The sequence below is a fragment of the Pseudophryne corroboree genome, chromosome 11, assembly GCF_028390025.1.
Source record: "Pseudophryne corroboree isolate aPseCor3 chromosome 11, aPseCor3.hap2, whole genome shotgun sequence".
NCBI lineage: Eukaryota > Metazoa > Chordata > Amphibia > Anura > Myobatrachidae > Pseudophryne > Pseudophryne corroboree.
Window position 1 is genome coordinate 295368219 of NC_086454.1, and position 72089 is coordinate 295440307.

A 72089-nucleotide genomic window follows, 5' to 3' on the forward strand; every position below is an offset into this window, starting at 1 on the left:
CCAGAAACACCCACTTCCTGTCAATCTCTCTGCGGCCAGCAGTGCGATTGAAAAGCGTCGCTAGACCTGCATCGGCTTTTGTGAAAGTACGTCGCGCGTGCGCATTGAGCCGCATACGCAGAAGTGCCAATTTTTAGCCTGATCGCTGCGCTGCGAACAACGGCAGCTAGCGATCAACTCGGAATGACCCCCAAAGCCAGGAAGGATCTCCATGCAACACAAACCACGTCCCTGAGAAGTATGATCATTTGCCGCTGCCCAAGCTCCCATCTGTACCAGCCACTGGGAGTTTGACAGTGGCTGTATTTTCCTGATATAATGGAGGCATTACTATATATTGTTATTAAATTGGGGGCATTACTGTATATTTCTATTATACTGGAGGTATCACTATATATTTCTATTATACTGGAGGCATTACTATATATTTTTAGCCTTGCCTCCAGATTCCCCCCAAAAAAGGTCTGTGTCATGTGGCCACGCCGCTAGTGTCATGTAGCCACTCCCACTAGCAGCATGTGCCGCGCCTCCTCACGCCCATTTTTTGTTGTTGCTATCAGTACCACTAAGAAAGACTGTGTAGGGCATCTTGTGTGACTGAACAGCATAAACTCACCGGACTGGGCATTTTAGCATGTCAGTCAATGTATCACTGCGGCCTGTCAGGGGTTAAGGCTTTTGGGGGTGGAACGTTGTGTATGTGCTGTTTGGATATGATTGGTCGTGATAGAGTCAGGGGGGATATGGGAATTCAGCCTAGTAGTTTCTGCCTCTTTCCAGTTTTATCGTTGCCCACCCTCCCGCCCTGTGGGAGGCATGTTTTAAAGTTTTAATACGATTTGTTTGTGTTTGTGTCAGCTATTCGGTGGCCGGTTCAGAACGGTTATTTCATTTTCATTTATTAATCCTTACGAGTTGTGTTGTGGTCAGGGGTAGTGGCAGAAGGTCGACCCCTGGCCATTGAGGGGCAGATGGCCCATGGTTGGGTTGGATTCTGGGTGGTCAGGGATGGTGGCAGAAGGCCGATCCCTGAACATCTGGGCAGAAGGCCCTCCAGCATTTAGGATATTATTTCAATTGCATTTTTAGATATTTTATTTTCATGTGCTGTCTGCTTTATGCAGGGGCGTATCTACCCATTGGCCAGGAGGGCACTCGCCAGGGGTGCCGGCAGAAGAGGGGCGCCGCCTGGAGGTGCCACTCGCGGCCAATGGGTATACTTACAAAGACTAGGCACTAGTAGGCAGTTACCTGTTCGGACCGGAGACATGCACAGCAGTCACTCGGTATAATTAGCGCCGATGACCGGCACCAGACTTTAGTGAAGCAGCACTAAAACTACAACTCCCAGCAGCCCTTACTGCCGGGAGATCCGGGCAGCAAGGGCTGCTGGGAGCTGTAGTTTTACTTAGAGCTGCTTCACTACTGTAGCGCACGCAGGGGGGTTTCTGAGTACCCAGAAACCCCCCACCCCCCTGACAGAGACACTCTTGTCCAGGGTCCCCAGCCACAAAAGGAGCTGCCCGGCGATAGTCGGCTACAACTAGCAGCGCTTCCGCGTCAGGTGGCTTTCATGTCCATACCACCTGACGCGGAGCACCCATAACGGAACCTGCAGCGGCCGAGCAGCTTCAGCGTGCCATTATTACAGCGCCTCCCAGCTTGTGGAGAGAGAGAGGGAGAATCGCCCCACCAGGCAGTGTAACGGAGGATGGAAGCTCTGTGTGTATCCATGCTGTGTGTGTAAGTATGCTATGTGTGTATGTGTATGTAAGTGTGTTTGTAAGTGTGCTGTGAATGCATGTGTGTATGTGTTTGCCCTGTGTTTGTAAGTAAGTGGCCTGTGAGTATGTATGCTACAGTGTCGGTGTGTGTTTAAGTATGCTGAGAGAACATAATAGACGCATTCCTTATAGTGGCAGGATGATTTTTCTTATATGGTGGGCACTTTAGTTCAGAAATCCAGGGTCCTTTTAGCTAATGCTTCATTTAAACTGTGCCAGACGCCTTATCAATAGTGCCTCATTCCAATACATGCAATAAAACCCAACAACCGCATGGCATAATATGTTTTAATGCATCAATACAATGAAATACACACAAAATATAAACACTCAAAAAAACTGGGATCAAAGTAGTGGTAGCTGTAATGAGTAAATTACCCGAAATAACGGATCTCGTGTTAAGCAGTCGGGATTCCGGCATCGGTATCTTGACCGCCGGGATCCCAACCTTCAATAAAGTAACTACATCCCCTCCTCTATTTGTCTTTCACCGAAACCAATACCTGCTACTGGGCTGAGTGACCACTCGCACTCAGGACATTAATAGCAGTGATGCAGTGAGTGGGCCATGCAAGCAATCCCAGGTCAGTGCTACCATCCCCTGTCCCAGCCCAGTGCCTCCCTATCTAACCAACCCTCACCTATCCCAGTGTCTCCCCCTCCACCATCCCAATGTCTTTCACCCTGTTAGTCCAGTGTATCCCCCCTTCCCTCACCAATCGGCCAATGTTCCCCAAGCACCTGCCCCCCCATCTAACCCCCACAGCCAGTACGGTGTGTGTGTGTATATATATATATATATATATATATATATACACACACACACACATACACACACACATGTGGCGTAACATGTATAAGGGGTACTACTGTGTGGCATAACGTGTATAAGGGGTACTACTGTGTGGCGTAACATGTATAAGGGGTACTACTGTGTGGAGTAATGTGTATAAGGGGTACTACTGTGTGGCGTAACCTGTATAAGGGGTACTACTGTGTGGAGTAATGTGTATAAGGGGTACTACTGTGTGGCGTAACGTGAATGACGGACACTAATGTGCGGTGTAATGTGAGTAAGGGGCACTACCATGTGGTATAATTTGAATTGTGGGTACTATTGTGTGACCACTGACCACACTCTTTTTCGGCCTTCCTCATTTTAAATATGGGGGGGGGGGGGGCGCCAGTCCCTTACTTTGCCAGGGGCGCTCCGACCCCTAGATACACCCCTGGCTTTATGCTATGTGTTATAAATATTTTTACCGTTCTTCTCCCTGCCACCTTAGTTAGAGAGGGAGTTTTCATCCAAGTTTAGCATTATTAGGCTTTCCTCTCAGTCAATAAGAGCCGACCCATTTCACGCCACATTTGGTTGACAGTGTCATTATTTATTTAGATAAGTGGGCTTGAATAATGTGCGGACGCATCTGGACCTGTGAAGTTTAAATATTTCTACTTGCACCACTGCGTACCATGGAGTTATACAGACGTTTGTTGCTACATAGCCATGGTCGGTCTTAGGAAGGGGATCAGAACCTCCTGTAAGTGACTGCTAATTAGGTAATAAAGTTTTTGCTGCATGTCTCCTAGCTAGGCTGCTCTTGTTAGTATTTTTAGTATTTTATTTCTCTCTACTCTGTCGCTCTCTTTTTTGCTTTTTATCGCTTGTTGTCTCTCTCGCTGTTTACTTGTACAGTACGTGCAGCTGAGATATTGCATTTACTCCAAACATCCGCAACAGAAAAATGTCATGCCATGATACAAAAATGGCCGCCATCTTCACATGAAGGTAAATAAAAATAAAGTAATGTGGTTTCTGACTACTAACTTACAGGGGTCATCATACACAAAAAATAACATTGTTAACAAATGGTCAAGCAACCAATTAATTTAATTCTGGACCATTTGATACGGATTGACCCACAAGATTTATTTTATTTACTAACAAATATCTGGCATGCATTTACTAAGTGGACACTCAGTAGGTCAGCATCAATAATGTTGACACCAGAATATCGAATATTATAATGTCAACATGGACAAATTGTCGACATGTGACACATTAACAACATTAAAATGTCAGGGTTAGATGTTGACATTGTGTTGACATGATGAACATGTTGACATGTACTCTGTTGACGTTTAGTACATGAAGTTGAAGGTAGACACTAGCAATGCATTGCATGGAGCTAGCCACACCCCACAGCACAGGCCACACCCCTGTGCAGACCACGCCCCTGCAGTGCTGGTCACACCCCCTATGGCAATACACAATAGGCCTTTCATGAATTTTATCTCCAGGCCCACGCTGACCTTAATCCGGTACTGAGGTCACTCACACACACAGCACTGTAGTTATTTGCTACACATATAATTAGGCGTTATGGCAGATGAAATGTAATGAGATAAGCGTAGACAGTAGGGAATAGTATACACTGAGAGGGAATGGACATAGGAATTCCAGCTGACAGAAAGGCGATGTATAAATTCTTGGGATGCACATGGAGTATAAATACGCTCACATACCTCATTACTACAGTTATAGTGATAAATTATAAAGAATGGTCAGAACAAAAAAAAGTTTTATTTTAAGTCAACAATTCACAAAATATATTCAAAGATCAATAAAAATTGGAGAGCAGCCATGAGCCTGACTGCCGACACCATTGTTACATCATAGATGCTTCCATGGTAACTCCCAGCTCACTGCATCAACTGCCGTGTTCAAGGGTTTGAAGCTCACTAGTTATTTGGACTAGATAACTGCCGACATGCCGTCCAGGTTTTGCCAGTTTTTTAGCTGCTTTTGCTGCTGTTTTCGCCCTATGAAAAAATCTAAACCTGTAAAGGTAATATTATTATTTCTATTTATATTCTTAATATTATTACCATCTATTTTCCCTATATTTGTATAGTGCCAGTATTATTTATTTATACACTTCACACAGCGCTGTACAGAGAATATATGAATAGGCGAGTGGATGAAGGCGTTATGTAACATTTTTCAGGGTTTTTTTTATTTTTTTTATGAATGAAGGTGAATTAGGGATTATAGTAACAATGTTACTATGGCCTTTATTTATTGTTCCTCTCTGCCTCTCCCCTCTGACTGCCATTACATTTTATTGTGATGACATCATTTTCATCAGCAATTTAATTTATTATATAGATTTACATCTGTTCCTATACCATTGGGGGAGCTGCATCAAAGCTTGGAGAAAGATAAGGTGTAACTAATCAGTCAGCTCCTAACTGCCATGTTACAGGACATGTTTGAAAAATGACAGTTAGGAGCTGATTGGTTGGTAGTTTATCTCTCTCCCCTTTATTAGTCTCTAAGGATTAGTACATCTGCCTCTAAGTGTTGCAATTTTGGCCCCATTAACAATTAATTATATTTCCAACATAATTTAATAAATATGAAATGCTCTGTTAATATAATTAAATTGGATCCATCGTATACTCAACAATAATCAGTAAGCATTTACTATAAAAACAAAAACCTGTTAATAAATGAATATATTATGTACTCCATAATGCTTTTACAGATGTAATTGTTTAAAGCTGTATAGCAGTGGTGGGGAACCTTTTTTCTAGCCAGGGCCATTTGGATATTTATAAAATCCTTTGGGGGCCATACAAAAATTATCAACTTAAAAATGAGCCTGCCCCCAGTAGATATGCCCCCAGTCAGTAGTTATGCCCCCAGTAGATATACCCCCAGTCGTTATGGCCCAGTAGATATGCCCCCAGTAAGTATTCCTCCCGTCACTTGTTATGCCCCATTAGATATGCCACCAGTCAGTTGTTATGCCCAATTAGATATGCCCCCTAGTAGCGACGCTTACACACACATTAAAAGAAAAAAAAAACACAATACTTACCAGCCCCGCTCCTGCTTCCAGACCATTGCCTTCCGCCTGGACGCTCGCTCCTCAGAACTATGGGAGAGAAGTCATGACATCTCTCCCATAACACCGCACAGCAGCACACGCACACTGCCAGAGCCGGAAGCCGGAGCTCAGGAGTGAGCTCCTGCTTCCGGCTGCTACTGTGGGTAAGAAGCCAGGCGCCCACTAGTAACAAAATCTCAGCAGGCGCCCGGCTAGGTGAGTCTGGCCGGGCCGGATCAAGTGGCTCTGCGGGCCTTATACGGCTCTCGGGCCTGAGGTTCCCCACCCCTGCTGTATAGTATCAAACACCTGAATAGGTAAATGCAGAACACAGCTTTTTCATGTGAGCAGCATCTTCCATTGCTTTTATGGAAGCTATAGTAGACCAGAGGTTCTCAAACGCAGCCCTCAAGGCACTGACAGTCCAGGTTTTAGGTATATTCATGGTTTCAGCACAGATGGTTACATGAAAATGACTGAGGTGCTAGTTAAGTCACCTGTGGCCAAGCATGCATATACTTAAAAAGTGGACCGTTGGTGTGCCTTGAGGGCCGCATCTGAGAACCTCTGCTATAGACTATCCCTAAATAAGAAATGGAAAATTATAGCAAGTCAGTGTCCAACTAACTCCATCAGTCTCACGGGGTGTGGTATGGCTGACCGATGGTCTCCTGAACGCCGGTCAGCATACCGATGCCAGGATCCCGGCAGCAGACCAACGCCGGGATCCCAGCGGGGAGGGGCGAGTGCAGCAAGCCCCTTGCAGGCTCGGTGGTGACCTGCGGTTGCCACGGGTTCTATTCCCACTCTATGGTTGTCGTGGGTACCCACAAGAAGAAATAGTCCCTGTTGGTCAGCATGCCAATCGTCGGGATAGTGAGGGGGCGGGATTTTGGGGGAGGTCATGTGACCATTGGTCTGCTGACCGCCGGTCACAAGAATACCACCCATCTCAAGGGCACCAGTCTGATTTCTAATGCAGCATGCTAAGATCTACAATTAAAATAATTATATTTATAGAAGAAAAAAAACAACCTCTTGCTTTAAACAGAATGTACACTATATTTAGGCTTCCCATACTATCCCTTTACACTGGGACACGCATGAATTACACAGGTTCTGTGGCTGGCTGACTTTAATCCTGCATTTCATCTGGCTTTTATCAGCCGCAGAACCTGTGTAATCCATGAGTGGCCCGATGTAAAGGGATAGTATGGTGAGCCTAACCCTAGTAGTCATCTTTTGCAGAGTTTTGTTTTGGGATTTTTTAACGCCATATATTTATATATTTCAGCACAAGACTTTTTCCTTGGTGCCCGTTTATGAAACCTCTTCTGAGTTTGGAGTCTGTTGCTGGTTATTCTATGCTACGTTTTCACAATTTGTAATGTTTTTAGCAGGTTAGAGCGCAGGAGGTTAAGGCGCAGGAGGTTCCAGCGCTAGAAGTGAAAGAGCCGGAGCCCAAACCAATACCAGGTCTGTGCTTCTATACCATCTTTTATATATATGTTGCTTTACTCAGTGATAATAATGATAAAAGACGCGTACTTGGTGTTTTATCTGTTTAATCATTTTCTCCTCTGTTAGTTATGAAACTGATGGATCCATTTATTAAAGTGGAAGATGTCAGCCGGTGAGTGTTATTGTCACACACACCCAATGTATGATCAGTCACGTGTCACATACGTGTGCCTATACATGTGTAATATGTTTTATACGTTTCATTTTCTTACCAGTGTAGAAAACTCATATTTCTAACTAGCAATCCCAAATAGCTTCTTCTTCTTCCTCTTCTTCTTCATTCAGCTGAGCGGTGAGAGTGTTACTGTATGTCCCATCACTGTCTGCCCTCCCACACTCTCCTGTGCAGTCAGCGACCACTACTGTAATAATATAACCTCATATCTTCCTGTACAGCCACTACAGACCATTGTTTGGGCTTCGCCTTATATTTGAGTGTCCCTATGGCCCTAGTCACCCGATGGACACCAAGGAAAGGTCTGTTTTATTTTGCTATACTTTAAGGTCCACTTATCAAATTTGAGTGATAGAAAATCTAATGAGCTGCTTTCTGGGGGCCAGTCAGGGTCCTTCTGTGCACACATGACCCAGGTCACATGTATGTACAGCTGTGGAATCTTAGGGTGGGGTGTACTAAAGGAAAAAAGCAGTAAAACTCCTGTTTACGTGTGTTTTACCGCATTTTCAAATGTACTAAGACCTGGCTGCCACTTTTCTTTGCGGAAGGTATAGCCATCTTTCTATGGAGATACCCTATAGAAGCCTATGGACTTCTTACCGCATCCCATCGCACCCGCCGCCCAGCGCCACTCACGTCGACCCCCCCATACCTATATGCAGGCAGCTCCCGTCGTAGTCCCGAATCCCAGCCTACTCCTCCCCCAGGAACACAGCCTTCTGTATTTCCAGCTGCAGGGAAGAGGAGGAGGAGCCCGGGACTGACAGAAGATGTCGCCTCCCGGTGTTGGGAGGTGACAGAGACCCCTGGAGGCCCCCACACACCCAATCTATGCAGGGGGCCACTGCCATTGCATTGCATTACTAATGGCATATGTTAGTACATATGCGATCAGTGCAGACGATGGCCCTCAAAGATTATTAGTACATCCCGCCCCCAGTCTAAAGAGAATAGATGCTCTATGTTTATAATAATTATTTTGTGAGCACCTCATCTGCTATTACCACCTTGAGATGGGCAGTCTGTGCTACAGGTAACACCGCTGTCCTGCTATATATGTGCATCAAGTAGTGTCACCAGCTTTGCCAGGGGAAGTTATTGCAGGAGATCCCCCGGTGATGGTCAGCGTGGTGATACCAGGAGTTGGCCATCACAGGCTGCAGGGAATGGTACATAGGGAGATTCCCTAATCCGGCAACTGCTGTTTCTTTGATAAATCAGCTTGTTTCCCCATATAGATGTGTATAATGTAGGTGTAACATGTTGCTGCTGACAGTGACTGCTCCTTGAGCGGACTCTTTCTTTAGATTTAGTTATGTATTTGGTTATGGCGCTATTAGAAGGCATGTAATGCGCTGCTGTAGTTGTATTTATTGCCTCTAATCTGACTGTTATTCCCTCAGTGAGCATAAGACCGCAGCTCACCAGGGCCCCACCAAGATGCCAGGGTACTGCGAATGCTGCAGGTGCATCTACCCTGATCTGGAAGAAGTAAGTACTGAATGATGTATGTGCACTGCCTTAGTGTAGTAGGTATTAGTTACAATCCTGTGTAAGGAGCAGCGGATGACCTGGGGATCCTCACTTTGGGAGGGGGCAGCAAGGTAGGAGGTGCTCGGGAAGTGGGCGGCTGCGGGTGGCTGCTCACAGGACGAGGGGAAGAGTTGCCTACTTTACCAGGCATCCAGAACAGTAGGGAAGTATGGATGTCCTGCCTATTACTGTGTCTATTGGGCATGATAATTGTCTGCAGCGTTCAGAGTGCAGGGGCAAATGCAGGATTTCTAGATGGGGGTTTCCAAATGAAATAACAATCTCCCGTCTACGGAAAACTGGAGCAAGCGCAGTATGCGGGGGGAGCTGGAGAAGAACATAGTGGGGAAGAGTCTTTAGCCCTGAGCTTACTTATCTCAAAATTAAGGGTAGCTCTGAGAGATGTACCTTTGTTAAACTTAATTCAGACGGGCTGAAAAGTGGGTATTGGTGGGTGGGAGGGTCGGTGGTGGTGGGTATGAGAAGGTGTGGGGGGGGGAGCTGTAGGCTAAAATTTTGCAAATAATGCCGAGAAACCTTGTAATGGCCCTCAGTGCAGGGATCAGGGATGTGCATTACCTGGTATCACTGTGGTGGTTATTGGGTAACTCACATGTAAAGCTGTGTCCCTTACTTATGTATTTCCAGTTATTTATATAGTGCACACATATTCCACAGCACTTTACAGAGAATATTTGACTATTCAGATAAATCCCTGCCCCAGTAGTGCTTACAATCTATAATCCCTAACAGCATTATAGGCCTGGGTAAAGCAATGCACTGGGACCCCTACACACCCATTCACAGGAACCATTAAAAAGTTAGAACATGCACCTCCTACGGTCATGCAATGTCTGTCCACAAGCTTCCATACAGTAAATGGGCTGTCGGATCTCTGATTGGTGGATAGCACCAGCCATCCACCAATCAGCATGCTGCCTCAGGCTGGGAGGCAGGTAGAGAATGAGTCCTCTCTGGTCTGACTGTGTGACCACCACCTACCCCTGCTTGATGGCCCCTAGAATTGTGGGACCCAGGGCAGCTGCCCAGTGTGCCTATACATTAAGATGACCTGATCACATATACACACACATACACACTAGGGTTAATTTGTTTTGGTGGGAACCAATTAACCAACCAGTAAATATTTATTCGGAGGAAACCGGAATACCCGGTGGAAACCCACGCAAGCACGGGGAGAATATACAAACTCCACACAGTTAGGGCCATTATAAGTCTTTATCACATTCCTTTTACACCTTTTCACATTACTTTCTAAACACAAGGGACTTTTCTATCCTGTATAGTAAAAGGCTCAATTCAAGTGTTGTGCATGGCAGCGGCCACTAGATGGCGTCCGATGGAGGCGATCCAAGTGTCCCTCCACTCAGCACGCACAGCCGTCATTGCTGACATTACTGTGTTGTTGTTCTGTCATTTTGACGGGCTGGTAACTAGTTTAAAAATAAATAAATCGGTAGTGGGGACAGCTATGTGTATCTTTATGTTAACTTTATTCTAGAATGAACGGATGTAGTGACCAGAATAAAATTGTGCCCTAATCATTATACAGGTCCTGCACTTTCTAACTGACATTAATGTGTCTTCTGTTGGGGAAAATACAAATGAAGATCTTTATTCTCAGATGCACATTTCTTTCCTTTGTCTCCATATTGCAGCATCTTGAAAGCCCTCAGCACAAAAACGTTGTGGAGGGCCAAGATTACAAGGCCCTGGATGACCTTATTGCCACCCTGTGCGCGGACTGGGAGGAGCACTGAAGGTATCATGATTTCTGTATTTACTTTCACATTCTGTTATACTATTTACACAAAACAATATAAACTTCTATCTTATTAAGCTACTCATAGAGCAGGGTGTGTAATGCTGGGCACCAGTGTCGGACTGGGGCGTGAAGGGCCCACCGGGGAAATGCAGTGGTAGGGGCCCATTCTTAGATGCTTGGCTAATCATTAGTGCATGGTCTGGGCCCAATGATAAATAATATATATACAGGTTGAGTATCCCATATCCAAATATTCCGAAATACGGAATATTCCGAAATACGGAATTTTTTGAGTGAGACTGAGATAGTGAAACTTTTGTTTTCTGATGGCTCAATGTACTCAAACCTTGTTTAATACACAAAATAATAAAAAATATTGTATTAAATGACCTTCAGGCTGTGTGTATAAGGTGTATATGAAACATAAATGAATTGTGTGAATGTACACACATTTTGTTTAATGCACAAAGTTGTTAAAAATATTGGCTAAAATGACCTTCAGGCTGTGTGTATAAGGTGTATATGAACCATAAATGCATTCTGTGCTTAGACTTGGGTCCCATCACCATGATATCCCATTATGGTATGCAATTATTCCAAAATACGGAATAATCTGATATCCAAAATACCTATGGTCTCAAGCATTTTGGATAAGGGATACTCAACCTGTAGTAAATACGGCTAGTGCACACATGATAATGTACCAGATTCATAACAGCAATGCACTGTAGAAAATATACCATAGTCCTGTGTATAATGCAACATATGCAATTAATTTATAATTCAAGTGTACAATCTGGAAGATTCTAGAGGAGGGGGTGGGCCCCCCAGGCAGTGAGGCCCACCGAGGGTTTCCCCTGTACCACTGTGGGCCAGTCCGACCCTGCTGGGCACACACCTATACAATCCAGGATCTCGGATGGTGATCCTATCTTTGGCACTTCCCCATAATGACAGCGACACGCTTCTGTTATGAGAAACGGAGGCAGCCGCTGCCTCCTCCCCGCCTCCAAATGGCAGCAAACTGTCAATCACTTACAGTCTGACGCCTTACTGCATCCTACGTCACAGACCTGTTCTACACATGAGCAGTACGGGTCCGGTGCATGCTCAAATATTTTCCTCCCCTTTTTATTGTAGTATAAACACTGTATGAAATATATTTTATGAGACTGCGTTTTTATTAACAATTATTAGTATTCATATCTTAAGCCTTTAATCTATATTCATTTATATTGTTGTTCTAATTATAGATCAAAACACTTTCACCCAGCTCCTGTGTGTGCTGGACTGCTTGGGAGCCATTATCCGATATGCTCTGCTGTCACCTGCTGCGACTCCCGTATCTCCAGCCGGATATGAAAAACCTTATCCTTATGTACCACCAAAAAGCTCTGTGAGCATATCACTATCGCCATCTATCTTTAAAAAAAAAAAAAAAATAAATAAAAAAAAAAAATATATATATATATATATATATATATATATATATATATAGATTGTATGCAGCAGAGCTAGTGATCTATATACGGCTCCTTCTTGTTTATATTATGCAGGCACCATAATTGAGAAGGTCACCATATGAATTTTAATCTTACGCTTATGCAATAAACTGTCATTTATTTGCTTTCGGTTAGCATGGAAGTTCTGATTTTTTATGATATAAACATAGCACCAGGGGTCAGTACTCCTATATGTTTTTACTGAAGGATGCAGGGCCGGTTTCGGGGCTTCTTGCGCCCCGGGCGGAATTAGGGTCGTGGCTTCATACAGGAGGCGTGGCCAGTTACGCCCCCCTGTACTGTAGTAGGATGTGCGTTGCGCGATGACGTCATCACGCACCGCACAGCAAAGGTCCTCTCCACGAAGGAAAACTAGACGCTAAGCGTCTAGTTCACTTCGTGGAGAGGACCTTTGCTGTGCGGTGCGCGATGACGTCAACGCGCACCGCACATCATTACAGTTAAGGTCCTCTCCAGGAAGGGAAACTAGACGCGTAGCGTCTAGTTTCCCTTCACAGCGGTCAGCCCACGAAGGGAAACTAGACGCGTAGCGTCTAGTTTTCCTTCACAGGACAGCGGGCAGCGGCAGCGGGGGGCACCACAGCAGCAGCGGATCTTGCCATGGTGCGGCGCCCTCCGGATGGCGCCGGCGCCCTCCGGAAGGTGGCGCCCCGGGCAAAAGTCCTGCTTGCCTGTGGCAAGATCCGCTACTGGAAGGATGGTAACTCTAGGGCGGGCATTAGGGTAGTAGGGCCAATGTGCCGTGCTCTTTCACTATATCGCTACAGGAGGCATGAAGATCCAAAAGTGAGGTATTCAGAAAGCACGTTAGGGCCTCTCCCTTAACCAGTTCAACCAGTCCCACAATGTGGAGGTTGTTTCGTGTTAACGATTCTCCAAATCATCCAGTTTGTCATGACAGGCAAATGCTGCCTATGGCAATCCTCACGCTGTTGCTCGGGAGTGAACACATCCTGACATGTCTTAAGCTGGGTACACACTGGCCGATATATCAGCCGTTATATTGCCCTCCCAGTTAGTAACATCAGTCATGATGGATTGGGCAGTGTATATGCACAACACACTGCCCGATCCGGCTATAGATATATCTGCAGATCCATTGATCAGCAGATATATCTACCAGTGTGTTTCCAACTTAAGTGTGAGCTACTGGCACTGGGGGCAATGTCTAGTTACGACACTGGGTGAAGCCATGGCTGTTAAAGGGAAAGATGCTGCAGAGGTCAGCGTGGGCAAAGCAACAGCCTTTACCTCCAGCAGTGCGGGTGCCATTGCCATCTTGGAATCGCACCATACTCTCTCCAGGTGCTGGCACTGCTGCTTTCTGGGCATATGAGAGGGGAGAAACCTCTCCATGCACTCGGGTAAAGCTGGTGATGGTGGAGTTCCATGTCTAGGGACACACAGGAGGGCTGGTGGGGATGGATTAGCTGATGCGTCAGGAGTGCAGCATTAGGCAGAGGCCATCTCCGTCATTGCCAGACCTAATCTTATTATAGAGTAACACTAGTTACCAGACCGCCAAAATGACAGAACAACATTACAGTAATGTCAGTGCCGGCGGCTGTGTGCGTCCGAATGGAGCAACACTTGAATTGCTCCTTTAGATGCCATCTAGTGTCCGCTGGTCAGCAAAACACTTTAATTCCCCTCATAGAGGTGAGGAGCAGCGTTAGGCTTTTTTTTTTTTTTTTTACATTTGTTTATTAGGCAGATGAGATACAAACAGGAACATGCAATAGTAATGTGTCAGAATATTCTCACAAAATCATAAAGATACATTGAACATCCCCCTAGGGGTGATCAAAAACTTAAATAGTCAAAGCATTGTGAGCTTAATTACTATCTGGACAAACTTATACTCATCAATGTTTTAAGATATTATAAGACAGTATAGGAATAGAAAGCGCGGCAGAGGGCGAACGAGAAGAGAAGAGAGACAGGAAAACTAGATTAAAAACCAGAGGAGGGGAAGAAATGAAGTAATGGTGAAGGATGGGGTGACCCGGCCGGCCCCGCTCAAATGGAAAAAGACGTAAAAAAGGTATGTGAGAACGCACAATTGTTGAGAGCTTACGATAGGGCCAACCCCCCTTAACGGAAAGGTGGGGAGGTCTTGAAAAAGGACGTCCATGGTTCCCAGGTCCTAAGAAAGGCCTCCGAAGAGCCCTTTAAGATGCTAGTAATATGTTCCATAGTATAGATGTGCCATATCTTCTCTACAATTTCTCCCAGAGTGGGAGCCTCTGTGGATTTCCAGGCCGAAGCAACAGCACATCTGGCTGCCAGGACCATATGGGTGAACAATTTAGTCTGACATCGCGAGGCCCCAGGGAGGGATACGGAAAGAAGGAAGTGCTTGGGACACATGGGGATGGAAATCTCCAGGATCGAACTGAAGAGGGATCCCAGTTCCCTCCAGAGAGGGATTGGTCTAGGGCATTCCCACCAAATATGCAAAAACGTCCCATCCATTGTATTACATCTCCAGCAGAGTTGAGATGTGTCTGGGAACATCTTGGCAAGTCTGGTGGGAACATAATACCATCTATAGAAGAGCTTGTATGCATTTTCCTTTGCTCGGACTCAAATGGAGCTAGATGCTAGGCTAGTGTAGATATCTGTCCACTCCTCGGAATCAAATGTTTCCCCCAGATCCGATTCCCACGCCCTCTCATGAGGTTCCTTAACCGATTGTCCTGGGGGTACCAGTGATCTATAAATAGTGGAAATAAGTCCTTTAGTCGAGTTCGTGTTCAGTGCAAGAACTTCTAGAGAAGTTAACGGCCTATGGTTAATCTGTGTAAGAAGCGTGAAATGGAAATGTCGGATTTGCAGGTATTGGAAGAAGAGTGTATGAGGCAAAGCATATTTAGATTGTAATTCTGCAAAGGTTGGAAACAGAGAGTCTGAGGTCAGATCATTTAATAGTATAATCCCCTCCCTCCGCCACTGTGGCAAGGCATTAGGGTGACGGCCAGGCTGAAACAAGGGATTATCAAATATCAGGACCAGAGGACCAGGGGGCGGTGCCAAATGGAATTTACGATTAGCTGAATCCCAGACGTCTAGAGAATGGGAGACTACTGGGTGTGATTTAACGGAGCGTGAACGTGTTACAGAGGAAAGCCACAATAAAGAAGAGAGATAGTTCAAATTAAGAGAGTCGGCCTCAATTGAGACCCAAACCCTCTCAACTCTCGGAGTATTCCATTGAGTACATTGTGCTAGGGTGGCCGCTATATAATAGGCTTTGAAGTCTGGGACCCCCAATCCGCCCTCTGAAGTGTGTTTTTGCAGTGCAACACGTTTCACTCTGGGCTTCTTTTTGGACCAGATAAATTGGGACGTGGCGTGCTGAAGGTTTTTAAAGGCATAAGGTGGGACCCGAACAGGGAGAGTTTGTAACAATTAAAGGAGTCTGGGCAAAAGGTTCATTTTGACGCCGTTGATACGGCCGATCCAGGAGATATAATGGCTTCCCCAGTTTTCAAGGTCTCTTTGAAGTTGGGCGAGCAGTCTGGGGAAGTTGGCCTGAAAAAGATGAGAGTAATTTTTGGTTATAGCTACTCCCAGGTATGTAAGTTTCCTTACATTCCATCGAAAATTAAACCTATGTGTTAAACTATCTTTCATGTTTTGCGGAATATAAAAGTCTAAGACCTCAGTCTTATCAGTATTAATTCTATAGCCAGAGTGTGCACCAAACTCCTCTATTTCTCGAAAAAGATGGGGCAAAGAGTGTACCGGGTCGGAAATTGTAAGCAGCACGTCGAATGCCTTTTCGGCGTCTAAACCCAGGATCATAGCCGGCTTCTTTTGTTTGTGTATTTCATGTATCAGATCCACCGTTCTACGCGTGTTATCTAAGGCTTGGCGCCCAGGTATAAAACCAACTTGATCAGGATGGATCAATTGAGGGAGCAAGGGCCCCAGCCTTTTAGCCAGTAATTTTGCGTAGATCTTTATGTCAACATTTAAAAGTGATATGGGCCTATAATTGGTAACAAGCTCAGGATCTCGACCGCGCTTAGGAATCACAACTATATTTGCCAAAGAAGTCAAGGCATCAAAAGAAGCACCGCGCAATATATCGTTAAAAAATCTAGAGAGAAAGGGAGTGAGTACCGCCGCACACTTTTTATAGTATATGGGGGGAAAACCATCCGGGCCTGGGGCAGCTGACACCTTAAGATTCTTAATGACACTTAGAATTTCTATATCCATAAAGTCAGCGTTTAGGTCCAAGAGGTGCTGGTCAGAAACATGGGGGAGTATAACATTAGTGAAAAAAGAGGAAAGAGAAGGGGTATCCCGTATGTCGCGCTGGTGTGTGGTAGTAGGGAGATTATAAAGTGTTTCATAGTAGGTTTGAAATTCTCGAACAATTGTCTCTGGGTCATATGTAACGGTCCCCGTGTGATGAGACCTTAATTTGTTAATTAAGTTCGAGGCCTTTTTTTTCCGGAAGCTTATTGGCTAAAACAGAATCAGCTTTGTCCGCTTTATCGTAATATTTCTGTTGTAGTCGTCGTAAAATGAAGGCTGATCTGCGAGACAATATAGTATTGAGACTGCCTCTTAGCGTGTTTATTTGAGAAAGTAAGGTAGGGGAGGGGTGCAATTGATGTTCTAGCAATAGAGACGATATTTCGGTTTCTAGAGAAGAAATTTCACTTTGAGTCTGCTTTCGACGGTGAGATGCTGCACTAATGAGCTTACCTCTAATCGTGGCTTTATGAGCCTCCCAAACAATACTATTAGCAATCTCATCAGATACGTTAATCTCAAAGTATTCCGATATGGCGGATCTAACGTCTCGGAGAGTTGTCGGATCCAATAATAGGCTATCATCCAACCTCCAGGACCCAGACCTACCACTGGAGCTACAGAGATCAAACATGAGAATAGTTCCAGAGTGGTCTGTCCATGAGATAGGCTTTATACCTGCATGAGCAACCATCGGAGCTAGGGAACGAGAGACTAGTATCATATCAATTCTGGCATATACTTGGTAAGGGGTAGAGTAATGGGTATAGTCTCTAGCCATAGAATTTTTGAGGCGCCAGGAATCTAGCAACATCATCCTATTCATACCATCTCCTAAAACCTGTGCCGTTCGCAGTACCTCGGGGGAATGTTTAATTTGTGTAGGGGCCTTTTTATCAAGGGACGTGTCGAGCACTGCATTAAAATCCCCACCAATAAGAACATGGCCTTGTGAGAATCGCTCAATTTGCCGAAACGTACTTCGGAAGAAGCGTCCTTGGCCAGTATTTGGAGCATACAAGTTGACTAGGGTAATCATCTCAGCTCCAATGGTGCCCAATAACATAAGAAATCTGCCTTCCGGGTCCACCAGGGATTTAGAGAGAGTAAAGGGAACCTTATTAGAGATCAAGATTGCAACCCCTCTTTTTTTGCATGGGGCAGAAGCAAAATAGGATTGGGGAAAGCGCCTACCTCGTAATTGGGAATGAGTGCCAGTCATGTGAGTCTCCTGGAGCATCACGATGTCAGCCTTCTCCCGTCTACAGGTGTCCAGGACCATTGTACGTGGCCTAGGGGAGTTGAGACCATTAACGTTCAGAGAGAAGACCTTCAGACCCATAGGGGAGGCCGGATTTGACAAGCTCTCAAGTTCCGCTGAAAAAACCTTGAAAAATTTTGAACAGGGCCGGTCGAGTCAGGGGAAGAAAAGAGGAAAGAGGAGAGAAGGAGAGAAAAGAAAGGAGAAAGGAAAAGGACAGAAGAACAAGAAGGAAAGGAAAAACAAGAAAAGAAGGCCTGAACAGACCAGAACCCCTTGTAGAGTAAGCCCAAGTGACAGGGCTATGTATAGTGATAGTAAGAAACATACTAGAATATAGAAGGGGGGGGAAAAAGAACATTAGGTAAACAAGGATTATAACAATAATCTCCACTGGTGGAGGAGAGAAAATCTAGGGCCGGCAAAATACCATGGGCCCCCAAACCGGTCAAAAGACCTCCCAGAAGGGGAGGAGCAATGGTAGTGGATCCGTGATGTATATACCCGAACATAAAATGGCTAATAACACCTAAAACAAACATACAGAATTATCCAAAAATCGGGACAATATACAAAAATATGCAACTAACAGAAGAAAAAACTGCCGGCTAAGACCAGGGCCATAGTAATGACCATCTAAGGCGCCAGCTAACAATAAAAAGGTAATGCTAAACAACCGTTAATAATATATGGCGTCAAGGAAGCCATGCCTAATGAATTATCTTAGCAAAACAGAGCAGAAACCTATAGGTAATTCGTCCCTCGTCCGTCTCCAGACGGAATATTAGACCAAGCGAACAGGAGTCCCAGATCAAGGCGGGGCCGAATCATTTTTATGGGCCATAACGAACTTGTTGCCAAGACACTTAAGGAGGTCGGGTACGTTGTGGTTCAGGAGAACTCGGTGGGCCAGAGCCAGTATTAGGTTCGGGAAGAATATCTAAGTCCTCAAGTAACTTTTGCCCCTGTTCCAGTGTCTTGGCCGTACGCACCGTGTTGTCCGCTAAAACTTGGAGTTGGAAGGGAAAGTTCCATCTACATTTTATATTATGTTGGCGCAGGATTCTAGTGATAGGCTGAAGGTCCCTTCGTTTCTGTATAGTAGAAGGTGCTAGATCCTGGAATAATTGGACCTGTGTGTCCCGAAATGTGATGGTCGGCGTATCTCTAGTCGCAACCACGAGCTTCTCTTTCGTCTGGTAATAGTGCAGGCGAGTGATGATATCCCGGGGCTGTTGGCCCGGGGGAGGTCTGGCACTGAGCGCCCGATGCGCCCTATCGAGAAGAAGGTTGTTATCTTGGATACCGGGGAGAATGTGCCTGAAGAGGTCCTTGAGAAATGCAGATATAGACGGAGCAGGAATAGTCTCAGGGACACCTCGGATCCGTAGGTTATTCCTACGCGACCTGTTCTCCAAATCCTCTTGTTTTTCCTTAAGGTCGGCAATTTCAGATCTAAGGAGGGAGAGCTCTCGCTCCACTGAGTCTTGGTATTGGCATATTTCATCCGTTTTGAACAACGGACGTCAGGTTAGGTTTAGGGCTGGGGGGGGGGTAGATTTAGCTGCCACGCAGGGTGTTAGAGTCAGGCTGCAGGGGGAGGTTAGGGTTAGGCTGCAGGGGGAGGGAGGCTTGGGTTTTGGCAGCGGGGATGCAGGTTTAGGTTTAGGCACCTGCGGGGGGATTAGGGTCAGGCACTAAGGGGTGAGGTTAGGGGGCTAGGGAGAAGGGAGAATACCCTCTACTCACCCCTGTCAGCCTTTCGGCCCAGTGTCAGTGTTATGACCGCCGGAATCCCGACAGGTGGCGTTACATACTGATTCCGTCACCATTATACACACAGTATAACTGAGCACAATTTGGGTACATCATCACTTGTCATATCGGATGTTACTGGCTTGTAGGTGGGTTGCCTAATTTTAGTCCATTTCAGTCTGTATTTAAATTAAAACAAAAACAGACTAAAAAACATGAAAAAGTCAAGGTTGCTAATTCAGAAGAATAATACTTCTCAGATTTATAATCTGGAGTAGGGTGGTTTACGTGTGGATTAAGGCTGAATCACAATTGGAGGTAAAATGTGGCCCCTGATGCTTGACCCGTGAGTACACATTTCTTTATCTAACAAACATTTAATTTGAAATATTGCTTGCTAGGAATAATGGTCAGTGTTATCTGAGCAGATATTGTGCATGTGCTGGGTACACACCTGTGCGTTCAGCACCCTGTGTGGAGTCTAGTCGGTTCAGAACGTGGCCAATACTTCTGGACTGCAGCTGTGGATGGCACTCTCATCACTAGTGCAGACCCTGGGATACAGCCATGGGAGAGCCGCTTGGTCTCCCCAGAGAGAGCACATACACAGGCACATACTACTGTTCTCTCCAGGTGTAACTTAGGCAAGATCCCCCCAATTTGGTGGCAGAACCAAAGATAATATATTAAAAGGATAGCGAAGTAAATTTTCTAATTTTGTACTACATATAGTGTTCATATAGATTTTCTATAAACCCCTTAACGGCCGAGGGCCGTCCAGTTAAACTCATTCAGTGACAAACAATTATACTCAACATCTAAAATAAAGACTCGGAGACTTAAATTTGGCAGAAAAACTTGACGGCTATTCATTTATAAGTAGTAAACTAATAAATCTAAAAAGTAGTAAAGAAATTAAGAGTATGGTGGTCAGAAAGAACGTCAGTAACAGTCCACACCAAAAGCTCTATACAAACCCAGCCAAGTCACAACACTAAAACACTAAACAAAGGTATCCACTCAACCTCCACTTGACTACCCACCCGTCTGGGTGGTGAGGCTGCCCCCGTTAAGGTGATCCAGCAGATATTAGTTAGTAAGATCTACTTGATGAAGAAAAGACACTGATATTTTGCAGGATTTTTTTTGTGTATTGTGTTTTACAACAGCTTCCATATACTGTAAGTGGCCACGAGAAACCTTATATAAAATGCATGTAGCTATAGGGATCATTGTGCCTTACCAATGCAGGGGAATTGCACTGATGATCCCAATTCAATGTATGTATCTCTGATCCCCCCCCCCAAGAATATAACAGCTGCATAATGGGGGTCAGGTGCAATCAGGGAGATTGCTGGTTTATTCAGGGAGTGAGGGAGATTGCTGCTATTTCAGGGAGTCCCCTGCTTAATGAGGGAGAGTATGCAACTATAGTTAATGGTGGAATAATATATTGTCTTTTGTAGGGGCTGACACTAAGGCCCTCATTCTGAGTTGTTCGCTCGCTAGCTGCTTTTAGCAGCCGTGCAAACGCTAAGCCGCCGCCCTCTGGGAATGTATCGAAAGGATCGCAGCGCTGCTACAAAGAAAGATTGTGCAGTTTCTGAGCAGCTCGAGACTTACTCCTAGCTTGCGATCACTTCAAACTGTTTAGTTCCTGTTTTGACGTCACAAACACGCCCGGCATTCGGCCAGCCACGCCTGCGTTTCCCCAGGCACGCCCGCGTTTGTATCTGACACGCCTGCGTTTTTACACACACTCCCCAAAAACGGTCAGTTACCACCCAGAAACACCCACTTCCTGTCAATCACTCTGCGGCCAGCAGTGCGATTGAAAAGCGTCGCTAGACCTGCATCGGCTTTTGTGAAAGTACGTCGCGCGTGCGCATTGAGCCGCATACAGAAGTGCCAATTTTTAGCCTGATCGCTGCGCTGCGAACAACGGCAGCTAGCGATCAACTCGGAATGACCCCCAAAGCCAGGAAGGATCTCCATGGAACACAAACCACGTCCCTGAGAAGTATGATCATTTGCCGCTGCCCAAGCTCCCATCTGTACCAGCCACTGGGAGTTTGACAGTGGCTGTATTTTCCTGATATAATGGAGGCATTACTATATATTGTTATTAAATTGGGGGCATTACTGTATATTTCTATTATACTGGAGGTATCACTATATATTTCTATTATACTGGAGGCATTACTATATATTTTTAGCCTTGCCTCCAGATTCCCCCCAAAAAGGGTCTGTGTCATGTGGCCACGCCGCTAGTGTCATGTAGCCACTCCCACTAGCAGCATGTGGTCATGCATCCTCACAACACATGACCACGCCCATTTTTTTTGCTATCAGTACCACTAAGAAAGACTGTGTAGGGCATCTTGTGTGCCTGAACAGCATAAACTCACCGGACTGGGCATTTTAGCATGTCAGTCAATGTATCACTGCGGCCTGTCAGGGGTTAAGGCTTTTGGGGGTGGAACGTTGTGTATGTGCTGTTTGGATATGATTGGTCGTGATAGAGTCAGGGGGATATGGGAATTCAGCCTAGAAGTTTCTGCCTCTTTCCAATTTTATCGTTGCCCACCCTCCCGCCCTGTGGGAGGCATGTTTTAAAGTTTTAATACGATTTGTTTGTGTTTGTGTTGGCTATTCGGTGGCCGGTTCAGAACGGTTAATTCATTTTCATTTATTAGGTTTAATTTTATTAAATTTTGGTATTGAGTTTTGGTTACTTTTATATTCTTACTATGGAGCATCACTGTACCATATGCTATTAGTTGGTGAGCATCATACGTGGATCTTGGGGCTGGTGGCCCAATATTTTATTCCGTAGGGGCGGAGTTTAGCTCTGTCCTTACGAGTTGTGTTGTGGTCAGGGGTAGTGGCAGAATGTCGACCCCTGGCCATTGAGGGGCAGATGGCCCATGGTTGGGTTGGATTCTGGATGGTCAGGGATGGTGGCAGAAGGCCGATCCCTGAACATCTGGGCAGAAGGCCCTCCAGCATTTAGGATATTATTTCAATTGCATTTTTAGATATTTTATTTTCATGTGCTGTCTGCTTTATGCTATGTGTTATAAATATTTTAACCGTTCTTCTCCCCGCCACCTTAGTTAGGGAGTTTTCATCCAAGTTTAGCATTATTAGGCCTTCCTCTCAGTCAATAAGAGCCGACCCATTTCACGCCACATTTGGTTGACAGTGTCATTATTTATTTAGATAAGTGGGCTTGAATAATGTGCGGACGCATCTGGACCTGTGAAGTTTAAATATTTCTACTTGCACCACTGCGTACCATGGAGTTATACAGACGTTTGTTGCTACATAGCCATGGTCGGTCTTAGGAAGGGGATCAGAACCTCCTGTAAGTGACTGCTAATTAGGTAACAAAGTTTTTGCTGCATGTCTCCTAGCTAGGCTGTTCTTGTTAGTATTTTTAGTATTTTATTTCTCTCTACTCTGTCGCTCTCTTTTTCGCTTTTTTTCCGCTTGTTGTCTCTCTCGCTGTTTACTTGTACAGTACGTGCGGCTGAGATATTGCATTTACTCCAAACATCCGCAACAGAAAAATGTCATGCCATGATACAAAAATGGCCGCCATCTTCATATGAAGGTAAATAAAAATAAAGTAATGTGGTTTCTGACTACTAACTTACAGGGGTCATCATACACAAAAAATAACATTGTTAACAAATGGTCAAGCAACCAATTAATTTAATTCTGGACCATTTGATACGGATTGACCCACAAGATTTATCTTATTTAAACAAATATCTGGCATGCATTTACTAAGTGGACACTCAGTAGGTCAGCATCAATAATGTTGACACCAGAATATCGAATATTATAATGTCAACATGGACAAATTGTCGACGTGACACATTAACAACATTAAAATGTCAGGGTTAGATGTTGACATTGTGTTGACATGATGAACATGTTGACATGTACTCTGTTGACGTTTAGTACATGAAGTTGAAGGTAGACACTAGCAATGCATTGCATGGAGCTAGCCTCACCCCACAGCACAGGCCACACCCCTGTGCAGACCACGCCCCTGCAGTGCTGGTCACACCCCCTATGGCAGCACACAATATTCCTTTCATGAATTTCATCTCCAGGCCCACGCTGACCTTACTCCGGTACTGAGGTCACTCACACACACAGCACTGTAGTTATTTGCTACACATATAATTAGGCGTTATGGCAGATGAAATGTAATGAGATAAGCGTAGGCAGTTGGGAATAGTATACACTGAGAGGGAATGGACATAGGAATTCCAGCTGACAGAAAGGCGATGTATAAATTCTTGGCATGCACATGGAGTATAAATACGCTCACATACCTCATTACTACAGTTATAGTGATAAATTATAAAGAATGGTCAGAATAAAAAAAAGTTTTATTTTAAGTCAACAATTTACAAAATATATTCAAAGATCAATAAAAATTGGAGAGCAGCCATGAGCCTGACTGCCGACACCATTGTTACATCATAGATGCTTCCATGGTAACTCCCAGCTCACTGCATCAACTGCCGTGTTCAAGGGTTTGAAGCTCACTAGTTATTTGGACTAGATAACTGCCGACATGCCGTCCAGGTTTTGCCAGTTTTTTAGCTGCTTTTGCTGCTGTTTTCGCCCTATGAAAAAATCTAAACCTGTAAAGGTAATATTATTATTTCTATTTATATTCTTAATATTATTACCATCTATTTTCCCTATATTTGTATAGTGCCAGTATTATTTATTTATACACTTCACACAGCGCTGTACAGAGAATATATGAATAGGCGAGTGGATGAAGGCGTTATGTAACATTTTTCAGGGTTTTTTTTTTTTGTTTTTTTTATGAATGAAGGTGAATTAGGGATTATAGTAACAATGTTACTATGGCCTTTATATATTGTTCCTCTCTGCCTCTCCCCTCTGACTGCCATTACATTTTATTGTGATGACATCATTTTCATCAGCAATTTCATTTATTATATAGATTTACATCTGTTCCTATACCATTGGGGGAGGTGTATCAAAGCTTGGAGAAAGATAAGGTGTAACTAATCAGTCAGCTCCTAACTGCCATGTTACAAGACGTGTTTGAAAAATGACAGTTAGGAGCTGATTGGTTGGTACTTTATCTCTCTCCCCTTTATTACTCTCTAAGGATTAGTACATCTGCCTCTAAGTGTTGCAATTTTGGCCCCATTAACAATCAATTATATTTCCAACATAATTTAATAAATATGAAATGCTGTTAATATAATTAAATTGGATCCATCGTATACTTAACAATAATCAGTAAGCATTTACTATAAAAACAAAAACCTGTTAATAAATGAATATATTATGTACTCCATAATGCTTTTACAGATGTAATTGTTTAAAGCTGTATAGCAGTGGTGGGGAACCTTTTTTCTAGCCAGGGCCATTTGGATATTTATAAAATCCTTTGGGGGCCATACAAAAATTATCAACTTAAAAATGAGCCTGCCCCCAGTAGATATGCCCCCAGTCAGTAGTTATGCCCCCAGTAGATATACCCCCAGTCGTTATGGCCCAGTAGATATGCCCCCAGTAAGTATTCCTCCCGTCACTTGTTATGCCCCATTAGATATGCCACCAGTCAGTTGTTATGCCCAATTAGATATGCCCCCTAGTAGCGACGCTTACACTCACATTAAAAGAAAAAAAAAACACAATACTTACCAGCCCCGCTCCTGCTTCCAGACCATTGCCTTCCGCCTGGACGCTCGCTCCTCAGAACTATGGGAGAGAAGTCATGACATCTCTCCCATAACACCGCACAGCAGCACACGCACACTGCCAGAGCCGGAAGCCGGAGCTCAGGAGTGAGCTCCTGCTTCTGGCTGCTACTGAGGGTAAGAAGCCAGGCGCCCACTAGTAACAAAATCTCAGCGGGCGCCCGGCTAGGTGAGTCTGGCCGGGCCGGATCAAGTGGCTCTGCGGGCCTTATACGGCTCTCGGGCCTGAGGTTCCCCACCCCTGCTGTATAGTATCAAACACCTGAATAGGTAAATGCAGAACACAGCTTTTTCATGTGAGCAGCATCTTCCATTGCTTTTATGGAAGCTATAGTAGACCAGAGGTTCTCAAACGCAGCCCTCAAGGCATTGACAGTCCAGGTTTTAGGTATATTCATGGTTTCAGCACAGATGGTTACATGAAAATGACTGAGGTGCTAGTTAAGTCACCTGTGGCCAAGCATGCATATACTTAAAAAGTGGACCGTTGGTGTGCCTTGAGGGCCGCATCTGAGAACCTCTGCTATAGACTATCCCTAAATAAGAAATGGAAAATTATAGCAAGTCAGTGTCCAACTAACTCCATCAGTCTCACGGGGTGTGGTATGGCTGACCGATGGTCTCCTGAACGCCGGTCAGCATACCGATGCCAGGATCCCGGCAGCAGACCAACGCCGGGATCCCAGCGGGGAGGGGCGAGTGCAGCAAGCCCCTTGCAGGCTCGGTGGTGACCTGCGGTTGCCACGGGTTCTATTCCCACTCTATGGTTGTCGTGGGTACCCACAAGAAGAAATAGTCCCTGTTGGTCAGCATGCCAATCGTCGGGATAGTGAGGGGGCGGGATTTTGGGGAGGTCATGTGACCATTGGTCTGCTGACCGCCGGTCACAAGAATACCACCCATCTCAAGGGCACCAGTCTGATTTCTAATGCAGCATGCTAAGATCTACAATTAAAATAATTATATTTATAGAAGAAAAAAAACAACCTCTTGCTTTAAACAGAATGTACACTATATTTAGGCTTCCCATACTATCCCTTTACACTGGGACACGCATGAATTACACAGGTTCTGTGGCTGGCTGACTTTAATCCTGCATTTCATCTGGCTTTTATCAGCCGCAGAACCTGTGAAATCCATGAGTGGCCCGATGTAAAGGGATAGTATGGTGAGCCTAACCCTAGTAGTCATCTTTTGCAGAGTTTTGTTTTGGGATTTTTTAACGCCATATATTTATATATTTCAGCACAAGACTTTTTCCTTGGTGCCCGTTTATGAAACCTCTTCTGAGTTTGGAGTCTGTTGCTGGTTATTCTATGCTACGTTTTCACAATTTGTAATGTTTTTAGCAGGTTAGAGCGCAGGAGGTTAAGGAGCAGGAGGTTCCAGCGCTAGAAGTTACAGAGCCGGAGCCCAAACCAATACCAGGTCTGTGCTTCTATACCATCTTTTATATATATGTTGCTTTACTCCGTGATAATAATGATAAAAGACGCGTACTTGGTGTTTTATCTGTTTAATCATTTTCTCCTCTGTTAGTTATGAAACTGATGGATCCATTTATTAAAGTGGAAGATGTCAGCCGGTGAGTGTTATTGTCACATACACCCAATGTATGATCAGTCACGTGTCACATACGTGTGCCTATACATGTGTAATATGTTTTATACGTTTCATTTTCTTACCAGTGTAGAAAACTCATATTTCTAACTAGCAATCCCAAATAGCTTCTTCTTCTTCCTCTTCTTCTTCATTCAGCTGAGCGGTGAGAGTGTTACTGTATGTCCCATCACTGTCTGCCCTCCCACACTCTCCTGTGCAGTCAGCGACCACTACTGTAATAATATAACCTAATATCTTCCTGTACAGCCACTACAGACCATTGTTTGGGCTTCGCCTTATATTTGAGTGTCCCTATGGCCCTAGTCACCCGATGGACACCAAGGAAAGGTCTGTTTTATTTTGCTATACTTTAAGGTCCACTTATCAAATTTGAGTGATAGAAAATCTAATGAGCTGCTTTCTGGGGGCCAGTCAGGGTCCTTCTGTGCACACATGACCCAGGTCACATGTATGTACAGCTGTGGAATCTTAGGGTGGGGTGTACTAAAGGAAAAAAGCAGTAAAACTCCTGTTTACGTGTGTTTTACCGCATTTTCAAATGTACTAAGACCTGGCTGCCACTTTTCTTTGCGGAAGGTATAGCCATCTTTCTATGGAGATACCCTATAGAAGCCTATGGACTTCTTACCGCATCCCATCGCACCCGCCGCCCAGCGCCACTCACGTCGACCCCCCCATACCTATATGCAGGCAGCTCCCGTCGTAGTCCCGAATCCCAGCCTACTCCTCCCCCAGGAACACAGCCTTCTGTATTTCCAGCTGCAGGGAAGAGGAGGAGGAGCCCGGGACTGACAGAAGATGTCGCCTCCCGGTGTTGCAGGTAACACCGCTGTCCTGCTATATATGTGCAGCAAGTAGTGTCACCAGCTTTGCCAGGGGAAGTTATTGCAGGAGATCCCCCGGTGATGGTCAGCGTGGTGATACCAGGAGTTGGCCATCACAGGCTGCAGGGAATGGTACATAGGGAGATTCCCTAATCCGGCAACTGCTGTTTCTTTGATAAATCAGCTTGTTTCCCCATATAGATGTGTATAATGTAGGTGTAACATGTTGCTGCTGACAGTGACTGCTCCTTGAGGGGACTCTTTCTTTAGATTTAGTTATGTATTTGGTTATGGCGCTATTAGAAGGCATGTAATGCGCTGCTGTAGTTGTATTTATTGCCTCTAATCTGACTGTTATTTCCTCAGTGAGCATAAGACCACAGCTCACCAGGGCCCCACCAAGATGCCAGGGTACTGCGAATGCTGCAGGTGCATCTACCCTGATCTGGAAGAAGTAAGTACTGAATGATGTATGTGCACTGCCTTAGTGTAGTAGGTATTAGTTACAATCCTGCGTAAGGAGCAGCGGATGACCTGGGGATCCTCACTTTGGGAGGGGGCAGCAAGGTAGGAGGTGCTCGGGAAGTGGGCGGCTGCGGGTGGCTGCTCACAGGACGAGGGGAAGAGTTGCCTACCAGGCATCCAGAACAGTAGGGAAGTATGGATGTCCTGCCTATTACTGTGTCTATTGGGCATGATAATTGTCTGCAGCGTTCAGAGTGCAGGGGCAAATGCAGGATTTCTAGATGGGGGTTTCCAAATGAAATAACAATCTCCCGTCTACGGAAAACTGGAGCAAGCGCAGTAGTCGTGGGGAGCTGGAGAAGAACATAGTGTATGGAATACAGTATTAATAATTAACACTAGATGGTGTAGATGGTATAGGCCAGTGTATCCCAACCTCAGTTCTCAAGGCACACTAACGGCAGTGCCACACTGGACAATATTTTAAACTATCTTGCTAATTTTCACCCTTCTAACTGACATAGTTTAATATATCGCCCAGTGTGGGCGGTACAAACGATGAACGACGCGTCGCAAACTAGGTTGTCTGTCGTCTGTCCCTGCAGCACAATTCTGGCTATATCATTGACGACACGATTCATATCGTTCAGTCGTTCATTAAGTCGCTCTATCTCGTTCATTATCATTCATCCGGGAGTCCGGGATGTTCAAGGGAAAATAATGAACCATATTGTTCATCATTCATGTCGTCCAAAGTGGCACTGCCTTAACAGTCCAGCATATTTAACTTATATTAAGCGTCTATTCAGGGGAGTCAGAGGGAGTCAGAGGGAGAGGGGGCATGCCAGCGGCTCACAGAGCGCTGGGCATGCCCCCTCAGTGACGAAAACGGGGCGTGGCTCGTGATCGCGGGTCTCCCGCGAAGCCACGCCCACTTTTGTTAGGCCACGCCCATTGTTCGGGAGCGCGCGCGGCGAAGCCGCGCGTGTGTCCCTCTTTGAAGAAACACAAAGTTGGGAGGTATGGCTATGTGTATCTTTATGTTGTTCTAAATAACTTTATTCTAGAATAAACGGATGTAGTGACCAGAATAAAATGGTGCCCTAATCATTATACAGGTCCTGCACTTTCTAACTGACATTAATGTGTCTTCTGTTGGGGAAAATACAAATGAAGATCTTTATTCTCAGATGCACATTTATTTCCTTTGTCTCCATATTGCAGCATCTTGAAAGCCCTCAGCACAAAAACGTTGTGGAGGGCCAAGATTACAAGGCCCTGGATGACCTTATTGCCACCCTGTGCGCGGACTGGGAGGAGCACTGAAGGTATCATGATTTCTGTATTTACTTTCACATTCTGTTATACTATTTACACAAAACAATATAAACTTGTATCTTATTAAGCTACTCATAGAGCAGGGTGTGTAATGCTGGGCACCAGTGTCGGACTGGGGCGTGAAGGGCCCACCGGGGGAATGCAGTGGTAGGGGCCCATTCTTAGATGCTTGGCTAATCATTAGTGCATGGTCTGGGCCCAATGATAAATAATATATATAGTAAATACGGCTAGTGCACACATGATAATGTACCAGATTCATAACAGCAATGCACTGTAGAAAATACACCATAGTCTTGTGTATAATGTAACATATGCAATTAATTTATAATTCAAGTGTACAATCTGGAAGATTCTAGAGGAGGGGGTGGGCCCCCCAGGCAGTGGGGCCCACCGAGGGTTTCCCCTATACCACTGTGGGCCAGTCCGACCCTGGTGGGCACACACCTATACAATCCAGGATCTCGGATGGTGATCCCATCTTTGGCACTTCCCCATAATGACAGCGACACGCTTCTGTTATGAGAAACGGAGGCAGCCGCTGCCTCCTCCCCGCCTCCAAATGGCAGCAAACTGTCAATCACTTACAGTCTGACGCCTTACTGCATCCTACGTCACAGACCTGTTCTACACATGAGCTGTACGGGTCCGGTGCATGCTCAAATATTTTCCACCCCTTTTTATTGTAGTATAAACACTATATGAAATATATTTTATGAGACTGCGTTTTTATTGACAATTATTAGTATTCATATCTTATGCCTTTAATCTATATTCATTTATATTGTTGTTCTAATTATAGATCAAAACACTTTCACCCAGTTCCTGCGTGTGCTGGACTGCTTGGGAGCCATTATCCGATATGCTCTACTGTCACCTGCTGCAACTCCCGCATCTCCAGCCGGATATGAAAAACCTTATCCTTATGTACCACCAAAAAGCTCTGTGAGCATATCACTATCACCATCTATCTTAAAAAAAAAAAAAAAATATATATATATATATATATATATATAAATATTGTATGCAGCAGAGCTAGTGATCTATATACGGCTCCTTCTTGTTTATATTATGCAGGCACCATAATTGAGAAGGTCACCATATGAATTTTAATCTTACGCTTATGCAATAAACTGTCATTTATTTGCTTTCGGTTAGCACGGAAGTTCTGATTTTTTATGGTATAAACATAGCACCAGGGGTCAGTACTCCTATATGTTTTTACTGAAGGATGCAGGGCCGGTTCCGGGGCTTCTTGCGCCCCGGGCGGAATTAGGGTCGTGGCTTCATACAGGGGGCGTGGCCAGTTACGCCCCCCTGTACTGTAGTAGGATGTGCGGTGCGCGATGACGTCATCGCGCACCGCACAGCAAAGGTCCTCTCCACGAAGGAAAACTAGACGCTAAGCGTCTAGTTCCCTTCGTGGAGAGGACCTTTGCTGTGCGGTGCGCGATGACGTCAACGCGCACCGCACATCATTACAGTTAAGGTCCTCTCCAGGAAGGGAAACTAGACGCGTAGCGTCTAGTTTCCCTTCACAGCGGGTAGCCCACGAAGGGAAACTAGACGCGTAGCGTCTAGTTTTCCTTCACAGGACAGCGGGCAGCGGCAGCGGGGGGCACCACAGCAGCAGCGGATCTTGCCATGGAGCGGCGCCCTCCGGATGGCGCCGGCGCCCTCCGGAAGGTGGCGCCCCGGGCAAAAGTCCTGCTTGCCTGTGGCAAGATCCGCTACTGGAAGGATGGTAACTCTAGGGCGGGCATTAGGGTAGTAGGGCCAATGCGCCATGCTCTTTCTTTCACTAGATCACTACAGGAGGCACGAAGATCCAAAAGTGAGGTATTCAGAAAGCACGTTAGGGCCTCTCCCTTAACCAGTTCAACCAGTCCCACAATATGGAGGTTGTTCCGTATTAATGATTCTCCAAATCATCCAGTTTGTCATGACAGGCAGATGCTGCTTATGGCGATCCTCACGCTGTTGCTTGGGAGTGAACACATCCTGACATGTCTTAAGCTGGGTACACACTGGCCGATATATCAGCCGTTATATTGCCCTCCCAGTTAGTAACATCAGTCATGATGGATTGGGCAGTGTATATGCACAACACACTGCCCGATCCGGCTATAGACATATCTGCAGATCCATTGATCAGCAGATATATCTACCAGTGTGTTTCCACCTTAAGTGTGAGCTACTGGCACTGGGGGCAATGTCTAGTTACGACACTGGGTGAAGCCATGGCTGTTAAAGGGAAAGATGCTGCAGAGGTCAGCGTGGGCAAAGCAACAGCCTTTACCTCTAGCAGTGCGGGTGCCATTGCCATCTTGGAATCGCACCATACTCTCTCCAGGTGCTGGCACTGCTGCTTTCTGGGCATATGAGAGGGGAGAAACCTCTCCATGCACTCGGGTAAAGCTGGCGATGGTGGAGTTCCATGTCTAGGGACACACAGGAGGGCTGGTGGGGATGGATTAGCTGATGCGTCAGGAGTGCAGCATTAGGCAGAGGCCATCTCCGTCATTGCCAGACCTAATCTTATTATAGAGTAACACTAGTTACCAGACCGCCAAAATGACAGAACAACATTACAGTAATGTCAGTGCCGGCGGCTGTGTGCGTCCGAATGGAGCAACACTTGAATTGCTCCTTTAGATGCCATCTAGTGTCCGCTGGTCAGCAAAACACTTTAATTCCCCTCATAGAGGTGAGGAGCAGCGTTAGGCTTTTTTTTTTTTTACATTTGTTTATTAGGCAGATGAGATAAAAACAGGAACATGCAATAGTAATGTGTCAGAATATTCTCACAAAATCATAAAGATACATTGAGCATCCCCCTAGGGGTGATCAAAAACTTAAATAGTCAAAGCATTGTGAGCTTAATTACTATCTGGACAAACTTATACTCATCAATGTTTTAAGATATTATAAGACAGTATAGGAATAGAAAGCGCGGCAGAGGGCGAACGAGAAGAGAAGAGAGACAGGAAAACTAGATTAAAAACCAGAGGAGGGGAAGAAAAGAAGTAATGGTGAAGGATGGGGTGACCCGGCCGGCCCCGCTCAAATGGAAAAAGACGTAAAAAAGGTATGTGAGAACGCACAATTGTTGAGAGCTTACGATAGGGCCAACCCCCCTTAACGGAAAGGTGGGGAGGTCTTGAAAAAGGACGTCCATGGTTCCCAGGTCCTAAGAAAGGCCTCCGAAGAGCCCTTTAAGATGCTAGTAATATGTTCCATAGTATAGATGTGCCATATCTTCTCTACAATTTCTCCCAGAGTGGGAGCCTCTGTGGATTTCCAGGCCGAAGCAACAGCACATCTGGCTGCCAGGACCATATGGGTGAACAATTTAGTCTGACATCGCGAGGCCCCAGGGAGGGATAACGGAAAGAAGGAAGTGCTTGGGACACATGGGGATGGAAATCTCCAGGATCGAACTGAAGAGGGATCCCAGTTCCCTCCAGAGAGGGATTGGTCTAGGGCATTCCCACCAAATATGCAAAAACGTCCCATCCATTGTATTACATCTCCAGCAGAGTTGAGATGTGTCTGGGAACATCTTGGCAAGTCGGGTGGGAACATAATACCATCTATAGAAGAGCTTGTATGCATTTTCCTTTGCTCGGACTCAAATGGAGCTAGATGCTAGGCTAGTGTAGATATCTGTCCACTCCTCGGAATCAAATGTTTCCCCCAGATCCGATTCCCACGCCCTCTCATGAGGTTCCTTAACCGATTGTCCTGGGGGTACCAGTGATCTATAAATAGTGGAAATAAGTCCTTTAGTCGAGTTCGTGTTCAGTGCAAGAACTTCTAGAGAAGTTAACGGCCTATGGTTAATCTGTGTAAGAAGCGTGAAATGGAAATGTCGGATTTGCAGGTATTGGAAGAAGAGTGTATGAGGCAAAGCATATTTAGATTGTAATTCTGCAAAGGTTGGAAACAGAGAGTCTGAGGTCAGATCATTTAATAGTATAATCCCCTCCCTCCGCCACTGTGGCAAGGCATTAGGGTGACGGCCAGGCTGAAACAAGGGATTATCAAATATCAGGACCAGAGGACCAGGGGGCGGTGCCAAATGGAATTTACGATTAGCTGAATCCCAGACGTCTAGAGAATGGGAGACTACTGGGTGTGATTTAACGGAGCGTGAACGTGTTACAGAGGAAAGCCACAATAAAGAAGAGAGATAGTTCAAATTAAGAGAGTCGGCCTCAATTGAGACCCAAACCCTCTCAACTCTCGGAGTATTCCATTGAGTACATTGTGCTAGGGTGGCCGCTATATAATAGGCTTTGAAGTCTGGGACCCCCAATCCGCCCTCTGAAGTGTGTTTTTGCAGTGCAACACGTTTCACTCTGGGCTTCTTTTTGGACCAGATAAATTGGGACGTGGCGTGCTGAAGGTTTTTAAAGGCATAAGGTGGGACCCGAACAGGGAGAGTTTGTAACAATTAAAGGAGTCTGGGCAAAAGGTTCATTTTGACGCCGTTGATACGGCCGATCCAGGAGATATAATGGCTTCCCCAGTTTTCAAGGTCTCTTTGAAGTTGGGCGAGCAGTCTGGGGAAGTTGGCCTGAAAAAGATGAGAGTAATTTTTGGTTATAGCTACTCCCAGGTATGTAAGAGTGTACCGGGTCGGAAATTGTAAGCAGCACGTCGAATGCCTTTTCGGCGTCTAAACCCAGGATCATAGCCGGCTTCTTTTGTTTGTGTATTTCATGTATCAGATCCACCGTTCTACGCGTGTTATCTAAGGCTTGGCGCCCAGGTATAAAACCAACTTGATCAGGATGGATCAATTGAGGGAGCAAGGGCCCCAGCCTATTAGCCAGTAATTTTGCGTAGATCTTTATGTCAACATTTAAAAGTGATATGGGCCTATAATTGGTAACAAGCTCAGGATCTCGACCGCGCTTAGGAATCACAACTATATTTGCCAAAGAAGTCAAGGCATCAAAAGAAACACCGCGCAATATATCGTTAAAAAATCTAGAGAGAAAGGGAGTGAGTACCGCCGCACACTTTTTATAGTATATGGGGGGAAAACCATCCGGGCCTGGGGCAGCTGACACCTTAAGATTCTTAATGACACTTAGAATTTCTATATCCATAAAGTCAGCGTTTAGGTCCAAGAGGTGCTGGTCAGAAACATGGGGGAGTATAACATTAGTGAAAAAAGAGGAAAGAGAAGGGGTATCCCGTATGTCGCGCTGGTGTGTGGTAGTAGGGAGATTATAAAGTGTTTCATAGTAGGTTTGAAATTCTCGAACAATTGTCTCTGGGTCATATGTAACGGTCCCCGTGTGATGAGACCTTAATTTGTTAATTAAGTTCGAGGCCTTTTTTTTCCGGAAGCTTATTGGCTAAAACAGAATCAGCTTTGTCCGCTTTATCGTAATATTTCTGTTGTAGTCGTCGTAAAATGAAGGCTGATCTGCGAGACAATATAGTATTGAGACTGCCTCTTAGCGTGTTTATTTGAGAAAGTAAGGTAGGGGAGGGGTGCAATTGATGTTCTAGCAATAGAGACGATATTTCGGTTTCTAGAGAAGAAATTTCACTTTGAGTCTGCTTTCGACGGTGAGATGCTGCACTAATGAGCTTACCTCTAATCGTGGCTTTATGAGCCTCCCAAACAATACTATTAGCAATCTCATCAGATACGTTAATCTCAAAGTATTCCGATATGGCGGATCTAACGTCTCGGAGAGTTGTCGGATCCAATAATAGGCTATCATCCAACCTCCAGGACCCAGACCTACCACTGGAGCTACAGAGATCAAACATGAGAATAGTTCCAGAGTGGTCTGTCCATGAGATAGGCTTTATACCTGCATGAGCAACCATCGGAGCTAGGGAACGAGAGACTAGTATCATATCAATTCTGGCATATACTTGGTAAGGGGTAGAGTAATGGGTATAGTCTCTAGCCATAGAATTTTTGAGGCGCCAGGAATCTAGCAACATCATCCTATTCATACCATCTCCTAAAACCTGTGCCGTTCGCAGTACCTCGGGGGAATGTTTAATTTGTGTAGGGGCCTTTTTATCAAGGGACGTGTCGAGCACTGCATTAAAATCCCCACCAATAAGAACATGGCCTTGTGAGAATCGCTCAATTTGCCGAAACGTACTTCGGAAGAAGCGTCCTTGGCCAGTATTTGGAGCATACAAGTTGACTAGGGTAATCATCTCAGCTCCAATGGTGCCCAATAACATAAGAAATCTGCCTTCCGGGTCCACCAGGGATTTAGAGAGAGTAAAGGGAACCTTATTAGAGATCAAGATTGCAACCCCTCTTTTTTTGCATGGGGCAGAAGCAAAATAGGATTGGGGAAAGCGCCTACCTCGTAATTGGGAATGAGTGCCAGTCATGTGAGTCTCCTGGAGCATCACGATGTCAGCCTTCTCCCGTCTACAGGTGTCCAGGACCATTGTACGTCGCCTAGGGGAGTTGAGACCATTAACGTTCAGAGAGAAGACCTTCAGACCCATAGGGGAGGCCGGATTTGACAAGCTCTCAAGTTCCGCTGAAAAAACCTTGAAAAATTGAACAGGGCCGGTCGAGTCAGGGGAAGAAAAGAGGAAAGAGGAGAGAAGGAGAGAAAAGAAAGGAGAAAGGAAAAGGACAGAAGAACAAGATGGAAAGGAAAAACAAGAAAAGAAGGCCTGAACAGACCAGAACCCCTTGTAGAGTAAGCCCAAGTGACAGGGCTATGTATAGTGATAGTAAGAAACATACTAGAATATAGAAGGGGGGGGAAAAAGAACATTAGGTAAACAAGGATTATAACAATAATCTCCACTGGTGGAGGAGAGAAAATCTAGGGCCGGCAAAATACCATGGGCCCCCAAACCGGTCAAAAGACCTCCCAGAAGGGGAGGAGCAATGGTAGTGGATCCGTGATGTATATACCAGAACATAAAATGGCTAATAACACCTAAAACAAACATACAGAATTATCCAAAAATCGGGACAATATACAAAAATATGCAACTAACAGAAGAAAAAACTGCCGGCTAAGACCAGGGCCATAGTAATGACCATCTAAGGCGCCAGCTAACAATAAAAAGGTAATGCTAAACAACCGTTAATAATATATGGCGTCAAGGAAGCCATGCCTAATGAATTATCTTAGCAAAACAGAGCAGAAACCTATAGGTAATTCGTCCCTCGTCCGTCTCCAGACGGAATATTAGACCAAGCGAACAGGAGTCCCAGATCAAGGCGGGGCCGAATCATTTTTATGGGCCATAACGAACTTGTTGCCAAGACACTTAAGGAGGTCGGGTACGTTGTGGTTCAGGAGAACTCGGTGGGCCAGAGCCAGTATTAGGTTCGGGAAGAATATCTAAGTCCTCAAGTAACTTTTGCCCCTGTTCCAGTGTCTTGGCCGTACGCACCGTGTTGTCCGCTAAAACTTGGAGTTGGAAGGGAAAGTTCCATCTACATTTTATATTATGTTGGCGCAGGATTCTAGTGATAGGCTGAAGGTCCCTTCGTTTCTGTATAGTAGAAGGTGCTAGATCCTGGAATAATTGGACCTGTGTGTCCCGAAATGTGATGGTCGGCGTATCTCTAGTCGCAACCACGAGCTTCTCTTTCGTCTGGTAATAGTGCAGGCGAGTGATGATATCCCGGGGCTGTTGGCCCGGGGGAGGTCTGGCACTGAGCGCCCGATGCGCCCTATCGAGAAGAAGGTTGTTATCTTGGATACCGGGGAGAATGTGCCTGAAGAGGTCCTTGAGAAATGCAGATATAGACGGAGCAGGAATAGTCTCAGGGACACCTCGGATCCGTAGGTTATTCCTACGCGACCTGTTCTCCATATCCTCTTGTTTTTCCTTAAGGTCGGCAATTTCAGATCTAAGGAGGGAGAGCTCTCGCTCCACTGAGTCTTGGTATTGGCATATTTCGTCCGTTTTGGACAACGGACGTCAGGTTAGGTTTAGGGCTGGGGGGGGGTAGATTTAGCTGCCACGCAGGGTGTTAGAGTCAGGCTGCAGGGGGAGGTTAGGGTTAGGCTGCAGGGGGAGGGAGGCTTGGGTTTTGGCAGCGGGGATGCAGGTTTAGGTTTAGGCACCTGCGGGGGGATTAGGGTCAGGCACTAAGGGGTGAGGTTAGGGGGCTAGGGAGAAGGGAGAATACCCTCTACTCACCCCTGTCAGCCTTTCGGCCCAGTGTCAGTGTTATGACCGCCGGAATCCCGACAGGTGGCGTTACATACTGATTCCGTCACCATTATACACACAGTATAACTGAGCACAATTTGGGTGCATCATCACTTGTCATATCGGATGTTACTGGCTTGTAGGTGGGTTGCCTAATTTTAGTCCATTTCAGTCTGTATTTAAATTAAAACAAAAACAGACTAAAAAACATGAAAAAGTCAAGGTTGCTAATTCAGAAGAATAATACTTCTCAGATTTATAATCTGGAGTAGGGTGGTTTACGTGTGGATTAAGGCTGAATCACAATTGGCGGTAAAATGTGGCCCCTGATGCTTGACCCGTGAGTACACATTTCTTTATCTAACAAACATTTAATTTGAAATATTGCTTGCTAGGAATAATGGTCAGTGTTATCTGAGCAGATATTGTGCATGTACTGGGTACACACCTGTGCGTTCAGCACCCTGTGTGGAGTCTAGTCGGTTCAGAACGTGGCCAATACTTCTGGACTGCAGCTGTGGATGGCACTCTCATCACTAGTGCAGACCCTGGTATACAGCCATGGGAGAGCCGCTTGGTCTCCCCAGAGAGAGCACATACACAGGCACATACTACTGTTCTCTCCAGGTGTAACTTAGGCAAGATCCCCCCAATTTGGCGGCAGAACCAAAGATAATATATTAAAAGGAAAGCGAAGTAAATTTTCTATACTACATATAGTGTTCATATAGATTTTCTATATACCCCTTAACGGCCGAGGGCCGTCCAGTTAAACTCATTCAGTGACAAACAATTATACTCAACATCTAAAATAAAGACTCGGAGGCTTAAATTTGGCAGAAAAACTTGACGGCTATTCATTTATAAGTAGTAAACTAATAAATCTAAAAAGTAGTAAAGAAATTAAGAGTATGGTGGTCAGAAAGAACGTCAGTAACAGTCCACACCAAAAGCTCTATACAAACCCAGCCAAGTCACAACACTAAAACACTAAACAAAGGTATCCACTCAACCTCCACTTGACTACCCACCCGTCTGGGTGGTGAGGCTGCCCCCGTTAAGGTGATCCAGCAGAGATATTAGTTAGTAAGATCTACTTGATGAAGAAAAGACACTGATATTTTGCAGGATTTTTTTTGTGTATTGTGTTTTACAACAGCTTCATATACTGTAAGTGGCCACGAGAAACCTTATATAAAATGCATGTAGCTATAGGGATCATTGTGCCTTACCAATGCAGGGGAATTGCACTGATGATCCCAATTCAATGTATGTATCTCTGATCCCCCCCCCCCCCCCCCCCCCCCCAAGAATATAACAGCTGCATAATGGGGGTCAGGTGCAATCAGGGAGATTGCTGGTTTATTCAGGGAGTGAGGGAGATTGCTGCTATTTCAGGGAGTCCCCTGCTTAATGAGGGAGAGTATGCAACTATAGTTAATGGTGGAATAATATATTGTCTTTTGTAGGGGCTGACACTAAGGCCCTCATTCTGAGTTATTCGCTCGCTAGCTGCTTTTAGCAGCCGTGCAAACGCTAAGCCGCCGCCCTCTGGGAGTGTATCGAAAGGATCGCAGCGCTGCTACAAAAAAAGATTGTGCAGTTTCTGAGCAGCTCGAGACAAACTCCTAGCTTGCGATCACTTCAAACTGTTTAGTTCCTGTTTTGACGTCACAAACACGCCCGGCATTCGGCCAGCCACGCCTGCGTTTCCCCAGGCACGCCCGCGTTTGTATCTGACACGCCTGCGTTTTTACACACACTCCCCAAAAACGGTCAGTTACCACCCAGAAACACCCACTTCCTGTCAATCACTCTGCGGCCAGCAGTGCGATTGAAAAGCGTCGCTAGACCTGCATTGGCTTTTGTGAAAGTATGTCGCGCGTGCGCATTGAGCCGCATACGCAGAAGTGCCAATTTTTAGCCTGATCGCTGCGCTGCGAACAACGGCAGCTAGTGATCAACTCGGAATGACCCCCAAAGCCAGGAAGGATCTCCATGGAACACAAACCACGTCCCTGAGAAGTATGATCATTTGCCGCTGCCCAAGCTCCCATCTGTACCAGCCACTGGGAGTTTGACAGTGGCTGTATTTTCCTGATATAATGGAGGAATTACTATATATTGTTATTAAATTGGGGGCATTACTGTATATTTCTATTATACTGGAGGTATCACTATATATTTCTATTATACTGGAGGCATCTCCTATATATTTGGCCAAGTCTGTGATTCTGTGCCTGGCCGTAACGCTGGGTGGAGTTACAGCGCTGGGCGGAGGCAACGACCTCTGCTCTATGCCAGCACACCACTAGGGAGGCGGACACAATCCCCAGGGAACAGCCGCCACTGGACGGACGCCTTACCGTGGCCGGCCACACAAGAGCGGGATTAACGGGGGGTGGGTGGAGGGTCACTACCCCGGGGCCCCTCAGCCAGAGCTCTGTCCCCATTCAGGTTGCCGGGGCAGGAGGGATCCACGCTGGCGGGGGCAGAGTGCAGGCTGTGCATGCGGCTTCCTCCTCTCGGGCGGGGTGCTGGAGATGCTGCTGGCGGCGGAGGCTGGAGATTGCTCGACCGTGCTGCCCAAGAGGAAGAAGCCGCATGCACAGCCCGCACTCCGCCCCCGCCAGCGTGGATCCCTCCTGCCCCGGCAACCTGGTGTCATCTCTCCCTGCTGCAGCGCTCCCGTTGCCTGTGTGACCAGCCCAGGTGAGCAGCGCTAGCAGGGGGGAGGAGGGGGGGGGTTGTTGGTGATGGTCATTTGGGGGGGTGATGGTTATTGGCGGGGGGGGAGGGTGATGGTTATTGGCGGTGCCCCCAGTGCAGGTCTCTGTGGAACGAGGTGACATTCACCAAAAGCCTGTTGTCTAAATGCTGCAGCCTAAAAAGCCAGAATGACTCTCACAATGAGTCCTACTCCCCCAGTCCCCCCACCCCTCCCACACCCGCATCACCCCTGCTCCCAACCCCTCACCCATGGCACCCCCGCCCCTCCCCTACGCACAGCACCCCTGCTCCCGCACCCCCACCCCACCCTCGCACCCACCTCCCACCCAACCGCACCACCACGGCAACCGGCCCACTCCCCCACCCGCAGCACCCCTGCAGCCGCTCCTCCCCCCCAAACACCCACGCACCTGCCCCTCCACCACCCGCAACACCCCCACAGCCGGCCCTCCCCAACTGCGGTAACCCCACACCCGTCCCTCACTCACCCACAGCGCCCTCGGATCCCCTCCCCATCCCCGCACCTGCCCCTCCCCTACCCGCGGCGCTTCCGGACCACCACCACACCCCCGCAGCCACCAGTCCCCCACCCACAGCACCTCTAGCCCCTCCCCCACCCCCATCATCTATAGACACCTTTCCCCGTTCGCGGACCTACCACACCTTCCCCTCCACCACCCCCAGCACCTCTGGACCACCACCTACAGCACCTCAGGACCCCCTCCCCCATCCACGGCTCCCCTGCAGCCACCCGCAGCATCTACATACCCCATCCCGCACCCACACCTCCCCCACCCGCAGCACTTTTACAATCCATCACCCAACCCCCCCTGCAACCCCCCCTCCCCCTACACACACCCACTACCACCCCTCCCCCATCCACAGCATCTACATCCCCCATCCGTCCCATCCCACACCCACACATCCCCCACCCACAGCACTTCTGAAACCCATCACCTAAGCTCACCCCCCTGCACCTTCAAACGCACACCCCTACATCGCCCCTCCCACACACACATCACCTCCATACCCCCTCCTTCATCCACAGTCCCCCTCCCCCACCAACAGCATCTACACTCCCATCCGCACCCGCCCCTCCCCCACCCACAGCACCTCTAGACCCCCTCCCCCATCTGCCCCCCCTCTACACCTACCCCTCCCCCACCCACAGCACCTCTGCACCCTTTCCGCCATCTGTGCCCCTGCAACCACCCCTCCCCCACCCGCAACACCTCTGGACCCCCTCCCACACCCACCCCTCCACTACACGTAGCACCTCGGACACCATCCGCAGCTGCTACAAGTGATTCCCTGATTCGGGGGTGATCAGTGGCACGGATAGGCACCTCCACACCACTGAACCCACCCCCTTTCCAAACTCCCCCTACACACTCTGAACTTCTGTGACTATAGTTGCTACCAATGGACATTGGATTAATAAGAAACACTAATACTGTGGCCATTATGTGTCTAAGCGACACTGCTACCTGTGGCCACTGTGTATAAGTGGCGCTGCTACCTGTGGGCACTGTGTGTATAAACACAGCTACTACCTGTGGCCATTGTATCTAGAACCAACTCTGCTATCTGTGGGCACTGTGTGTATAAGCGACACTGCTACCTGTGGCCATTGTATATAAGTGGTGCTGCTACCTGTGGGCACTGTGTGTATAAACACAGCTACTACCTGTGGCAATTGTATCTAGAACCAACTCTGCTACCTGTGGGCACTGTGTGTGTATAAGCAACACTGCTACCTGTGGCCATTGTGTATAAGTGGCGCTGCTACCTGTGGGCACTGTGTATAAGCGGCTCTGCTACCTGTGGCCATTGTGTGTAGAACCAACTCTGCTACCTGTGGTCACTGTGTGTATACGCGGCTCTGCTACCTGTGGGTATTGTGTGTATACGCGGCTCTGCTACCTGTGGTATTGTGTGTATACGCGCCTCTGCTACCTCTGCCCATTGTGTGTATAAGCGCCTCTGCTACCTGTGGCCACTGTGTGTATAAGCACCTCTGCTACCTGTGGATATTGTGTGTATAAGCGGCTCTGGTACCTGTGGCCACTGTGTGTATAAGCGCCTCTGCTACCTGTGGGCACTGTGTGCATAAGCGCCTCTGCTACCTGTGGGCACTGTGTGCATAAGCGCCTCTGCTACCTGTGGGTATTGTGTGTATAAGCGGCTCTGCTACCTGTGGGTATTGTGTGTATAAGCGGCTCTGCTACCTGTGGCCACTGTGTGTATAAGCACCTCTGCTACCTGTGGATATTGTGTGTATAAGCGGCTCTGGTACCTGTGGCCACTGTGTGTATAAGCGCCTCTGCTACCTGTGGGCACTGTGTGCATAAGCGCCTCTGCTACCTGTGGGCACTGTGTGCATAAGCGCCTCTGCTACCTGTGGGTATTGTGTGTATAAGCGGCTCTGCTACCTGTGGGTATTGTGTGTATAAGTGGCTCTGCTACCTGTGGCCATTGTGTGTATAAGCGCTGCTACTACCTGTGGCCACAGCACTTTGGTGTCTTATCTATAGCAGTATATACTACACTATGTTATTCATTGTGCCCTGTGGCCACTCTGCACGCCCTCACAAAGGGCTATGCCCCCTTGACAATCGCACACCCTTCCCCCTTGCAATATTTACCCACTGCCATAAAAACATTTTCAGGTAATACTCCATATAATAACAATTATAGCACAGTTGAAGCCCGTGCAGGGGTTACCGGGTCTTAGCCTCTTGCAACAGTATTTTCTCTCTAACAGCATGCCTCTCTTTATCCTCTCCCTACCACCCTGACTCTCCCTATCCTTTACCGATCGCACAGCGTTTCTGTACATTCCCTTTCTCCCCCCCCACGCCTCTCTATCTTTTCTCAACCAGACACCATTTCTGTATGCCCTCTATACTGCCCTGCGTTTCTGATTCTGTTACCTACCGGCCTGCGTATGTTCAAAGACCTGCAGGGGTTAACGGGGCGTAGCCCCTTCCGACGGTGTGAAGAGCGCCCGTAGGGCGCGATGAATCACCTAGTTACTATATATTTTTAGCCTTGCCTCCAGATTCCCCCAAAAAAGGGTCTGTGTCATGTGGCCACGCCGCTAGTGTCATGTAGCCACTCCCACTAGCAGCATGTGGCCGCGCCTCCTCACGCTCATTTTTTTTTGCTATCAGTACCACTAAGAAAGACTGTGACGGTCAGTTACCACCCAGAAACACCCACTTCCTGTCAATCTCTCTGCGGCCAGGAGTGCGATTGAAAAGCGTCGCTAGACCTGCATCGGCTTTTGTGAAAGTACGTCACGCGTGCGCATTGAGCCGCATACGCAGAAGTGCCAATTTTTAGCCTGATCGCTGCGCTGCGAACAACGGCAGCTAGCGATCAACTCGGAATGACCCCCAAAGCCAGGAAGGATCTCCATGCAACACAAACCACGTCCCTGAGAAGTATGATCATTTGCCGCTGCCCAAGCTCCCATCTGTACCAGCCACTGGGAGTTTGACAGTGGCTGTATTTTCCTGATATAATGGAGGCATTACTATATATTGGTATTAAATTGGGGGCATTACTGTATATTTCTATTATACTGGAGGTATCACTATATATTTCTATTATACTGGAGGCATTACTATATATTTTTAGCCTTGCCTCCAGATTCCCCCCAAAAAAGGTCTGTGTCATGTGGCCACGCCGCTAGTGTTATGTAGCCACTCCCACTAGCAGCATGTGGCCGCGCCTCCTCACGCCCATTTTTGTTGTTGCTATCAGTACCACTAAGAAAGACTGTGTAAGGCATCTTGTGTGACTGAACAGCATAAACTCACCGGACTGGGCATTTTAGCATGTCAGTCAATGTATCACTGCGGCCTGTCAGGGGTTAAGGCTTTTGGGGGTGGAACGTTGTGTATGTGCTGTTTGGATATGATTGGTCGTGATAGAGTCAGGGGGGATATGGGAATTCAGCCTAGTAGTTTCTGCCTCTTTCCAGTTTTATCGTTGCCCACCCTCCCGCCCTGTGGGAGGCATGTTTTAAAGTTTTAATACGATTTGTTTGTGTTTGTGTCAGCTATTCGGTGGCCGGTTCAGAACGGTTATTTCATTTTCATTTATTAATCCTTACGAGTTGTGTTGTGGTCAGGGGTAGTGGCAGAAGGTCGACCCCTGGCCATTGAGGGGCAGATGGCCCATGGTTGGGTTGGATTCTGGGTGGTCAGGGATGGTGGCAGAAGGCCGATCCCTTAACATCTGGGCAGAAGGCCCTCCAGCATTTAGGATATTATTTCAATTGCATTTTTAGATATTTTATTTTCATGTGCTGTCTGCTTTATGCAGGGGCGTATCTACCCATTGGCCAGGATGGCACTCGCCAGGGGCGCCGGCAGAAGAGGGGCGCCGCCTGGAGGTGCCACTCGCGGCGAATGGGTATACTTACATAGACTAGGCACTAGTAGGCAGTTACCTGTTCGGACCGGAGACATGCACAGCAGTCACTCGGTATAATTAGCGCCGATGACCGGCACCCGACTTTAGTGAAGCAGCACTAAAACTACAACTCCCAGCAGCTCTTACTGCTGGGAGATCCGGGCAGCAAGGGCTGCTGGGAGCTGTAGTTTTATTTAGAGCTGCTTCACTACTGTAGCGCACGCAGGGGGGTTTCTGAGTACCCAGAAACCCCCCACCCCCCTGACAGAGACACTCTTGTCCAGGGTCCCCAGCCACAAAAGGAGCTGCCCGGCGATAGTCGGCTACAACTAGCAGCGCTTCCGCGTCAGGTGGCTTTCATGTCCATACCACCTGACGCGGATAACGGAACCTGCAGCGGCCGAGCAGCTTCAGCGTGCCATTATTACAGCGCCTCCCAGCTTGTGGAGAGAGAGAGGGAGAATCGCCCCACCAGGCAGTGTAACGGAGGATGGAAGCTCTGTGTGTATCCATGCTGTGTGTGTAAGTATGCTATGTGTGTATGTGTATTGTGTATGTAAGTGTGTTTGTAAGTGTGCTGTGAATGCATGTGTGTATGTGTTTGCCCTGTGTTTGTAAGTAAGTGGCCTGTGAGTATGTATGCTACAGTGTCGGTGTGTGTTTAAGTATGCTGAGAGAACATAATAGACGCATTCCTTATAGAGGCAGGATGATTTTTCTTATATGGTGGGCACTTTAGTTCAGAAATCCAGGGTCCTTTTAGCTAATGCTTCATTTAAACTGTGCCAGACGCCTTATCAATAGTGCCTCATAATGTTCCAATACATGCAATAATAGGCAACAAAACCCAACAACCGCATGGCATAATATGTTTTAATGCATCAATACAATGAAATACACACAAAATATAAACACTCAAAAAAACTGGGATCAAAGTAGTGGTAGCTGTAATGAGTAAATTACCCGAAATAACGGATCTCGTGTTAAGCAGTCGGGATTCCGGCATCGGTATCTTGACCGCCGGGATCCCAACCTTCAATAAAGTAACTACATCCCCTCCTCTATTTGTCTTTCACCGAAACCAATACCTGTTACTGGGCTGAGTGACCACTCGCACTCAGGACATTAATAGCAGTGATGCAGTGAGTGGGCCATGCAAGCAATCCCAGGTCAGTGCTACCATCCCCTGTCCCAGCCCAGTGCCTCCCTATCTAACCAACCCTCACCTATCCCAGTGTCTCCCCCTCCACCATCCCAATGTCTTTCACCCTGTTAGTCCAGTGTATCCCCCCTTCCCTCACCAATCGGCCAATGTTCCCCAAGCACCTGCCCCCCCATCTAACCCCCACAGCCAGTACGGTGTGTGTATATATATATATATACATATATATATATATACACACACACACATACACACACACATGTGGCGTAACATGTATAAGGGGTACTACTGTGACACACATGTGGCGTAACATGTATAAGGGGTACTACTGTGTGGCGTAACATGTATAAGGGGTACTACTGTGTGGAGTAATGTGTATAAGGGGTACTACTGTGTGGCGTTACCTGTATAAGGGGTACTACTGTGTGGAGTAATGTGTATAAGGGGTACTACTGTGTGGCGTAACGTGAATGACGGACACTACTGTGCGGTGTAATGTGAGTAAGGGGCACTACCATGTGGTATAATTTGAATTGTGGGTACTATTGTGTGACCACTGACCACACTCTTTTTCGGCCATCCTCATTTTAAATATGGGGGGGGGCGCCAGTCCCTTACTTTGCCAGGGGCACTCCGACCCCTAGATACTAGAGATGTGCACTTGAAATTTTTCGGGTTTTGTGTTTTGGTTTTGGGTTCGGTTCCGCGGCCGTGTTTTGGGTTCGACCGCGTTTTGGCAAAACCTCACCGAATTTTTTTTGTCGGATTCGGGTGTGTTTTGGATTCGGGTGTTTTTTTCAAAAAACACTAAAAAACAGCTTAAATCATAGAATTTGGGGGTCATTTTGATCCCAAAGTATTATTAACCTCAAAAACCATAATTTCCACTCATTTTCAGTCTATTCTGAACACCTCACACCTCACAATATTATTTTTAGTCCTAAAATTTGCACCGAGGTCGCTGGATGACTAAGCTAAGCGACCCTAGTGGCCGACACAAACACCTGGCCCATCTAGGAGTGTCACTGCAGTGTCACGCAGGATGGCCCTTCCAAAAAACACTCCCCAAACAGCACATGACGCAAAGAAAAAAAGAGGCGCAATGAGGTAGCTGTGTGAGTAAGCTAAGCGACCCTAGTGGCCGACACAAACACCTGGCCCATCTAGGAGTGGCACTGCAGTGTCACGCAGGATGGCCCTTCCAAAAAACACTCCCCAAACAGCACATGACGCAAAGAAAAAAAGAGGCGCAATGAGGTAGCTGTGTGAGTAAGATAAGCGACCCTAGTGGCCGACACAAACACCTGGACCATCTAGGAGTGGCACTGCAGTGTCACGCAGGATGGCCCTTCCAAAAAACACTCCCCAAACAGCACATGACGCAAAGAAAAAAAGAGGCGCAATGAGGTAGCTGTGTGAGTAAGCTAAGCGACCCTAGTGGCCGACACAAACACCTGGCCCATCTAGGAGTGGAACTGCAGTGTCACGCAGGATGGCCCTTCCAAAAAACACTCCCCAAACAGCACATGACGCAAAGAAAAAAAGAGGCGCAATGAGGTAGCTGTGTGAGTAAGATAAGCGACCCTAGTGGCCGACACAAACACCTGGCCCATCTAGGAGTGGCACTGCAGTGTCACGCAGGATGGCCCTTCCAAAAAACACTCCCCAAACAGCACATGACGCAAAGAAAAAAAGAGGCGCAATGAGGTAGCTGTGTGAGTAAGATAAGCGACCCTAGTGGCCGACACAAACACCTGGCCCATCTAGGAGTGGCACTGCAGTGTCACGCAGGATGGCCCTTCCAAAAAACACTCCCCAAACAGCACATGACGCAAAGAAAAAAAGAGGCGCAATGAGGTAGCTGTGTGAGTAAGCTAAGCGACCCTAGTGGCCGACACAAACACCTGGCCCATCTAGGAGTGGCACTGCAGTGTCACGCAGGATGGCCCTTCCAAAAAACACTCCCCAAACAGCACATGACGCAAAGAAAAAAAGAGGCGCAATGAGGTAGCTGTGTGAGTAAGATAAGCGACCCTAGTGGCCGACACAAACACCTGGCCCATCTAGGAGTGGCACTGCAGTGTCACGCAGGATGGCCCTTCCAAAAAACACTCCCCAAACAGCACATGACGCAAAGAAAAAAAGAGGCGCAATGAGGTAGCTGTGTGAGTAAGCTAAGCGACCCTAGTGGCCGACACAAACACCTGGCCCATCTAGGAGTGGCACTGCAGTGTCACGCAGGATGGCCCTTCCAAAAAACACTCCCCAAACAGCACATGACGCAAAGAAAAAAAGAGGCGCAATGAGGTAGCTGTGTGAGTAAGCTAAGCGACCCTAGTGGCCGACACAAACACCTGGCCCATCTAGGAGTGGCACTGCAGTGTCACGCAGGATGGCCCTTCCAAAAAACACTCCCCAAACAGCACATGACGCAAAGAAAAAAAGAGGCGCAATGAGGTAGCTGTGTGAGTAAGATAAGCGACCCCAGTGGCCGACACAAACACCTGGCCCATCTAGGAGTGGCACTGCAGTGTCACGCAGGATGGCCCTTCCAAAAAACACTCCCCAAACAGCACATGACGCAAAGAAAAAAAGAGGCGCAATGAGGTAGCTGTGTGAGTAAGCTAAGCGACCCTAGTGGCCGACACAAACACCTGGCCCATCTAGGAGTGGCACTGCAGTGTCACGCAGGATGGCCCTTCCAAAAAACACTCCCCAAACAGCACATGACGCAAAGAAAAAAAGAGGCGCAATGAGGTAGCTGTGTGAGTAAGATAAGCGACCCTAGTGGCCGACACAAACACCTGGCCCATCTAGGAGTGGCACTGCAGTGTCACGCAGGATGGCCCTTCCAAAAAATACTCCCCAAACAGCACATGATGCAAAGAAAAATTAAAGAAAAAAGAGGTGCAAGATGGAATTGTCCTTGGGCCCTCCCACCCATCCTTATGTTGTATAAACAGGACATGCACACTTTAACCAACCCATCATTTCAGTGACAGGGTCTGCCACACGACTGTGACTGAAATGACGGGTTGGTTTGGACCCCCACCAAAAAAGAAGCAATTAATCTCTCCTTGCACAAACTGGCTCTACAGAGGCAAGATGTCCACCTCATCATCATTCTCCGATATATCACCGTGTACATCCCCCTCCTCACAGATTATCAATTCGTCCCCACTGGAATCCACCATCTCAGCTCCCTGTGTACTTTGTGGAGGCAATTGCTGCTGGTCAATGTCTCCACGGAGGAATTGATTATAATTCATTTTAATGAACATCATCTTCTCCACATTTTCTGGAAGTAACCTCGTACGCCGATTGCTGACAAGGTGAGCGGCGGCACTAAACACTCTTTCGGAGTACACACTTGTGAGCGGGCAACTTAGGTAGAATAAAGCCAGTTTGTGCAAGGGCCTCCAAATTGCCTCTTTTTCCTGCCAGTATAAGTACGGACTGTCTGACGTGCCTACTTGGATGCGGTCACTCATATAATCCTCCACCATTCTTTCAATGGGGAGAGAATCATATGCAGTGACCGTAGACGACATGTCCGTAATCGTTGTCAGGTCCTTCAGTCCGGACCAGATGTCAGCATCAGCAGTCGCTCCAGACTGCCCTGCATCACCGCCAGCGGGTGGGCTCGGAATTCTGAGCCTTTTCCTCGCACCCCCAGTTGCGGGAGAATGTGAAGGAGGAGATGTTGACAGGTCGCGTTCCGCTTGACTTGACAATTTTCTCACCAGCAGGTCTTTGAACCCCAGCAGACTTGTGTCTGCCGGAAAGAGAGATCCAAGGTAGGTTTTAAATCTAGGATCGAGCACGGTGGCCAAAATGTAGTGCTCTGATTTCAACAGATTGACCACCCGTGAATCCTTGTTAAGCGAATTAAGGGCTCCATCCACAAGTCCCACATGCCTAGCGGAATCGCTCCGTGTTAGCTACTCCTTCAATGTCTCCAGCTTCTCCTGCAAAAGCCTGATGAGGGGAATGACCTGACTCAGGCTGGCAGTGTCTGAACTGACTTCACGTGTGGCAAGTTCAAAGGGCAGCAGAACCTTGCACAACGTTGAAATCATTCTCCACTGCGCTTGAGACAGGTGCATTCCACCTCCTTGTATAGGCTTGAATGGCCTTTTGCTGCTCCTCCAACCTCTGAAGCATATATAGGGTTGAATTCCACCTCGTTACCACTTCTTGCTTCAGATGATGGCAGGGCAGGTTCAGGCGTTTTTGGTGTTGCTCCAGTCTTCTGTACGTGGTGCCTGTACGCCGAAAGTGTCCCGCAATTCTTCTGGCCACCGACAGCATCTCTTGCACGCCCCTGTCGTTTTTTAAAAAATTCTGCACCACCAAATTCAAGGTATGTGCAAAACATGGGACGTGCTGGAATTTGCCCATATTTAATGCACACACAATATTGCTGGTGTTGTCCGATGCCACAAATCCACAGGAGAGTCCAATTGGGGTAAGCCATTCCGCGATGATCTTCCTCAGTTGCCGTAAGAGGTTTTCAGCTGTGTGCGTATTCTGGAAACCGGTGATACAAAGCGTAGCCTGCCTAGGAAAGAGTTGGCGTTTGCGAGATGCTGCTACTGGTGCCGCCGCTGCTGTTCTTGCGGCGGGAGTCCATACATCTACCCAGTGGGCTGTCACAGTCATATAGTCCTGACCCTGCCCTGCTCCACTTGTCCACATGTCCGTGGTTAAGTGGACATTGGGTACAACTGCATTTTTTAGGACACTGGTGAGTCTTTTTCTGACGTCCGTGTACATTCTCGGTATCGCCTGCCTAGAGAAGTGGAACCTAGATGGTATTTGGTAACGGGGGCACACTACCTCAAGAAATTGTCTAGTTCCCTGTGAACTAACGGCGGATACCGGACGCACGTCTAACACCAACATAGTTGTCAAGGCCTCAGTTATCCGCTTTGCAACAGGATGACTGCTGTGATATTTCATCTTCCTCGCAAAGGACTGTTGGACAGTCAATTTGCTTGGTGGAAGTAGTAAAAGTGGGCTTACGACTTCCCCTCTGGGATGACCATCGACTCCCAGCAGCAACAACAGCAGCGCCAGCAGCAGTAGGCGTTACACGCAAGGATGCATCAGAGGAATCCCAGGCAGGAGAGGACTCGTCAGAATTGCCAGTGACATGGCCTGCAGGACTATTGGCATTCCTGGGGAAGGAGGAAATTGACACTGAGGGAGTTGGTGGGGTGGTTTGCGTGAGCTTGGTTACAAGAGGAAGGGATTTACTGGTCAGTGGACTGCTTCCGCTGTCGGCCAAAGTTTTTGAACTTGTCACTGACTTATTATGAATGCGCTGCAGGTGACGTATAAGGGAGGATGTTCCGAGGTGGTTAACGTCCTTACCCCTACTTATTACAGCTTGACAAAGGCAACACACGGCTTGACAAATGTTGTCCGCATTTCTGTTGAAATACTTCCACACCGAAGAGCTGATTTTTTTGGTATTTTCACCAGGCATGTCAATGGCCATATTCCTCCCACGGACAACAGGTGTCTCCCCGGGTGCCTGACTTAAACAAACCACCTCACCATCAGAATACTCCTTGTCAATTTCCTCCCCAGCGCCAGCAACACCCATATCCTCCTCATCCTGGTGTACTTCAACACTGACATCTTCAATCTGACTATCAGGAACTGGACTGCGGGTGCTCCTTCCAGCACTTGCAGGGGGCGTGCAAATGGTGGAAGGCGCATGCTCTTCACGTCCAGTGTTGGGAAGGTCAGGCATCGCAACCGACACAATTGGATTCTCCTTGTGGATTTGGGATTTCGAAGAACGCACAGCTCTTTGCGGTGCTTTTGCCAGCTTGAGTCTTTTCATTTTTCTAGCGAGAGGCTGAGTGCTTCCATCCTCATGTGAAGCTGAACCACTAGCCATGAACATAGGCCAGGGCCTCAGCCGTTCCTTGCCACTCCGTGTGGTAAATGGCATATTGGCAAGTTTACGCTTCTCCTCCGACAATTTTATTTTAGATTTTTGAGTCCTTTTTTTACTGATATTTGGTGTTTTGGATTTTACATGCTCTGTACTATGACATTGGGCATCGGCCTTGGCAGACGACGTTGCTGGCATTTCATCGTCTCGGCCATGACTAGTGGCAGCAGCTTCAGCACGAGGTGGAAGTCGATCTTGATCTTTCCCTAATTTTGGAACCTCAACATTTTTGTTCTCCATATTTTAATAGGCACAACTAAAAGGCACCTCAGGTAAACAATGGAGATGGATGGATACTAGTATACTTATGGATGGACGAGCGACTGCCGACACAGAGGTAGCTACAGCCGTGGACTACCGTACTGTGTCTGCTGCTAATATAGACTGGATGATAATGAGATAAAATTAAAATATATATATATATCACACTAGTACTGCAGCCGGACAGGTATATATTATGTAATGACGGACCTGCTGGACACTGTCTGTCAGACTCAGCACTGCAGACTCCTAAAGTAAGCTACTAGTATCAAGAAGATAGAAAAAAAAAAAACCACGGGTAGGTGGTATACAATTATGGATGGACGAGCAACTGCCGACACAGAGGTAGCTACAGCCGTGGACTACCGTACTGTGTCTGCTGCTAATATAGACTGGATGATAATGAGATAAAATTAAAATATATATATATATCACACTAGTACTGCAGCCGGACAGGTATATATTATGTAATGACGGACCTGCTGGACACTGTCTGTCAGACTCAGCACTGCAGACTCCTAAAGTAAGCTACTAGTATCAAGAAGATAGAAAAAAAAAAAACCACGGGTAGGTGGTATACAATTATGGATGGACGAGCGACTGCCGACACAGAGGTAGCTACAGCCGTGGACTACCGTACTGTGTCTGCTGCTAATATAGACTGGATGATAATGAGATAAAATTAAAATATATATATATATCACACTAGTACTGCAGCCGGACAGGTATATATATTATGTAATGACGGACCTGCTGGACACTGTCTGTCAGACTCAGCACTGCAGACTCCTAAAGTAAGCTACTAGTATCAAGAAGATAGAAAAAAAAAACCACGGGTAGGTGGTATACAATTATGGATGGACGAGCGACTGCCGACACAGAGGTAGCTACAGCCGTGGACTACCCTACTGTGTCTGCTGCTAATATAGACTGGATGATAATGAGATAAAATTAAAATATATATATATATATCACACTAGTACTGCAGCCGGACAGGTATATATTATGTAATGATGGACCTGCTGGACACTGTCTGTCAGACTCAGCACTGCAGACTCCTAAAGTAAGCTACTAGTATCAAGAAGATAGAAAAAAAAAAAACACGGGTAGGTGGTATACAATTATGGATGGACGAGCGACTGCCGACACAGAGGTAGCTACAGCCGTGGACTACCGTACTGTGTCTGCTGCTAATATAGACTGGATGATAATGAGATAAAATTAAAATATATATATATATATCACACTAGTACTGCAGCCGGACAGGTATATATATTATGTAATGACGGACCTGCTGGACACTGTCTGTCAGACTCAGCACTGCAGACTCCTAAAGTAAGCTACTAGTATCAAGAAGATAGAAAAAAAAAACCACGGGTAGGTGGTATACAATTATGGATGGACGAGCGACTGCCGACACAGAGGTAGCTACAGCCGTGGACTACCGTACTGTGTCTGCTGCTAATATAGACTGGATGATAATGAGATAAAATTAAAATATATATATATATCACACTAGTACTGCAGCCGGACAGGTATATATTATGTAATGACGGACCTGCTGGACACTGTCTGTCAGACTCAGCACTGCAGACTCCTAAAGTAAGCTACTAGTATCAAGAAGATAGAAAGAAAAAAAACCCACGGGTAGGTGGTATACAATTATGGATGGACGAGCGACTGCCGACACAGAGGTAGCTACAGCCGTGGACTACCGTTCTGTGTCTGCTGCTAATATAGACTGGATGATAATGAGATAAAATTAAAATATATATATATATCACACTAGTACTGCAGCCGGACAAGTATATATATTATGTAATGACGGACCTGCTGGACACTGTCTGTCAGACTCAGCACTGCAGACTCCTAAAGTAAGCTACTAGTATCAAGAAGATAGAAAAAAAAAAAAACCACGGGTAGGTGGTATACAATTATGGATGGACGAGCGACTGCCGACACAGAGGTAGCTACAGCCGTGGACTACCGTACTGTGTCTGCTGCTAATATAGACTATAGCTAATATCACCCGATGGACACCAAGGAAAGGTCTGTTTTATTTTGCTATACTTTAAGGTCCACTTATCAAATTTGAGTGATAGAAAATCTAATGAGCTACTTTCTGGCTGCCAGTCAGGGTCTTTCTGTGCACACATGACCCAGGTCACATGTATGTACAGCTGTGGAATCTTAGGGTGGGGTGTACTAAAGGAAAAAAGCAGTAAAACTCCTGTTTACGTGTGTTTTACCGCATTTTCAAATGTACTAAGACCTGGCTGCCACTTTTCTTTGCGGAAGGTATAGCCATCTTTCTATGGAGATACCCTATAGAAGCCTATGGACTTCTTACCGCATCCCATCGCACCCGCCGCCCAGCGCCACTCACGTCGACCCCCCCATACCTATATGCAGGCAGCTCCCGTCGTTGTCCCGAATCCCAGCCTACTCCTCCCCCAGGAACACAGCCTTCTGTATTTCCAGCTGCAGGGAAGAGGAGGAGGAGCCCGGGACTGACAGAAGATGTCGCCTCTCGGTGTTGGGAGGTGACAGAGACCCCTGGAGGCCCCCACACACCCAATCTATGCAGGGGGCCACTGCCATTGCATTGCATTACTAATGGCATATGTTAGTACATATGCGATCAGTGCAGACAATGGCCCTCAAAGATTATTAGTACATTAGTACATCCCGCCCCCAGTCTAAAGAGAATAGATGCTCTATGTTTATAATAATTATTTTGTGAGCACCTCATCTGCTATTACCACCTTGAGATGGGCAGTCTGTGCTACAGGTAACACCGCTGTCCTGCTATATATGTGCAGCAAGTAGTGTCACCAGCTTTGCCAGGGGAAGTTATTGCAGGAGATCCCCCGGTGATGGTCAGCGTGGTGATACCAGGAGTTGGCCATCACAGGCTGCAGGGAATGGTACATAGGGAGATTCCCTAATCCGGCAACTGCTGTTTCTTTGATAAATCAGCTTGTTTCCCCATATAGATGTGTATAATGTAGGTGTAACATGTTGCTGCTGACAGTGACTGCTCCTTGAGCGGACTCTTTCTTTAGATTTAGTTATGTATTTGGTTATGGCGCTATTAGAAGGCATATAATGCGCTGCTGTAGTTGTATTTATTGCCTCTAATCTGACTGTTATTCCCTCAGTGAGCATAAGACCGCAGCTCACCAAGGCCCCACCAAGATGCCAGGGTACTGCGAATGCTGCAGGTGCATCTACCCTGATCTGGAAGAAGTAAGTACTGAATGATGTATGTGCACTGCCTTAGTGTAGTAGGTATTAGTTACAATCCTGTGTAAGGAGCAGCGGATGACTTGGGGATCCTCACTTTGGGAGGGGGCAGCAAGGTAGGAGATGCTCGGGAAGTGGGCGGCTGCGGGTGGCTGCTCACAGGACGAGGGGAAGAGTTGCCTACTTTACCAGGCATCCAGAACAGTAGGGAAGTATGGATGTCCTGCCTATTACTGTGTCTATTGGGCATGATAATTGTCTGCAGCGTTCAGAGTGCAGGGGCAAATGCAGGATTTCTAGATGGGGGTTTCCAAATGAAATAACAATCTCCCGTCTACGGAAAACTGGAGCAAGCGCAGTATGCGGGGGGAGCTGGAGAAGAACATAGTGGGGAAGAGTCTTTAGCCCTGAGCTTACTTATCTCAAAATTAAGGGTAGCTCTGAGAGATGTACCTTTGTTAAACTTAATTCAGACGGGCTGAAAAGTGGGTATTGGTGGGTGGGAGGGTCGGTGGTGGTGGGTATGAGAAGGTGGGGGGGGGGGGAGCTGTAGGCTAAAATTTTGCAAATAATGCCGAGAAACCTTGTAATGGCCCTCAGTGCAGGGATCAGGGATGTGCATTACCTGGTATCACTGTGGTGGTTATTGGGTAACTCACATGTAAAGCTGTGTCCCTTACTTATGTATTTCCAGTTATTTATATAGTGCACACATATTCCACAGCACTTTACAGAGAATATTTGACTATTCAGATAAATCCCTGCCCCAGTAGTGTTTACAATCTATAATCCCTAACAGCATTATAGGCCAGGGTAAAGCAATGCACTGGGACCCCTACACACACCCATTCACAGGAACCATTAAAAAGTTAGAACATGCTCCTCCTACGGTCATGCAATGTCTGTCCACAAGCTTCCATACAGTAAATGGGCTGTCGGATCTCTGATTGGTGGATAGCACCAGCCATCCACCAATCAGCATGCTGCCTCAGGCTGGGAGGCAGGTAGAGAATGAGTCCTCTCTGGTCTGACTGTGTGACCACCACCTACCCCTGCTTGATGGCCCCTAGAATTGTGGGACCCAGGGCAGCTGCCCAGTGTGCCTATACATTAAGATGACCTGATCACATATACACACACATACACACTAGGGTTAATTTGTTTTGGTGGGAACCAATTAACCAACCAGTAAATATTTATTCGGAGGAAACCGGAATACCCGGTGGAAACCCACGCAAGCACGGGGAGAATATACAAACTCCACACAGTTAGGGCCATTATAAGTCTTTATCACATTCCTTTTACACCTTTTCACATTACTTTCTAAACACAAGGGACTTTTCTATCCTGTATAGTAAAAGGCTCAATTCAAGTGTTGTGCATGGCAGCGGCCACTAGATGGCGTCCGATGGAGGCGATCCAAGTGTCGCTCCACTCAGCACGCACAGCCGTCATTGCTGACATTATTGTGTTGTTGTTCTGTCATTTTGACGGGCTGGTAACTAGTTTAAAAATAAATAAATCGGTAGTGGGGACAGCTATGTGTATCTTTATGTTAACTTTATTCTAGAATGAACGGATGTAGTGACCAGAATAAAATTGTGCCCTAATCATTATACAGGTCCTGCACTTTCTAACTGACATTAATGTGTCTTCTGTTGGGGAAAATACAAATGAAGATCTTTATTCTCAGATGCACATTTCTTTCCTTTGTCTCCATATTGCAGCATCTTGAAAGCCCTCAGCACAAAAACGTTGTGGAGGGCCAAGATTACAAGGCCCTGGATGACCTTATTGCCACCCTGTGCACGGACTGGGAGGAGCACTGAAGGTTTCATGATTTCTGTATTTACTTTCACATTCTGTTATACTATTTACACAAAACAATATAAACTTGTATCTTATTAAGCTACTCATAGAGCAGGGTGTGTAATGCTGGGCACCAGTGTCGGACTGGGGCGTGAAGGGCCCACCGGGGAAATGCAGTGGTAGGGGCCCATTCTTAGATGCTTGGCTAATCATTAGTGCATGGTCTGGGCCCATTGATAAATAATATATATAGTAAATACGTCTAGTGCACACATGATAATGTACCAGATTCATAACAGCAATGCACTGTAGAAAATATACCATAGTCCTGTGTATAATGTAACATATGCAATTAATTTATAATTCAAGTGTACAATCTGGAAGATTCTAGAGAAGGGGGTGGGCCCCCCAGGCAGTGAGGCCCACCGAGGGTTTCCCCTGTACCACTGTGGGCCAGTCCGACCCTGCTGGGCACTAGAGATGAGCAGGTTCGGTTTCTCTGAATCCGAACCCGCACGAACTTCATGTTTTTTTTCACGGGTCCGAGCGACTCGGATCTTCCCGCCTTGCTCGGTTAACCCGAGCGCGCCCGAACGTCATCATGACGCTGTCGGATTCTCGCGAGACTCGGATTCTATATAAGGAGCCGCGCGTCGCCGCCATTTTCACACGTGCATTGAGATTGATAGGGAGAGGACGTGGCTGGCGTCCTCTCCATTTAGATTAGGAGAGAGAGAGAGATTGACCTGAGGCTGATACTGTAGAAGAGAGTGCAGGGTTTAGTGACTGACCACAGTGACCACCAGCAGTGCAGTTGTTTTATTTAATATATCCGTTCTCTGCCTGAAAAAAACGGTACACACAGTGACTCAGTCACATACCATATCTGTGTGCACTGCTCAGCCCAGTGTGCTGCATGCCTGCATCATCTATGTATATATTATATATCTGACTGTGCTCAGCTCACACAGCTTATAATTGTGGGGGAGACTGGGGAGCACTGCAGTGCCAGTTATAGGTTATAGCAGGAGCCAGGAGTACAAGACAGTCACATACCATATCTGTGTGCACTGCTCAGCCCAGTGTGCTGCATCATCTATGTATATATTATATATCTGACTGTGCTCAGCTCACACAGCTTATAATTGTGGGGGAGACTGGGGAGCACTGCAGTGCCAGTTATAGGTTATAGCAGGAGCCAGGAGTACATATTATATTAAAATTAAACAGTGCACACTTTTGCTGCAGGAGTGCCACTGCCAGTGTGACTGACCAGTGACCTGACCACACTGACCACCAGTATAGTTAGTAGTATACTATATTGTGATTGCCTGAAAAAGTTAAACACTCGTCGTGTGACTTCACTTGTGTGGTGTCTTTTTTTTTATTCTATAAAAAACTCATTCTGCTGACAGACAGTGTCCAGCAGGTCCGTCATTATATAATATATATACCTGTCCGGCTGCAGTAGTGATATATATATATTTTTATATCATTATTTATCATCCAGTCGCAGCAGACACAGTACGGTAGTTCACGGCTGTAGCTACCTCTGTGTCGGCACTCGGCAGTCCATCCATAATTGTATACCACCTACCCGTGGTTTTTTTTTCTTTCTTCTTTATACATACATACTACTACATCTCTTTATCAACCAGTCTATATTCGCAGCAGACACAGTACAGTACGGTAGTTCACGGCTGTGGCTACCTCTGTGTCGGCACTCGGCAGTCCGTCCATAATTGTATACCACCTAACCGTGGTTTTTTTTTCTTTCTTCTTTATACATACATACTACGACATCTCTTTATCAACCAGTCTATATTAGCAGCAGACACAGTACAGTACGGTAGTTCACGGCTGTGGCTACCTCTGTGTCGGCACTCGGCAGTCCGTCCATAATTGTATACCACCTAACCGTGGTTTTTTTTTCTTTCTTCTTCATACATACATACTACGACATCTCTTTATCAACCAGTCTATATTAGCAGCAGACACAGTACAGTACGGTAGTTCACGGCTGTGGCTACCTCTGTGTCAGCACTCGGCAGTCCGTCCATAATTGTATACCACCTAACCGTGGTTTTTTTTTCTTTCTTCTTTATACATACATACTACGACATCTCTTTATCAACCAGTCTATATTAGCAGCAGACACAGTACAGTACGGTAGTTCACGGCTGTGGCTACCTCTGTGTCGGCACTCGGCAGTCCGTCCATAATTGTATACCACCTAACCGTGGTTTTTTTTTCTTTCTTCTTCATACATACATACTACGACATCTCTTTATCAACCAGTCTATATTAGCAGCAGACACAGTACAGTACGGTAGTTCACGGCTGTGGCTACCTCTGTGTCGGCACTCGGCAGTCCGTCCATAATTGTATACCACCTACCCGTGGTTTTTTTTTCTTTCTTCTTTATACATACATACTACTACATCTCTTTATCAACCAGTCTATATTAGCAGCAGACACAGTACAGTACGGTAGTTCACGGCTGTGGCTACCTCTGTGTCGGCACGCGGCAGTCCGTCCATAATTGTATACCACCTAACCGTGTTTTTTTTTTCTTTCTTCTTCATACATACATACTACGACATCTCTTTATCAGCCAGTCTATATTAGCAGCAGACACAGTACAGTACGGTAGTTCACGGCTGTGGCTACCTCTGTGTCGGCACTCGGCAGTCCGTCCATAATTGTATACCACCTAACCGTGGTTTTTTTTTCTTTCTTCTTCATACATACATACTACGACATCTCTTTATCAACCAGTCTATATTAGCAGCAGACACAGTACGGTAGTTCACGGCTGTAGCTACCTCTGTGTCGGCACTCGGCAGTCCGTCCATAATTGTATACTAGTATCCATCCATCTCCATTGTTTACCTGAGGTGCCTTTTAGTTGTGCCTATTAAAATATGGAGAACAAAAATGTTGAGGTTCCAAAATTAGGGAAAGATCAAGATCCACTTCCACCTCGTGCTGAAGCTGCTGCCACTAGTCATGGCCGAGACGATGAAATGCCAGCAACGTCGTCTGCCAAGGCCGATGCACAATGTCATAGTACAGAGCATGTCAAATCCAAAACACCAAATATCAGTAAAAAAAGGACTCCAAAACCTAAAATAAAATTGTCGGAGGAGAAGCGTAAACTTGCCAATATGCCATTTACCACACGGAGTGGCAAGGAACGGCTGAGGCCCTGGCCTATGTTCATGGCTAGTGGTTCAGCTTCACATGAGGATGGAGGCACTCAGCCTCTCGCTAGAAAAATGAAAAGACTCAAGCTGGCAAAAGCAGTAGCACCGCAAAGAACTGTGCGTTCTTCGAAATCCCAAATCCACAAGGAGAGTCCAATTGTGTCGGTTGCGATGCCTGACCTTCCCAACACTGGACGTGAAGAGCATGCGCCTTCCACCATTTGCACGCCCCCTGCAAGTGCTGGAAGGAGCACCCGCAGTCCAGTTCCTGATAGTCAGATTGAAGATGTCAGTGTTGAAGTACACCAGGATGAGGAGGATATGGGTGTTGCTGGCGCTGGGGAGGAAATTGACCAGGAGGATTCTGATGGTGAGGTGGTTTGTTTAAGTCAGGCACCCGGGGAGACACCTGTTGTCCGTGGGAGGAATATGGCCGTTGACATGCCTGGTGAAAATACCAAAAAAATCAGCTCTTCGGTGTGGAACTATTTCAACAGAAATGCGGACAACAGGTGTCAAGCCGTGTGTTCCCTTTGTCAAGCTGTAATAAGTAGGGGTAAGGACGTTAACCACCTCGGAACATCCTCCCTTATACGTCACCTGCAGCGCATTCATAATAAGTCAGTGACAAGTTCAAAAACTTTGGGTGACAGCGGAAGCAGTCCACTGACCAGTAAATCCCTTCCTCTTGTAACCAAGCTCACGCAAACCACCCCACCAACTCCCTCAGTGTCAATTTCCTCCTTCCCCAGGAATGCCAATAGTCCTGCAGGCCATGTCACTGGCAATTCTGACGAGTCCTCTCCTGCCTGGGATTCCTCCGATGCATCCTTGCGTGTAACGCCTACTGCTGCTGGCGCTGCTGTTGTTGCTGCTGGGAGTCGATGGTCATCCCAGAGGGGAAGTCGTAAGCCCACTTGTACTACTTCCAGTAAGCAATTGACTGTTCAACAGTCCTTTGCGAGGAAGATGAAATATCACAGCAGTCATCCTGCTGCAAAGCGGATAACTGAGGCCTTGACAACTATGTTGGTGTTAGACGTGCGTCCGGTATCCGCCGTTAGTTCACAGGGAACTAGACAATTTAGTGAGGCAGTGTGCCCCCGTTACCAAATACCATCTAGGTTCCACTTCTCTAGGCAGGCGATACCGAAAATGTACACAGACCTCAGAAAAAGACTCACCAGTGTCCTAAAAAATGCAGTTGTACCCAATGTCCACTTAACCACGGACATGTGGACAAGTGGAGCAGGGCAGGGTCAGGACTATATGACTGTGACAGCCCACTGGGTAGATGTATGGACTCCCGCCGCAAGAACAGCAGCGGCGGCACCAGTAGCAGCATCTCGCAAACGCCAACTCTTTCCTAGGCAGGCTACGCTTTGTATCACCGGTTTCCAGAATACGCACACAGCTGAAAACCTCTTACGGCAACTGAGGAAGATCATCGCGGAATGGCTTACCCCAATTGGACTCTCCTGTGGATTTGTGGCATCGGACAACGCCAGCAATATTGTGTGTGCATTAAATATGGGCAAATTCCAGCACGTCCCATGTTTTGCACATACCTTGAATTTGGTGGTGCAGAATTATTTAAAAAACGCCAGGGGCGTGCAAGAGATGCTGTCGGTGGCCAGAAAAATTGCGGGACACTTTCGGCGTACAGGCACCACGTACAGAAGACTGGAGCACCACCAAAAACTACTGAACCTGCCCTGCCATCATCTGAAGCAAGAAGTGGTAACGAGGTGGAATTCAACCCTCTATATGCTTCAGAGGTTGGAGGAGCAGCAAAAGGCCATTCAAGCCTATACAATTGAGCACGATATAGGAGGTGGAATGCACCTGTCTCAAGCGCAGTGGAGAATGATTTCAACGTTGTGCAAGGTTCTGATGCCCTTTGAACTTGCCACACGTGAAGTCAGTTCAGACACTGCCAGCCTGAGTCAGGTCATTCCCCTCATCAGGCTTTTGCAGAAGAAGCTGGAGACATTGAAGGAGGAGCTAACACGGAGCGATTCCGCTAGGCATGTGGGACTTGTGGATGGAGCCCTTAATTCGCTTAACAAGGATTCACGGGTGGTCAATCTGTTGAAATCAGAGCACTACATTTTGGCCACCGTGCTCGATCCTAGATTTAAAGCCTACCTTGGATCTCTCTTTCCGGCAGACACAAGTCTGCTGGGGTTGAAAGACCTGCTGGTGAGAAAATTGTCAAGTCAAGCGGAACGCGACCTGTCAATATCTCCTCCTTCACATTCTCCCGCAACTGGGGGTGCGAGGAAAAGGCTCAGAATTCCGAGCCCACCCGCTGGCGGTGATGCAGGGCAGTCTGGAGCGACTGCTGATGCTGACATCTGGTCCGGACTGAAGGACCTGACAACGATTACGGACATGTCGTCTACTGTCACTGCATATGATTCTCTCACCATTGAAAGAATGGTGGAGGATTATATGAGTGACCGCATCCAAGTAGGCACGTCACACAGTCCATACTTATACTGGCAGGAAAAAGAGGCAATTTGGAGGCCATTGCACAAACTGGCTTTATTCTACCTAAGTTGCCCTCCCACAAGTGTGTACTCCGAAAGAGTGTTTAGTGCCGCCGCTCACCTTGTCAGCAATCGGCGTACGAGGTTACATCCAGAAAATGTGGAGAAGATGATGTTCATTAAAATGAATTATAATCAATTCCTCCGCGGAGACATTGACCAGCAGCAATTGCCTCCACAAAGTACACAGGGAGCTGAGATGGTGGATTCCAGTGGGGATGAATTGATAATCTGTGAGGAGGGGGATGTACACGGTGATATATCGGAGGGTGATGATGAGGTGGACATCTTGCCTCTGTAGAGCCAGTTTGTGCAAGGAGAGATTAATTGCTTCTTTTTTGGGGGGGGTCCAAACCAACCCGTCATATCAGTCACAGTCGTGTGGCAGACCCTGTCACTGAAATTATGGGTTGGTTAAAGTGTGCATGTCCTGTTTTGTTTATACAACATAAGGGTGGGTGGGAGGGCCCAAGGACAATTCCATCTTGCACCTCTTTTTTCTTTTATTTTTCTTTGCGTCATGTGCTGTTTGGGGAGGGTTTTTTGGAAGGGACATCCTGCGTGACACTGCAGTGCCACTCCTAAATGGGCCCGGTGTTTGTGTCGGCCACTAGGGTCGCTAATCTTACTCACACAGTCAGCTACCTCATTGCGCCTCTTTTTTTCTTTGCGTCATGTGCTGATTGGGGAGGGTTTTTTGGAAGGGACATCCTGCGTGACACTGCAGTGCCACTCCTAAATGGGCCCGGTGTTTGTGTCGGCCACTAGGGTCGCTAATCTTACTCACACAGTCAGCTACCTCATTGCGCCTCTTTTTTTCTTTGCGTCATGTGCTGATTGGGGAGGGTTTTTTGGAAGGGACATCCTGCGTGACACTGCAGTGCCACTCCTAAATGGGCCCGGTGTTTGTGTCGGCCACTAGGGTCGCTAATCTTACTCACACAGTCAGCTACCTCATTGCGCCTCTTTTTTTCTTTGCGTCATGTGCTGATTGGGGAGGGTTTTTTGGAAGGGACATCCTGCGTGACACTGCAGTGCCACTCCTAAATGGGCCCGGTGTTTGTGTCGGCCACTAGGGTCGCTAATCTTACTCACACAGTCAGCTACCTCATTGCGCCTCTTTTTTTCTTTGCGTCATGTGCTGATTGGGGAGGGTTTTTTGGAAGGGACATCCTGCGTGACACTGCAGTGCCACTCCTAAATGGGCCCGGTGTTTGTGTCGGCCACTAGGGTCGCTAATCTTACTCACACAGTCAGCTACCTCATTGCGCCTCTTTTTTTCTTTGCGTCATGTGCTGATTGGGGAGGGTTTTTTGGAAGGGACATCCTGCGTGACACTGCAGTGCCACTCCTAAATGGGCCCGGTGTTTGTGTCGGCCACTAGGGTCGCTAATCTTACTCACACAGTCAGCTACCTCATTGCGCCTCTTTTTTTCTTTGCGTCATGTGCTGATTGGGGAGGGTTTTTTGGAAGGGACATCCTGCGTGACACTGCAGTGCCACTCCTAAATGGGCCAGGTGTTTGTGTCGGCCACTAGGGTCGCTTATCTTACTCACACAGTCAGCTACCTCATTGCGCCTCTTTTTTTCTTTGCGTCATGTGCTGATTGGGGAGGGTTTTTTGGAAGGGACATCCTGCGTGACACTGCAGTGCCACTCCTAGATGGGCCAGGTGTTTGTGTCGGCCACTAGTGTCGCTTAGCTTAGTCATCCAGCGACCTTGGTGCAAATTTTAGGACTAAAAATAATATTGTGAGGTGTGAGGTATTCAGAATAGACTGAAAATGAGTGGAAATTATGGTTTTTGAGGTTAATAATAATATGGGATCAAAATGACCCCCAAATTCTATGATTTAAGCTGTTTTTTAGGGTTTTTTGAAAAAAAACACCCGAATCCAAAACACACCCGAATCCGACAAAAAAAATTCGGTGAGGTTTTGCCAAAACGCGGTCGAACCCAAAACACGGCCGCGGAACCGAACCCAAAACCAAAACACAAAACCCGAAAAATTTCAGGCGCTCATCTCTACTGGGCACACACCTATACAATCCAGGATCTCGGATGGTGATCCTATCTTTGGCACTTCCCCATAATGACAGCGACACGCTTCTGTTATGAGAAACGGAGGCAGCCGCTGCCTCCTCCCCGCCTCCAAATGGCAGCAAACTGTCAATCACTTACAGTCTGACGCCTTGCTGCATCCTACGTCACAGACCTGTTCTACACATGAGCAGTACGGGTCCGGTGCATGTGCAAATATTTTCCTCCCCTTTTTATTGTAGTATAAACACTATATGAAATATATTTTATGAGACTGCGTTTTTATTGACAATTATTAGTATTCATATCTTATGCCTTTAATCTATATTCATTTATATTGTTGTTCTAATTATAGATCAAAACACTTTCACCCAGTTCCTGTGTGTGCTGGACTGCTTGGGAGCCATTATCCGATATGCTGTGCTGTCACCTGCTGCGACTCCCGCATCTCCAGCCGGATATGAAACACCTGATCCTTATGCACCACCAAAAAGCTCTGTGAGCATATCACTATCACCATCTATCTTTAAAAAAAAAAAAAAATATATATATATATATATATATATATATATAGATTGTATGCAGCAGAGCTAGTGATCTATGGCCCTCATTCCGAGTTGATCGGTCGCAAGGCGAATTTAGCAGAGTTACACACGCTAAGCCGCCGCCTACTGGGAGTGTATCTTAGCTTCTTAAAATTGCGACCGATGTATTCGCAATATTGCGATTACTAACTACTTAGCAGTTTCAGAGTAGCTCCAGACTTACTCTGCCTGTGCGATCAGTTCAGTGCTTGTCGTTCCTGGTTGACGTCACAAACACACCCAGCATTCGCCCAGGCACTCCCACCGTTTCCCCGGCCACTCCTGCGTTTTTTCCGGAAACGGTAGCGTTTTCAGCCACACGCCCCTGAAACGCCGTGTTTCCGCCCAGTAACACCCATTTCCTGTCAATCACATTACGATCGCCGGAGCGAAGAAAAAGCCGTGAGTAAAATTACTTTCTTCATAGTAAAGTTACTTGGCGCAGTCGCAGTGCGAACATTGCGCATGCGTACTAAGCGGATTTTCACTGCGATGCGATGAAAAATACCGAGCGAACAACTCGGAATGAGGGCCTATATACGGCTCCTTCTTGTTTATATTATGCAGGCACCATAATTGAGAAGGTCACCATATGAATTTTAATCTTACGCTTATGCAATAAACTGTCATTTATTTGCTTTCGGTTAGCATGGAAGTTCTGATTTTTTATGATATAAACATAGCACCAGGGGTCAGTACTTCTATATGTTTTTACTGAAGGATGCAGGGCCGGTTTCGGGGCTTCTTGCGCCCCGGGAGGAATTAGGGTCGTGGCTTCATACAGGAGGCGTGGCCAGTTACGCCCCCTGTACTGTAGTAGGATGTGCGTTGCGCGATGACGTCATCGCGCACCGCACAGCAAAGGTCCTCTCCACGAAGGAAAACTAGACGCTAAGCGTCTAGTTCACTTCGTGGAGAGGACCTTTGCTGTGCGGTGCGCGATGACGTCAACGCGCACCGCACATCATTACAGTTAAGGTCCTCTCCAGGAAGGGAAACTAGACGCGTAGCGTCTAGTTTCCCTTCACAGCGGTCAGCCCACGAAGGGAAACTAGACGCGTAGCGTCTAGTTTTCCTTCACAGGACAGCGGGGCAGCGGCAGCGGGGGGCACCACAGCAGCAGCGGATCTTGCCATGGTGCGGCGCCCTCCGGAAGGTGGCGCCCCGGGCAAAAGTCCTGCTTGCCTGTGGCAAGATCCGCTACTGGAAGGATGGTAACTCTAGGGCGGGCATTAGGGTAGTAGGGCCAATGTGCCGTGCTCTTTCTTTCACTATATCGCTACAGGAGGCATGAAGATCCAAAAGTGAGGTATTCAGAAAGCACGTTAGGGCCTCTCCCTTAACCAGTTCAACCAGTCCCACAATGTGGAGGTTGTTTCGTGTTAACGATTCTCCAAATCATCCAGTTTGTCATGACAGGCAAATGCTGCTTATGGCAATCCTCACGCTGTTGCTCGGGAGTGAACACATCCTGACATATCTTAAGCTGGGTACACACTGGCCGATATATCAGCCGTTATATTGCCCTCCCAGTTAGTAACATCAGTCATGATGGATTGGGCAGTGTATATGCACAACACACTGCCCGATCCGGCTATAGATATATCTGCAGATCCATTGATCAGCAGATATATCTACCAGTGTGTTTCCAACTTAAGTGTGAGCTACTGGCACTGGGGGCAATGTCTAGTTACGACACTGGGTGAAGCCATGGCTGTTAAAGGGAAAGATGCTGCAGAGGTTAGCGTGGGCAAAGCAACAGCCTTTACCTCCAGCAGTGCGGGTGCCATTGCCATCTTGGAATCGCACCATACTCTCTCCAGGTGCTGGCACTGCTGCTTTCTGGGCATATGAGAGGGGAGAAACCTCTCCATGCACTCGGGTAAAGCTGGCGATGGTGGAGTTCCATGTCTAGGGACACACAGGAGGGCTGGTGGGGATGGATTAGCTGATGCGTCAGGAGTGCAGCATTAGGCAGAGGCCATCTCCGTCATTGCCAGACCTAATCTTATTATAGAGTAACACTAGTTACCAGACCGCCAAAATGACAGAACAACATTACAGTAATGTCAGTGCCGGCGGCTGTGTGCGTCCGAATGGAGCAACACTTGAATTGCTCCTTTAGATGCCATCTAGTGTCCGCTGGTCAGCAAAACACTTTAATTCCCCTCATAGAGGTGAGGAGCAGCGTTAGGCTTTTTTTTTTTTTTTACATTTGTTTATTAGGCAGATGAGATACAAACAGGAACATGCAATAGTAATGTGTCAGAATATTCTCACAAAATCATAAAGATACATTGAACATCCCCCTAGGGGTGATCAAAAACTTAAATAGTCAAAGCATTGTGAGCTTAATTACTATCTGGACAAACTTATACTCATCAATGTTTTAAGATATTATAAGACAGTATAGGAATAGAAAGAGCGGCAGAGGGCGAACGAGAAGAGAAGAGAGACAGGAAAACTAGATTAAAAACCAGAGGAGGGGAAGAAAAGAAGTAATGGTGAAGGATGGGGTGACCCGGCCGGCCGCGCTCAAATGGAAAAAGACGTAAAAAAGGTATGTGAGAACGCACAATTGTTGAGAGCTTACGATAGGGCCAACCCCCCTTAACGGAAAGGTGGGGAGGTCTTGAAAAAGGACGTCCATGGTTCCCAGGTCCTAAGAAAGGCCTCCGAAGAGCCCTTTAAGATGCTAGTAATATGTTCCATAGTATAGATGTGCCATATCTTCCCTACAATTTCTCCCAGAGTGGGAGCCTCTGTGGATTTCCAGGCCGAAGCAACAGCACATCTGGCTGCCAGGACCATATGGGTGAACAATTTAGTCTGACATCGCGAGGCCCCAGGGAGGGATACGGAAAGAAGGAAGTGCTTGGGACACATGGGGATGGAAATCTCCAGGATCGAACTGAAGAGGGATCCCAGTTCCCTCCAGAGAGGGATTGGTCTAGGGCATTCCCACCAAATATGCAAAAACGTCCCATCCATTGTATTACATCTCCAGCAGAGTTGAGATGTGTCTGGGAACATCTTGGCAAGTCGGGTGGGAACATAATACCATCTATAGAAGAGCTTGTATGCATTTTCCTTTGCTCGGACTCAAATGGAGCTAGATGCTAGGCTAGTGTAGATATCTGTCCACTCCTCGGAATCAAATGTTTCCCCCAGATCCGATTCCCACGCCCTCTCATGAGGTTCCTTAACCGATTGTCCTGGGGGTACCAGTGATCTATAAATAGTGGAAATAAGTCCTTTAGTCGAGTTCGTGTTCAGTGCAAGAACTTCTAGAGAAGTTAACGGCTTATGGTTAATCTGTGTAAGAAGCGTGGAGTGGAAATGTCGGATTTGCAGGTATTGGAAGAAGAGTGTATGAGGCAAAGCATATTTAGATTGTAATTCTGCAAAGGTTGGAAACAGAGAGTCTGAGGTCAGATCATTTAATAGTATAATCCCCTCCCTCCGCCACTGTGGCAAGGCATTAGGGTGACGACCAGGCTGAAACAAGGGATTATCAAATATCGGGACCAGAGGACCAGGGGGCGGTGCCAAATGGAATTTACGATTAGCTGAATCCCAGACGTCTAGAGAATGGGAGACTACTGGGTGTGATTTAACGGAGCGTGAACGTGTTACAGAGGAAAGCCACAATAAAGAAGAGAGATAGTTCAAATTAAGAGAGTCGGCCTCAATTGAGACCCAAACCCTCTCAACTCTCGGAGTATTCCATTGAGTACATTGTGCTAGGGTGGCCGCTATATAATAGGCTTTGAAGTCTGGGACCCCCAATCCGCCGTCTGAAGTGTGTTTTTGCAGTGCAACACGTTTCACTCTGGGCTTCTTTTTGGACCAGATAAATTGGGACGTGGCGTGCTGAAGGTTTTTAAAGACATAAGGTGGGACCCGAACAGGGAGAGTTTGTAACAATTAGAGGAGTCTGGGCAAAAGGTTCATTTTGACGCCGTTGATACGGCCGATCCAGGAGATATAATGGCTTCCCCAGTTTTCAAGGTCTCTTTGAAGTTGGGCGAGCAGTCTGGGGAAGTTGGCCTGAAAAAGATGAGAGTAATTTTTGGTTATAGCTACTCCCAGGTATGTAAGTTTCCTTACATTCCATCGAAAATTAAACCTATGTGTTAAACTATCTTTCATGTTTTGCGGAATATAAAAGTCTAAGACCTCAGTCTTATCAGTATTAATTCTATAGCCAGAGTGTGCACCAAACTCCTCTATTTCTCGAAAAAGATGGGGCAAAGAGTGTACCGGGTCGGAAATTGTAAGCAGCACGTCGAATGCCTTTTCGGCGTCTAAACCCAGGATCATAGCCGGCTTCTTTTGTTTGTGTATTTCATGTATCAGATCCACCATTCTACGCGTGTTATCTAAGGCTTGGCGCCCAGGTATAAAACCAACTTGATCAGGATGGATCAATTGAGGGAGCAAGGGCCCCAGCCTATTAGCCAGTAATTTTGCGTAGATCTTTATGTCAACATTTAAAAGTGATATGGGCCTATAATTGGTAACAAGCTCAGGATCTCGACCGCGCTTAGGAATCACAACTATATTTGCCAAAGAAGTCAAGGCATCAAAAGAAGCACCGCGCAATATATCGTTAAAAAATCTAGAGAGAAAGGGAGTGAGTACCGCCGCACACTTTTTATAGTATATGGGGGGAAAACCATCCGGGCCTGGGGCAGCTGACACCTTAAGATTCTTAATGACACTTAGAATTTCTATATCCGTAAAGTCAGCGTTTAGGTCCAAGAGGTGCTGGTCAGAAACATGGGGGAGTATAACATTAGTGAAAAAAGAGGAAAGAGAAGGGGTATCCCGTATGTCGCGCTGGTGTGTGGTAGTAGGGAGATTATAAAGTGTTTCATAGTAGGTTTGAAATTCTCGAACAATTGTCTCTGGGTCATATGTAACGGTCCCCGTGTGATGAGACCTTAATTTGTTAATTAAGTTCGAGGCCTTTTTTTTACAGAAGCTTATTGGCTAAAACAGAATCAGCTTTGTCCGCTTTATCGTAATATTTCTGTTGTAGTCGTCGTAAAATGAAGGCTGATCTGCGAGACAATATAGTATTGAGACTGCCTCTTAGCGTGTTTATTTGAGAAAGTAAGGTAGGGGAGGGCTGCAATTGATGTTCTAGCAATAGAGACGATATTTCGGTTTCTAGAGAAGAAATTTCACTTTGAGTCTGCTTTCGACGGTGAGATGCTGCACTAATGAGCTTACCTCTAATCGTGGCTTTATGAGCCTCCCAAACAATACTATTAGCAATCTCATCAGATACGTTAATCTCAAAGTATTCCGATATGGCGGATCTAACGTCTCGGAGAGTTGTCGGATCCAATAATAGGCTATCATCCAACCTCCAGGACCCAGACCTACCACTGGAGCTACAGAGATCAAACATGAGAATAGTTCCAGAGTGGTCTGTCCATGAGATAGGCTTTATACCTGCATGAGTAACCATCGGAGCTAGGGAACGAGAGACTAGTATCATATCAATTCTGGCATATACTTGGTAAGGGGTAGAGTAATGGGTATAGTCTCTAGCCATAGAATTTTTGAGGCGCCAGGAATCTAGCAACATCATCCTATTCATACCATCTCCTAAAACCTGTGCCGTTCGCAGTACCTCGGGGGAATGTTTAATTTGTGTAGGGGCCTTTTTATCAAGGGACGGGTCGAGCACTGCATTAAAGTCCCCACCAATAAGAACATTGCCTTGTGAGAATCGCTCAATTTGCCGAAACGTACTTCGGAAGAAGCGTCCTTGGCCAGTATTTGGAGCATACAAGCTGACTAGGGTAATCATCTCAGCTCCAATGGTGCCCAATAACATAAGAAATCTGCCTTCCGGGTCCACCAGGGATTTAGAGAGAGTAAAGGGAACCTTATTAGAGATCAAGATTGCAACCCCTCTTTTTTTGCATGGGGCAGAAGCAAAATAGGATTGGGGAAAGCGCCTACCTCGTAATTGGGAATGAGTGCCAGTCATGTGAGTCTCCTGGAGCATCACGATGTCAGCCTTCTCCCGTCTACAGGTGTCCAGGACCATTGTACGTCGCCTAGGGGAGTTGAGACCATTAACGTTCAGAGAGAAGACCTTCAGACCCATAGGGGAGGCCGGATTTGACAAGCTCTCAAGTTCCGCTGAAAAAACCTTGAAAAATTGAACAGGGCCGGTCGAGTCAGGGGAAGAAAAGAGGAAAGAGGAGAGAAGGAGAGAAAAGAAAGAAGGAGAAAGGAAAAGGACAGAAGAACAAGAAGGAAAGGAAAAACAAGAAAAGAAGGCCTGAACAGACCAGAACCCCTTGTAGAGTAAGCCCAAGCGACAGGGCTATGTATAGTGATAGTAAGAAACATACTAGAATATAGAAGGGGGGGGAAAAAGAACATTAGG

The 72089-nt window shown here is 46.7% G+C and overlaps 2 protein-coding genes and 1 long non-coding RNA gene across 3 annotated transcripts; all 3 read left to right on the forward strand.

Annotated features, from left to right (window-relative positions):
• The first annotated feature begins 7070 nt into the window (after positions 1–7070).
• Positions 7071–12125, forward strand: LOC134970187 (protein DBF4 homolog A-like). The gene is made up of 6 exons (XM_063946207.1): positions 7071–7153; positions 7265–7310; positions 7595–7675; positions 8780–8867; positions 10589–10692; positions 11949–12125. The coding sequence occupies exons 2-5, from the start codon at positions 7267–7269 to the stop codon at positions 10688–10690; spliced, it is 315 nt and encodes a 104-aa protein (XP_063802277.1). The 5' UTR covers positions 7071–7153; positions 7265–7266; the 3' UTR covers positions 10691–10692; positions 11949–12125.
• Positions 12126–17731: 5606 nt separating this feature from the next.
• LOC134968753 (protein DBF4 homolog A-like) lies at positions 17732–29506 on the forward strand. Its single transcript, XM_063944246.1, has 6 exons — positions 17732–18031; positions 26618–26696; positions 26808–26853; positions 27138–27218; positions 28082–28169; positions 29405–29506. The coding sequence occupies exons 1-6, from the start codon at positions 17732–17734 to the stop codon at positions 29504–29506; spliced, it is 696 nt and encodes a 231-aa protein (XP_063800316.1).
• A 27453-nt stretch (positions 29507–56959) lies between these two features.
• Positions 56960–65636, forward strand: LOC134970188 (uncharacterized). The gene is made up of 3 exons (XR_010189714.1): positions 56960–57106; positions 57213–57316; positions 65449–65636. It is a non-coding gene; the product is annotated as an uncharacterized LOC134970188 (long non-coding RNA).
• The last annotated feature ends 6453 nt before the right edge of the window (positions 65637–72089 follow it).

What these genes read in the sequence shown, in the direction of transcription:
- LOC134968753 (XM_063944246.1), top strand. Translation starts at nt 17,732, where the DNA reads ATGTCAGCCTTCTCCCGTCTACAGGTGTCCAGGACCATTGTACGTGGC. An exon ending in CCGATGGACACCAAGGAAAG is followed by an intron (nt 27,219 to 28,081) that starts GTCTGTTTTATT and finishes TTATTTCCTCAG; the next exon opens with TGAGCATAAGACCACAGCTC. An exon ending in TCTACCCTGATCTGGAAGAA is followed by an intron (nt 28,170 to 29,404) that starts GTAAGTACTGAA and finishes TCCATATTGCAG; the next exon opens with CATCTTGAAAGCCCTCAGCA.
- LOC134970187 (XM_063946207.1), top strand. Translation starts at nt 7,267, where the DNA reads ATGAAACTGATGGATCCATTTATTAAAGTGGAAGATGTCAGCCG. An exon ending in CCGATGGACACCAAGGAAAG is followed by an intron (nt 7,676 to 8,779) that starts GTCTGTTTTATT and finishes TTATTCCCTCAG; the next exon opens with TGAGCATAAGACCGCAGCTC. An exon ending in TCTACCCTGATCTGGAAGAA is followed by an intron (nt 8,868 to 10,588) that starts GTAAGTACTGAA and finishes TCCATATTGCAG; the next exon opens with CATCTTGAAAGCCCTCAGCA.